The sequence below is a fragment of the Saccopteryx leptura genome, chromosome 6, assembly GCF_036850995.1.
Source record: "Saccopteryx leptura isolate mSacLep1 chromosome 6, mSacLep1_pri_phased_curated, whole genome shotgun sequence".
Lineage (NCBI taxonomy): Eukaryota > Metazoa > Chordata > Mammalia > Chiroptera > Emballonuridae > Saccopteryx > Saccopteryx leptura.
In genome coordinates this window covers 123,294,237-123,363,924 of record NC_089508.1, presented here as the reverse complement: position 1 = coordinate 123,363,924, position 69,688 = coordinate 123,294,237, and the positions used below count along the sequence as shown (strand labels likewise).

Here is a 69,688-nt window from a genome sequence, read left to right as displayed (position 1 = left end):
AAATGTCTATTCAAATCATTTGTTCATTTTTAAACTGGGTTATTTGTTTCTTCTCGTTAAGTTGTAGGAGATATTTATGTATTCTGAACATTAGCCCCTTATCAGATATGTGATTTGCAAATATTTTCTCCTGTCCATAGGGTGATTGCTTCCTTTGATGTACCGTTTTTAAGACTGATGTAATTCCATGTGTCTGTTTTTGCTTTTGTTGCCAGTGCTCTGTGGTGGTGTATCCAATGCCATGAAGCTCTTCCTGTTTTCTTCAAGGAGTCTGGTGGGGAAGCTGCCTCTCCTGGCCCAGCCGGGAAGGTGGGGAAATTGACGGCCACCTCTAGAACCTCTCACTTCAAGCATACTGGCCACCACCAACACGCACAGCTTAGAAAGATGCCCCCCAGGCCCCCCCACAGCTCTCCCTTGACCTTTCTGAAGCTTGTGACTAGACACTGGAACAGGGGTGCAGGAAAAAACACCAACTCTATAAACGTGTCACCAGTCAGAGATCAAGGCGATCTCTGCCTCACCGATGCTTTCTAACCTTGCTTGGGAACATCTCATCATGGAACCACATTTTTGGTCAAGGCCTTGGAGGTGAAGAAGCGTGATAAGCAGTTGTCAACCTCAGCAGTGCAGGCAGGTGCCAGGCTAGGAGGCTGGAATGGATGGTGAGCACCGGGAGCCAAGGTCATGAACTGGATGATGTATCAGAAAGCGCCAGGCCCCTGCCTAGCCCAGAGCAGACCATGACTGTGGACTGTGATCTTCCAGGCATAAAAGAATGGGGGATTAATAAGGCAGTGTGGTATTGGGTAGAGGGGTGCCATGATTATAGGCACATATTGACACTGGACAGGACTGGTACAGAACCCCACATCTACAGTACAGCAACTGTGTGCCTTGAGCAGGTCATTGGGTCTTTCTGGCTCTCTTTTTTCTTCTAGGTAAAGAAGTAGGGGGCTGGGGCAGATAGAGAGGTGGCCCAGAATAATCTGCAGCTCACTCCCTCTGGGTTGCCTGGCCATCCAACGTGCTCTTGGGGTGTGAGTATAGCCCTCACCCTTGCAGAGTTCTTCCTTTTGTCTTAGGCTATTTCTCAAGAGCCAATGGGAGGCTGAATTAGAGCTCAAGGGCTCCCTAGGCACCAGGATGACCCATGACATGCTGCTCTAAGACACGGTCAGGACCCTTCCCCACACATGGAACTTCTGCAGCCCTTTCTTTAAGCAGAAGATCCTGTAGTCACCGCTCAGAATGTTTGGACAGATAGTATATAGTTAGTTGTGGCTCTAAAACTTCTTTCTTAACCCCAGAACCTCTCCCTTTTCCCCTCAAACAAAATATACTGCTCACAAAAATTAGGGGATGTTTTATCACTTCATATTCATTTTGAAATATCCCCTAATTTTTATGAGCAGTATATTTTGTAGAACCTAACCTTTAAACAAATGAAAATTGAAGTTTTTTCAATTGAAGTTGGGGAGGGGGTCCCCACAGTCACTCTCCCCACTTCCCCATCTTCTTCCTGACCCACCAACATCAGCAGACCCTAGCAGGGGTCCCCAAACTTTTTACACAGGGGGCCAGTTCACTGTCCCTCAGACCATTGGAGGGCCGCCACATACAGTGCTCCTCTCACTGACCACCAATGAAAGAGGTGCCCCTTCCGGAAGTGCAGAGGGGGGCCGGATAAATGGCCTCAGGGGGCCGCATGCGGCCTGCGGCCATAGTTTGGGGATGCCTGCAGGGGCCTCCTTAGAGTACAATTTGAAAAGCAGCCTGGTTTATGGAAAGAGTTCATTCCAATGCCAGAAGGTCCGATTCTGGCAGAACTCACCATTATCAACTTTGTGTGGGGGTGGACACTTAACTCGTTCTGGTCCTCAGTTTTCTGGTTTTTAATCTCTTAAATGGGAATAATTTTCCCTGCTCTACATGTTGCATCTTGCCTGAGTCCATAGTTGTAACAGTGCTTTAAGCTGCAAATCCAGAACTAAGGTGGTGTTTGTCTCTCCCTGGTTTTCTTCCGCAGATGTTTTACAGTGGGTTAGTGGTCAAATGATAAGTTAAACCTCCAGACTTTCAAAATAACTTCGTTTTGCAACTTTATTCCAACATCAAAATCTGACAAGGTCTGCTTGCCTTATTTCCTCTTTTTCTTTCTTTTTTTTTTTTTTGTATTTTTCTGAAGCTGGAAACGGGGAGAGACAGTCAGACAGACTCCCGCATGCACCCGCCCAGGATCCACCCGGCACGCCCACCAGGGGCGACCCTCTGCCCACCAGGGGGCGATGCTCTGCCCCTCCTGGGCGTTGCTCTGCTGTGACCAGAGCCACTCTGGCGCCTGGGGCAGAGGCCAAGGAGCCATCCCCAGCGCCCGGGCCATCTTTGCTCCAATGGAGCCTTGGCTGCAGGATGGGAAGAGAGAGACAGAGAGGAAGGGGGGGGGGGGGTTTGAGAAGCAAATGGGCGCTTCTCCTATGTGCCCTGGCCGGGAATCGAACCTGGGTCCCCCGCACGCCAGGCCGACGCTCTACCGCTGAGCCAACTGGCCAGGGCCTTTCCTCTTTTTCTTACAGCTAAAGCTCCCTCCTCTTTTTCTGCCCCTGTCTCTTCATGTTTCCACAATTCCAGGGTTTACCTAAAGCCTGGACTTTTAGAGTCCCCGTTATTTTCTCCTCTCTGCCCTCTCACCCCTGCCCTACCCACCCTTCTCTAATTGCTTCGACTTCCTCCTACAGAACCTCAATTCTGAGAAGAGCACCCTCAAAGAAAGCCAAGTAGATACCACTCCTGTGCACGACCCCCTCCCCTGCAATTGCACACAAGCTTGCCTTCTTTAGCCTTCCACTTTGATGCCTTTCAGAGCTGAGCCAATGGCTGCCTTCCTCACTATTTTCCAGTGTAACACGGATACCCACAGGGCTCAGGTTTGGAGGAGCTACCGGGGGTCTCAGAACCTTGTCCAGAGCCAGCTCTTCACAGAGAGACTTCATCTGAATGACTACATACTTGCTAATTTATAGGGCAACCTTTAAGTTGGCTTAAACTCTACACAAGGTAAGATCCCTGAGCTAGTTGGTTGTAATTACTTTCTAGTAGAGAAAGCACTGAGAATAGAGAAAAGAGAAGAAAAGGGGTCTGAAGACCCTGCTAAAGCCTTTAAAGATAGAGGGTCTGAATTCAGCATTCAACAACTGCTCCTTTCCTGCCTGCACATGTGGTATTTTCCTTCTTAAATCGCAGTTTGCTCACCTGCAAACTAGGGACATAGAGAACTCCTTACTTGTTAAGACTGGATGTGATGGTGTCTGTCAGGGTTCCTTGGCCTCAGTACTATTGGTATTTGGGACCAGATTATTGATTGTGGGGCTGTTCTGTGCACTGTAGGATGTTTGGAGGCATCCCTGCCCTGTACCCACCAGGTGCCTGTAACACCCCTACCCTGAGTTGTAACAACTACATATGTCTCCAGATGTTGTCCAACGTCCCCTTGGGAGCAAAATCACATCCAGTTGAGAACCACCCAAGTATGTGACCTTCGCTATTGTTGTGTGTATGTGACAACAGAGAGTTATCAATTGATTGACTCAAAGGACAGAAAATCGAGAGCAGATTTGGAAGTGAAAACCAAAGCTGTCAGGCAAGCCCCTCTTGTCCATCTGCCCCCCACTCACCCGCCATAAAAGACCAGGTGTGCTTGGGGAGAATGCGGCCGGATGGCAGAGCACTCCCAAACTCAGCATCATTTGTGCAGCTTGGGCCTCACCCTTGTGACGCTGGACACATTAATACCAGCAAAATATTTCTTAATTTCCTAAGCCTCTGCTTTGAATCCTTAAAAGGGAGAGAAAGAAAAGGCCCAAATCTCTGAATTAGGATGTCCAATCACTTCAGTAAATATCTACCTGGTTGGACACGAGGCACGGAAACCCTGTGCCATCAGTCAATAAGGGTTGACACAGTGCACCTCGGAACCATGGGCGCAGTTCAGCTTGGCTCCAGGTGGCATGCTGGGAGAATGTTTCCAGTTGTATGCTTCTGCTAAACACAGGTGAACAAACACATTCCATGCCTCCTCTGCATACTTGCCCGCCACAGAGTCCCAGGTGGGCACTAAGGCCTCGGTGTAAATCACTTCTTAGCTTGCTGAAGAGAGGTGGTGGCCTCCTCTGCCAGTTGAGCCACCAAACAAACCAAACCTTCCCCACAGAGGTCTTTCTCTAGAATGTCCTGGCTGAGCACCTGGGCCCCTTCTAGAACTCTTTCTCTTTTTCTCTACTTGGCCACACCAAGGGCCACCCTCTACGGGTAGCTTCCCTGATTGCCAACCCCCATCCTCCTACTCAATACTACTTCCCCTCATAGACTCTGTTTAGCTCCTATGGCCTAAACACAGGAACTGTCTGGCCTTGTGTATGTCCCAAAGACAAGGGCTCTTAGATTTTAGTACCTCCAAAGCGTTCTTACATAGGGTAGGCTTTCTGTAATTTTTAGCCTGGTGAGCAATCAAGTACCACTATTCCCATTTTACAGATGTGGAAACCAAGAACCTGAGAGTTTCTTGCAGATCCTCAGGCTTTCTGATGCCCACACTGAGGCTGACACAACACTGATGAGTGGATTCTACTTTTCTGATCTTAGGAACCTTCAGAGACAATTTCACTGGAGCCCAAAATGGACATGAAGATAAGGAGGCAAAATGCCTTGTCAGGTGGCTAAATACAGGAAGAATCCAAGGAAGCAGGCTGAGGGGGAGGGAAGAATTTCTGTTAGAGGTGTTTGCTCATCCTGGCCCCACTGCCCACTGGAACTCCTGTCTATCCTTCTGAGCTGAGCTCAAGTTCTACCCTTCCAGGAAATCCTCTGAAAACCCCCCTTCACAACTCCTGCTCTCCCCCAGGGCCAGATTACTTTCTACCCATATACCCATATACTTCATCATTGTGGCTTGCTTCTCAGAAATGCTATGGTCTCCACTGATGTCCCAGTCTGACTTCTCTGCCTCTGCCCCAGCCCTCCACCCCCATGTCCACAGGGCTATTCCTTGAATTGTGCCCTCATTCTTTCCTCATCATCCCCCACAACTTTAGGGGTTCTTGGGCAGCAGGGATGGCCAAGGTCATCTGAGAACCAAGATAAAGAATGGGAATTTCAGAAGGGAGGAGAAAGTCAGGAGCTGGGCAGGAGCTTAGGGGAGGAAGCTGGGTGTTCCCAGCTGGGTTTAGCTATGAATATGTAGAAAAAGGTTGGCACTACTGCCTGGTTTATTCCCCTCTCCCCAGGGCTGGGACATTAGACCTTCCTATCTCTGTAAGCACCCAGAAAATATGCAAGGAGTTGACTCCCCCAATGGTTTCATATCATCATCATAGCCACCATCACTGTTACTGATCACATAATGTGCCAGGTCCTGAACTAAGTACATACATCATACCCATTATCTTCACTGATCCTCAGAATAATCCTCTGAGGTAGACTGGATTGATAGCTCCACTCTACAGATGAGAAAATAGAGGCTTAGCATGATTAAATAGGTCCCCCAAGGTCACAGAGCTTAGGGCCAGCCAAAGAATTGGAAGAGAGGTTGGGGAACCCTGGAAGGTCCTGTGACCTCTCAGAGGTTAGTGGCTTTCCCTGAAATGATGTGGCTTCATGAGGAACTCTGTAAGAGGTCCCTTTTGGATTTCCTGGGGCCCTCCAGTGTCCTGTGGTCTGTCCTGAAACCCCAATCTCTACTCTCAGGAAGGCCAGGCCTGCAGAGACAGTGCGGTGTGGCAGTGAAAGACTCTGGAGCTGAATTGCCTGGGTTCAATTCCATCAGCCACGGAGGTAACCTTGGGCAAGTCATTGTATCACTGCATGTCAATCGCCCCCTCTATAAAATAGGGATGATACTGATAGTGCCCACTTCATTCACTGTGAGAGGATTAATTGTGTTACCATCTTTTGAGTGCTTAGAACAGTGTCTTGCACTGAGTAAGCACGATGTAAGAGTTGGATAAATAAGTATAAATTTCTTTTCCTCTCACTCTATGGCAGGGGTCCCCAAACTTTTTACACAGGGGGCCAATTCACTGTCCGTCAGACCGTTGGAGGGCCGGACTATAAAAAAAACTATGAACAAATTCCTATGCACACTGCACATATCTTATTTTAAAGTAAAAAAACAAAATGGGAACAAATACAATATTTAAAATAAAGAACAAGTAAATTTAAATCAACAAACTGACCAGTATTTCAATGGGAACTATGCTCCTCTCACTGACCACCAATGAAAGAGGTGCCCCTTCCAGAAGTGCGGTGGGGGCCAGATAAATGGCCTCAGGGGGCCTGCATGTGGCCCGAGGGCCGGAGTAGTTTGGGGACCCCTGCTCTATGGTGAGGTGCTTCCTTGTGAAGGAAGACCTGGGATAACTGGTGGGTAGTGGAGGTGATGGTGAGGGGAACAGAACTGCCCTAGCAGTGGAATCAGAAGGTCAACAATAAGAGGAAAATTAAAGAGTTAACCAAAATGGGTGGACAAGGGAGATTTCCCCTCTCTTTGGGCAGTCCCTAGTAGAGACCTCCAAAAAAACCAAAGCCAGAAGAGGTTATAGGGGAAGGCATGCAACCCCACCCAACGCACTGGAATCAGTTCCTCAAATAGGAGGCCACAGCCTGGTGACTGACCTGAGTCAGACACTTTAATTCCTGAGAAAGGAAGAAAACATTTATTAATATTTATCTAAAGTGTTTGATGATGGTTTTTAAAGAACCAGAGAACAGCTCTTGGAGCTGGCAAACAGCTGCCTACTAACCGCCATGTACCCCAGGAAGGGTTGGAAGCCTTCGTTCTGGAAATCCAGGCCGGTCTTTCTATCTCACCCGGATGACTTTTTTTTTTTTTTTTTTTTTTATTGTGTCAGGAATTCCTCTCCCACGTGGGGTGGACTCCGAGGTACTCAATTAAGCAGCCAATGAAAAGTCAGCTCTCCGGTAGCAAATGACCCTGACACTTCTTGTAACATAAACAGTTGAAACATTTCCAATTAGAACTGGAGACAGAGACGTTTGAACTCTCTCTCCACTCCCCTCCTTCTTTAAAATAATTGTCAAGCGCTTTGGACAGGGTGTTGTATACATGCTTTTTCTTTTCTTTTCTCTTTCTCAAGCATAAAAGAAATTTATTTTTCTCCTTGTTTTTTTCCTGATTTGTGGGGTGGCAAGGGAGTGGGGGTAGGGCAGTGTTGAGCTTAAAGGGATGCTGGCCTAGTTAGTTACCTCCCTGCTCCTCCTCCTCCTGCTCCTCCTCCTCCTGCTTGGGGCTCAGCCCTGGAGAGCTGGGATTGACGCTGGGTACTGAGCGACTGGGAGCCAGCTGCGGGCAGCTGGGCCTGTGACCCTACAAAAAGGGGTGGTAGTGAATGGATGAGTGAATAAATAAGAATGCATGAATGAATGCCTTTCCTTCAGCAAACGCTCGCCCTGATCCAGGCTGATCAAGCAAAGCTGGATTCGAATCCTAACACTTCTGCGCAGACTGGGGCAAATTACTGAGCTTTCTCTCCCCTCTCCCCTTGCTCTATAAAATGGTGCTACCGGCCAGGCCGCTTCCCTCAGGAGAGAGATGAGGATAGAGTTCTCACCTGGGTAGCTGTGCCCTGCCTTGTACATAGTAAGCACTACCGCGCAGTTCTCATGCCTAACTGCAGGACCACGTCCATCACAGGCTGGCCGCTCCTCTGAGGTGCCTGAGCCGGCGCTGGCGCCGAGGCTCCCAGGAACTCGACAGGAGTCTGCCCTGCATTAGCGCCCTGGATCGTGGGGTCCCCAGGAGTACAGGCGTCGGAGTAGGAGAGACTCACCAACCCCAGTTGCTGGGCTCTTCTGTCCACAGTCCGCGTAGACCCGCCTGGGGGCCAGAGCTCGTGGGCCCACTGCGGGCCTGCGCCCTCGGAGCCAGTTCAGAGAAAGACGGAGAAAGGGAGGCCCGACCAGGCGCCGATTCCCGGCATCTTGAAGGCATTGTGTTTAATAAATCCAGACGAGACGCACACCCGCTCTCCCCCCCCACCTCTTCCTGGCTCCCAAATCAAGACCTGCTGTGGGATCCCCAGTTTATGGGGTTTTAAAACCCCTTCCACTTTGATTAGAGGCTTCAAAGAGATCGCTTTAAAGTTCGCCCCATCCCCTCCCCCACTCCCCTTTTACAGGTCACCCCTCCCCCATCACTTCTAAACTTTTGGACAACAACAAAACACTTAATGCAAGTTTAAGGCGGGGGAAGAGGGCGGCGATCTTCAGGCTTCCTCCATGTTTTCGGGCGGTAGAAATTACCTTGTTTCTGGCGTGCAGAGGAGTCGGGGAACCGTGGAGTTTGGGTAGTTTTCTTTTCTTTTCTTTTTTTTTTTTTTTTTTTTTTTGGTTTGTGTGGGGTTTTTTTACCTTTTATTATTTAAATTGATACATTTCATTACTAGGGAGAAAAATAAAATATTCCTTTGATACACAAAATCAAATTGATATTTAGCCTCTGCTTACTTTTTTATGCATGGCTCCTTTATACCACATGGTAGTGACAGATTGTTTGAGCTGGAAGGAAAAGCCATTCAAAGCTAATTAAGCAGCCATTCCAAGCACTATTTGCAAGCGGGAGGCTCAGAAGCCTCCGCATTTGTCAGCGCTCCCCAACCCCGCGTGGTTTTGACTGACAGCTCTGGTGCGGACTGACAGCTCCCGGCAGCTTCACCAATCAGTAGTTGAGAGTCCTCTCAGCGTTTTTTGATTGGTCTTTCGGACCTTGCTCGGGGGAGGGGCTGGCGGATCCCACGTGGGTACAGGAGTGAAAAAGAGGCGGGGCGGGTAGGATATGGATGCGCCCACCCGTGATGTAAGGGGGAGGGCAGAGAAGGAGGAGGAGAAAAGGAAGCTCCAAAGAGGAGCCATTTTGTGTTTAATGAATGCTGCGGCCAGATTCTTGTATCTGTAGAGCCAGGCTTCTCTCCACCCTCTTCTTCGTTCCGCGCAGCACACGATTTATGTTTTTATTTAGAAAAATAAATAAATGAGTAGAGGAGTGCGGTTCGGAGCGGGCCGCCGGAACTCCGGGCGCAGGGAAGTTCAGCTCCGAGGCTGTCGCTCACGTGTAAATCCCTGCGCACTGGCCTCCGAGCGCCCGCTCGCTAGCAGCTCCTCATTAAAATGCACAAGCGAACACCGCTCCTAATGAGGGGAAAATATAGATCCGGGGGCGCGCGGCCAGGTCGCGCGCGACCGCCACTGATCCGGATGCGTGCGGGTTGGTGGGGAAACTAGAGAGGGACCTGGGGCTACCTGGGTCCGCCCACGCGAAGGCGCCCTCGGGGTCCAAGGTGCGGCAGCTCGGGTTTGGGAGCTGCTGAGGCCGGAGCTGCTGGAGAGCCCCTTTTCCTTGGCCTGTCCGCCCTAACTTAATTCCGAGCGCAGGAGTGCTAGGCTATCCGTTTACGGACAAACTGGCCCGGGAGTTGAGTGCACGCTCGGGTAGGTGAGCTTCTGCGCCTCCCGGGGCGTGGAGGCTGGTGACCGTGACACTCAGGCCTGCATGCGCGCCACTCCACAGGCCCTCCGCCTACACTGTGACACTGGCACGACAGGCTGGGTAAACCAGGTCGGAGCTCCCGGGCCCGGGCGAGGCAGGGCCGCCACCCCATTCCCTACTCCACTCCCTCCTGGCGTCGGCGCGCAGTGAGGAGCTGCGGCCGGGGCGTCGCTATTCCCACCGGGAAAGAGTCCCGAGTGGGGGCAGCGCGAACTGAGCTGGTTGTCCGTGGGCAGCCGGGCTCTTCCTTCTGCGCTGCCCGCCAAGCCAGAGTTTCCCAGACTTCTCTTCGCAGGCATCCGCCACACATCAAAGACGTGTTTATTTGCCTTTCCCAAAAGGACAAATGAACAAAGAATAGCTGGGGGCCATGGGAGGTGGGGAGTGCGCAGGGGGAGTAAAGAAAGGGACATCCTTAGTTCCGAGCAAAATTTTAAGGTGGGAAGAAACCTTGGGAGCCATCATTTTCTCCTTCCTAAATCTTGTGAAGTGAAAACATTAAAGTGACAAAGTGATTTTGTTTGTTTTATAAAAGTATCTAATTGGGCTGCTCTGCGGACCTAATGAGATTAAAGGGAGGAATCGTTTGCCGCCACTGCAGAATGAACTGATACATTATACCAGACACAGGTTTCGAGAAGTGTACAATTTGTCTTTTTTCCTTTTGTTGTTATTCCTCTTTTTTCCTCCTCCCGCCAAATAATTATTTGCTAGTAGATCGTGGGAAAAGAAGTGGGGAAAAAACTTTAGCAGCCCAGGACTATAATATATATCTATTTATTATGTCTTTCGGTTAATTCTTGATCAGAGGAGCGCTGTTTTTCACTCCCAAGCGAAAGTCACAAGCGGGTAGGGCTTGATTGCTACTTTTCATGCATAGTTTTAGACACAAGAGGGCATTGTGACGTCGCGCCCTGCGGCGCCCAGTCGCAGGCCGAGTCCAGTAGCCCCACGTGGGGGCCCTGCTCTCCCATTGGCCAGCGCGAGGCGAAGCTGCCACATTATTTTGTTACTTTTCAGTCCCTATTTGGAACTGCTCTCGCGGCAGTTCAGACCTCGTGCTCGTTTCCCCTGGTCTGTCTGTGTGTGGTATCCGCAGGTCCAGGGCACTTTTGGGTGTGTGTGTGTGTGTGTGTGTGTGTGTGTGTGCGCACGCGCGCGTGCGTGTTGGGTGTGTGTTTGTGGGGTTTGTCAGGGTGCAAAGCTGAGAGCTGAGCCGAGGGGAAGGAAGAAAGCCGCAGAGCTCACTGGTCTCGGGCTGCGTCTCCCCTCCGGCGTTCTCCTGTCTGCGCGCTGCGTGGCGGCTGTGGCGGAGCGCTCCTTGCTTGAGACACGGCGCTTGAGCTGGGGACAGCGAGGACCCCTTTGCGGAGGCTTCCTGTGCCTGCTGGAGTTAGGTGGGCTGATTTGCACCTACTGAGCCGGAGTTTCCTCTTCGGCCTTGGGAAGGGCTGGCGGCGGCGGCGGCGGCAGCAGCGGTAGCAAACGAAACAGCAGGCTCTCTTCTCCGAGGGGGGGCGTCGGAGCGCCCGCGCCGGGCTCCCGCCCTCAGTCTCCGGCGCTCCTGCGGCCCCTAGCCGCCACCTCGGAGCTGGCCTACCTCTCCTCGCCGACAGCCGTCTCTGGGTCGGACCCACGCGCCACAAATGCTGGGGCTGCCCCGGCGCGCCCCCCTCCCACTCGAGTGATTGGGGAGGACCCGCGCTTGCCCCAGGAGGGGCCCTGGCCTCGGTACCCCGCGCCGTACCCGCCGGGAAGGCGACGATGTCCGCGCAGCCCCCGGCTCTGACGCGCTCCACGACGCCGGGGGAAGGCGGCCGGCCCCATCCCGCCGAGCCCTAGGCTCACAAAGCCCACGCCTGCCGCCCGGCCTTGGCGCCCAACGACGACTTTGCCGCCCGCTCCGCGGCTCTTTGTCTCGGCTTGGGGTGGGCGCCCGACTCTGGGACTTCGCTGCGAGAGCGGGCTGGGGGGGCCAGGGGCGAGCTCTCGGTTTGCCGGCCGCCCCCCGCTCGGGCTTGGCTCCCCCCACCCCCGCACCTCCCCGGCCCGGGCCCTCGGTGCTTCCACCCTCTCGGAATCACGACCCCTCCCTGCCATGTATCCGCAGGGCAGACATCCGGTGAGTAATTGCAACTCGCTTTATTTAAGCATCTATCATAGCTGGGTAAACGAGGCAGTTTATCTGGCACCTCCATTTTGCTTGTTGCTACCTTTCCGGGAGTGTGTGTGTGTGTGTGTGTGTGTGTGTGTGTGTGCGCGCGCGATAGCGCGCGCGCGCTCACACAAAGGGGGGGCGCCGTTGAGAGAGGAGTGGCATGGGGGCTGCTAGTGTTCCCGAGGACCTGTTTGTTTTCACGCTCTCCCCTACTCCCTCGCCTGAGTCTCAACTCAGCCGCGTGTCTCCCCCCGCCCCCACGTACTTGGGAATGGAGGGGCTCCTTCGTGAAAGGGATGGGAACCCTGCAGCCAATAGGGAGGGATTGGGGCGCCCACCCTAACCCCCCCCCACCCCCCCCACCCCCGTCTGGGAGATGAGAAACTTGCTGGAAAGGTTCTGGGCTGTGAGGGTGGCCTCTCTGGTGAGGCGGGGATGGGGCGGGGGTGCTAGCCCGGGGGAGCCGCGGAGAGGCGCGGTCCGCTCCAAATCCTGTCTGACGCCCCCTTCCCCTGCCCCGTCCCTGACTTGTCCTCATGGGCTCCAGGCTCCCCATCAACCCGGGCAGCCCGGATTTAAATTCACGGTGGCTGAGTCTTGTGACAGGATCAAAGACGAATTCCAGTTCCTTCAAGCTCAATATCACAGGTAGGGCCGCTGCAGGCTGCGCCCGAGGTGGTGGGGAGGAGGCGTCCTAGCCTCGGCTCCCACCACCTCCCGCGGGGACGGTGGGGGGGAGGGGCTCCCGACCTCGGGGCAGCTGGGCCTTCGCTTTTTGTTTCCCCTTTCCAAGCGGGCGCCTTAACCTTTCGCTGCCCGCAGCCTCCCGGCTCCCTGCGCAGCCCGCGGGGTCCCCGGGGTAAAGGGTCGGGGTCTTGGGCGGGCTCGGTTCGGTGGTCGCGAGTCTACATTAGGGTCTTGCCTCCCTGAGGACCGTCTCGCTGAAGTTTTAGTTGTTTCATTCGCCCGAAGCTGCGGAGTAATGGGGTACCCCAGGGGGCATCAGGGAAGTGGGAAAGTGGCTCTCAGAGGCCCTCGTTTGGGGCCTCGAAGAGGGTGTACAGACCCCGGGCGTGAGCCGGCTGCTCGTGCTTTTGCAGCCTCAAAGTGGAGTACGACAAGCTGGCAAACGAGAAGACGGAGATGCAACGACATTATGTGATGGTGAGAGGCGGAAGGGCCCCGCGGGCTGGCAGGCGGGCTGGCAGGCAGGCTGGAGCAATGGATTCCCCCCAGGGTCCCGCTGCCTGGCAGCCCTGGGAGATGGTGGAATCTGAGTGTGACTTCCCAGCCTCCTTTAGCTCTCCACTTGGAGGAGGGTGAGAGAGAGGAAGAGCAGAAAGAGAAACCCAAACCCCAGGCCCGGCACTTCTGCGCTACCTTTGTGCCCCTTTAGTTCGTGTTTTGAAGGTTTCCTAGAGGGCTGGATGCCCTACCTTGGTGAGTAGGACAGGACTGGATTAGCCCACATCACGGGATGGATAAAAATCTCCCTTAGGGCTGTCCTAGGAGTGTTTGGGAACTTTGCAGCCTAGGGATATAGCCAGAGTGGGCGGGTGGTAGTGGGCTTCCCCTACCCCCTGCCCTTCCCAGACATTTTTGAGAGTGGAGTAAGAGCTCCACTGCCCTCTCAGGGATTTTCCAACTGAGAGTGTTCTCAGCACTAGGGCAGTAGATGGCCATTCTCCCCCTTTCCCAGTGCCATCCGTTTGAGAGAGGGCACAGAAGGCACTCCAGCAGCTCCCTGCTCTGCTTTCCACACAAGAGGCCTTCGACACATTGCTAAATCACTCTCAAAGGACAAGAGGGTCCCAGTGTACACACGATTCCCTGTTGAACCTGAAACTTGTATAAACAGGATATATGGCCCATGTGGTGCTTGTGGGAGGGGGGGGGCCAGCTCCTCTGACTACTGTGTGTATAATCTGTTGAGAACAGTACTCACTGCTGTTCAGTACTTAACACTCCTGTTCCTGGCTTTGGGTTTTGATTTAAACTTCTTTAGCAAAAGTAACATGAATTTGATTTGACTAAAGCCTCCCCAAAAGCTGACTTATGGAAAATGGAGAGATTTCTGTGTTGTCTGTTAATGGCAATTTTTTTTACTTTTAGTACTATGAGATGTCCTATGGCTTGAACATTGAAATGCACAAGCAGGTAAGTGCTTTCCTCTTTCAAATAAAAAAAAAATTTATAGATAGATCAAAATTTTAAAAACTTATGTAATACATGGTTTCTTATGGCCCCTCCTGTTTGAGAGTAAGCCTGGTTCTTCTCTTATTCCTCCTTCTCCTTCAAGAGTGAGTGAATATAGTCCTTGAAATGCAGGGTCTGGGGCTTTGCTGATTTTTTGTATGTCAAGCTTTCAAGCTTGTGAAGTTTGTCCTGGTCTTGATCTTGGTGCAGGATGAAGGAGCAAAGGGAACGTTGTTATACCTTCAGGATCTGCTTTAGAACTCCTGAAACCCAGTGGTGGCTGGCCGTTTTTATCTGTTTTAGTGTAAGATTCTCAAGAGGAAACGCAAGAGGGAAGGAGGGAGGGTGTGTGTGTGTGTGTGTATGTGTATGTTGCGTGCATGCAAAAGATGTGATGTTCTGCCTTGATAAGATTACATACACTTCAGGAGTCTTTAAAGTTACGCTGAGTTGTCAGAACTTAAAGGGAACAAGTCAGTAACTGCTTAAAAATATAACTAATTAATTAAAACCCTAATACTCTGCATGTGTGAGGGAGCTTTCTTTAATTTGAAGGCAGCCTTGTTCCCACTTCACAGAAGGAAGGTAAGCAGGCAAGGTGAAGTAACTTGCCCAAGGGTGGCCTGGCCAGGACTTTTGAGATGGCTGGTAGTTGAGCTCACCTTTGAAATCCTGAAGTCAAACCAGTTTAGCTAGTGTGGTACAGCTTGATGGATATGTAAACTACCTCATATTGTTACTCTTCTAATAACAGTATACCTCAGACCGAGCAAGTACAAACATCCTTTATCTGGGTGCATATCAGTAAGTAGTCCCTGGTGCTAGGCTGGGCTGTGGGAGAGGCCTGTTTGTGTATTTGTGATCCCAGGAGAGGCTGCCTATAATTTGGCTTGGCCAGCGATTACTGTTGGCAGGTATAAATGGCACAAGGCTGTTGTTCTTTTTAACAATTGGTGTTCTTGAAATCTCAGAATGCTGTTGACTCATGCTAGCCTTTGGTGACCGTGACTTGAATGGATTTTCTGCTATAAATTAACAGTTGTTTACAAGGTTTCAATTTTGCTCTTTCAGGGGGCATGACCCAGGGTAGGTGAGAGGGCAGGTGACCTCCAGATTCCTGTCTGCTCCCAGTGGTTTGTGTAGAGCCTTGTGAATCTGTAGTTTCCTTTCCCCTACACGGGAGGAACCCCGGTGTTGGGTGAAGGTATTGGGTGAACGGCAGCCAGAAAAGGGCCTGAGATTTCTGAGCAATGTGGCAAAGTAGTTTGTGGCTTCCCGAGGGATTAGCTCTTTAGGAAGGCACATGAAGGCTTTTACTTCCTGACCCACAGAAATCTTATAAAAAAGCTTTGTATGTAAAGAGGTTTGTCTTCTGGAGAATGCTTCTGCCTAACTTGAGGACTGGACTGGTTCTGACTCGTGCTATGAGACTGCATGAACTGGAACTGGGGTCCTGGTGTTCATGGATGTTGGGGTGTTTTGCAAGGTGCTAACTCCTCCCGCTCTCCACCTCTTTCTTTTTCTTTTCTTTGTCCTTTTCCCCCCTCAGCACTTAGTATCTTGGGTGTGTTTAAAGAGGGTAATTGCACCCAGGTTTAAAATTTATAGCAGCAGTTATTCTAAGAGCTTCATAATTAAGGTATAATATGTTGTTGCATGTTGAGGTCTGAATGGGTGGTGTTCCTTCCCATGTGTGTGAGTGGATGGCTCTTTGTCACAGAAAACCACCTTGGCCAGCAGAGCAGAGCTGTTCCCAGAGTCCCGAGGACACCTAACTTGGGGAGAGTGAACTGCCTTAATGCATTTGGTAGCAGCATTTGCAGGAAGAGCAGCTGTGTGCTTCTGGGGCTGCTGGCCACTCCTCAGACAGGGTTCTTAAGGTGACAATGCCTGAGGTTTGGCTGCGTGGTCTCAATCCTGTCAGCTGCCAGAGGCAATTAGACGAATTCTCTGTCCCCTTTTTATAGGCGAGGAAGTGAAGGCTTCAGGGGACCCGAGAGGACAGAACCAGGACTGAAATCCAGGTTTCTGGGTCTTTGGATTCCCATCCCGGGCACTGCACCCTCTTTGCGCCACTTGCTTTCCAGCCTCAGTTCCCCTTTGCTTCCCAGCGGTCTGGTCTGTGAGCATTGCTCGGAATGCTGTGCCTCTGCTGGGTTGATGGGGGTGTGTGAGCTGGGGGTGAGATGGCCCTGGGGCTGTGGAGGAACAGAGACAAGGAGATGAAGAAACCTCTGCTGAGAAGTGCAACCTTGCCCTAATAGGGTGGCCACTCCCCTGGCCTAGGAGCTTTTTGTAGAAGAAACCTGGCCACTAATTGTAGTGTGGGTCTTGGGTGCATTTGGTGGATGGTGGTTAGGCCTGAGCAAACAAGTTTATCAGCTGACCTGTTTAGCGGTTGACTGGTGTTTTATCTGCACACACAATCAAGTGACTGGAGTGCTTGAATTATTCATGCAGTGTCCTGCCCTCTAGACTTGACTGTTCGTGTGATTACATCTGCCTAGAACAAACAGGCTGGATTCTCTGTCTCTAAGCTCAGGGCTGTGGGTGGGGACTGGCTGTACTTTTTATATAATAGATGGTCTCCAGAGCTGGCACCTCGATAAGAGTGGTGGTCCTCAGCCTGCTCTCTCACACACATCCTCTCGCCCCTGTGACCTTGGGAACCACAGACTCTGCCAGATGGGTCCTGTATTGACAGAGGGCCGCTGATGGGATGCATCCAGCCCATTTTTATTTCGCTGAGAGTTTAAACTCGCTGTGGCTGGCTCCTCTTCTGGGCTGTTTCTCTGTCTCCCTCTTGTTATTTTTCCAAGCTGTCAAACCCCAGAGGAGTAATAAATGGTTTCTCCTCCCACTCCTCTGCCTCTGTCCCTAATTATAGTAAAGTGGAGATTATAGAATCCCAGGCCTGCCTGGAGACTTGAAGAGGTCACTCACCTCCTCCAAGCCCTTGCTTCCAGACAGAATGTCAAGGGTGATTCAGCCAGGCTGGGGAGAGGAGAGGACAGCCAGCCAGTTCGTCAGTTCCCATCTTGTTCCCATGCAGGCTTTGCAGTGTCAGCCACAGTCACAAAGCCACTTACAAACGGACGTGTCAGAGCAGCTGTCATTTCTGGGGTTTGAGGCCCTGATGCCGTGAGACCCTGGCCCAGGCCACTTTGCACTCTCCACCAGTGAGCGCTGAGGTTTTTAAAGAGGACTGGAGGCATTTTGATTTTGTGGCAGCCTCAGGTCACCTTTTTCTAGAAGCTGAGCTACCCTTCCACCCAAGTTTCCTTTGCCGTGCTGGGACTGGGAAAGCCCTGTGGCTTCTCAGACAAACCTTTCAAATTGGAAATGAGACTGAGGCCCAGCAGGGGAGCTGACAAAGTCGTCCAGTCCCTTGTCAGAGGTAGGGTTGTCACCACAACCTTTCCTCCCAGCCCCTGGTTTCTTCAGCGAGACTCAAGAAATGAAGGGTGCTCATCTACTGACTAGCAGCATGCTGTGTCTCTAATTACTGTAGCTTCCTTCTGTGCTGTTATCTTGAGGCTAAGGCTGCAAACCTGGCTACACCAGAGTCCAAAGTACCCCTCTTTGGGTTATATAACCATTTCATTTAAACTCTGCCCACGGCCCTCTTCTGAATTGCCAGCTATTTGCACAATTAATGATTTGAGGTGTGAATAACACACGGAATGTATAAGTTAGTGAGGATCCCAGAGGTGAGGTTCATGGGTGAGGGAAGGTGATAAAACCTGTGAACTTTTTGCTGGAGGACACCGGAAGCCACAGGGGTGGCCCTCAGCACAGGGCTGAGGGAGAGATGGGAAGTCTCCATTTGTCACCTCCCTGCTCTGGGTCCTTTCACATAAGTAGTAAGGGGCTCATGCTGGAAAATCTCTAGGTATGACAGCTTGAACTTCTATGCCAGCAGGTGGTGAGGTTAGGAAGACCCTGCCTAGGAGCAGAGTCCGAGTAGGTAGGGAAGAGGCGGCACCGCTCTTCCAGTTGACGGGAGCGTGGCTCCTTATACTAGGAAGGTGTAGGTCTGTGTTGCATCTGTGTTGAGCTAAGAAGAAATTCTGGTATCATTTTGGGCCAGAGTGCTAGTGCTGGTCCTTGGGGTTGGTGCTGTCTGCAAGGGATGACAGCACCAACCCCAGAGGACCGTCCTCCTTTCCATGAAGGCAGGACACACCCCCTTCCTGAAGTTTCTCCTTAGCCCCAACTTAAGGGGGGAACCATTTACTGATTTCCATTCGACTTTTCCTGTCTTGCCACTCTTCCCTGGTCACACAGCTCCTTGCACTCGCCGGGGTCCCAGCCTCATTCAGCTTTGGGCTCTGCTGAGCTCAGCTGCTCTCTTTACTCTGTCCTGTCCACCTAGGAGGAGACTTGCCCCCTTCAAGACAGCCAGTCCTTTCTCATGCTCTGTGGTCTCATTTTTGTGGTAACTTGGGGGAAAGGCTCTGCTGAAGTCTCTTCACATGGACTTAGTGCCTAGGACACGTGACTTGTCTGTATTCCGAGGGCAGAATTCTGATTCCCTGAGCCCGGGGAGTAGGAAGTGGGGTGTTTTTTGTTTTGTTTTGTTTTTTTCTTTTTTAACAGAGACAGAGAGAGTCAGAGAGGGATAGATAGGGACAGACAGACAGGAACAGACAGAGATAAGAAGCATCAATCATCAGTTTTTCGTTGTGGCACCTTAGTTGTTCATTGATTGCTTTCTCATATGTGCCTTGACCGTGGGGCTACAGCAGACCGAGTAACCCCTTGCTCAAGCCAGCAACTTTGGGTCCAAGCTGGTGAGCTTTGCTCAAACCGGATGAGCCCACGCTCAAGCTGGCGACCTCAGGGTCTTGAATCTGGATCCCAGGTCTGACGCTCTATCCACTGTGCCACCGCCACGTCAGACGGAAGTGGGGTTTTTAACTGTGGGCCAGCTGCTGGCTCTGCCGGCTCACTTCCCACAGCCTAGCATCCAGTTTCTTCATCAGGCAAATGAGGGGGTTGGCTTCATTCCCGAAACGGTGATTAGGGGCCCAGGATGTGCTGGGTGTGGGCTGGGGCTAGTGAATGAGATACCCTTCCCTCCACTCAGGAGTCAGGCATCTAAATAAGTCATTGCAGTGCAGTGAGGTAAGTGCTAATGTGGCCAGTGACACAGGAGGAGCACTCTGGACAGAACAGAACAGCTTATTCTTCCTGGGAAAGGGGAATCGGGTAGAAGACTACACCGAGGGCTGTCACTTGAGCCATGTCTTAGAGGGAGGGTGAAGATGTTTTAGGCAGAAGTCAGTATGGCGACCCCTCCAGGGGTGGCAACAGCTTGTGGAAAGGCAGTGAGTGCCTTCAGGAAGCCATAGCCCACAAGTCTTCGGAGGGGTATGGAGGGAGGAGGTTCCACTTAGGGAGTGAGGCAAGGTGTTAACATTTTGCAGTTGTGATCTCCAAGGCCTCTCTGCTCTCACACTCCCGGCTCCATGGCTTCTGTGTCCCCATACGGATCTCCAGGGCTGGCCCGCATCCATCTGCCTGGAGTGGGGATGAGGAACGCTCTGTGTGTCCACAGCCTCCCAGTCTGCATCCCCTCTGGGATATGCTGGTTTGAACTTTATTTCCTAATGTGGCATTGTCTCTTTTCTCATACTGGTAATTCTGTAATAACCGGTTGTGACCCGCCCCCTCCCCCATATTTAATTCTCATCAGCCTGGCTCTCCACTTTGCTATTAATGATAGCAGCCAGCAAATAGCTTTCAACATGCCATTGACAGTCTGGTTTAAGAGCGCACTTGAAGTAGTGCTAGACAGCTGAAAGCACCCATAATTGTGTACCAGAGTGAGAACTGCGTGCTCAAGGGCCTTGTTTTTATATGCTTACAGGGACAATATCTTGTTTTCAACAAATGCTCTCTGAGGCTCACAATCAAGATGCTTTCTTCCCTTTTCTCTTTGCCTTTCTCCGTTGGCTGTTTTCTTTCTCTTTGTTGACTTTCAAAATCAGTGTTCCCCCTTAAGTTGGCGCTGAGGAGAAATTTCAGGAAGGGGGTGTGTCTTGCCTTCATGGAAGGGAGGATGGTCCTCAGGTTGGTGCTCCACATCATTCCTTGCAGACAGACAGCCAACCCTCTCCAGGGCCAGCGCCTCCCACCTGAGGGTCCTTAGGACCTGGCATTTCTCTCCAACATTGCTTTTTGAGAAAGGTCTCTTGTTTGCTGAGAAGGTTGCACAGTCTGCACAGCATCATCCATTGTTGGCAGGCGCGAGTCCTAGCTGTCACTGGATTGTCTAGGCCAGGGGTCCCCAAACTACGGCCCGTGGGCCGCATGCGGCCCCCTGAGGCCATTTATCTGGTCCCCACCGCACTTCCGCACTTCCGGAAGGGGCACCTCTTTCATTGGTGGTCAGTGAGAGGAGCATAGTTCCCATTGAAATACTGGTCAGTTTGTTGATTTAAATTTACTTGTTCTTTATTTTAAATATTGTATTTGTTCCCGTTTTATTTTTTTACTTTAAAATAAGATATGTGCAGTGTGCATAAGGATTTGTTCATAGTTTTTTTTATAGTCCGGCCCTCCAACGGTCTGAGGGACAGTGAACTGGCCCCCTGTATAAAAAGTTTGGGGACCCCTGGTCTAGGCAGAAGCCATCTTGGGGGGGTCCTCCTTTTGGAGAGTCAGATCAGGAACCTCGAAGCCCCTTTCAGATCAGACTCTAGGCAGCTGTTCTTGTGCAAAGGCCCCTCTGGAAATGGGAGGGTATGTGGAGCAGAGATTTATATTCTCAAGTGGAGGCTCACCCAGGCTTAGAGGGTGACCCAGGTGTCCCATTTACTCAGCCCTAAAGATTTTGCCTGAGAACAAATACCTCCTTCCCCTTCACCCCCGCCAACTTCATTACTTTGGAGATGCAATAATTTTGGGAAAAGAGGCTCCCTTCATCCATTATCACCAAAGCTTTTCTTTACCCGTTGCGTCCTTCGAAGGGCATAGAAGAGAGCCATGTTGGGAAAGGCCAGGAGTGGGCTGAGAGGCCAGGGGAGTCCTGTGGGGTCTGGTCTAGCTGTGGCCGTTGCTCTGCTCCCTCAGAGGCCGCTGTCTTGGCAAAGGCCAGGAACATGGGTGGGCTCAGCTTGTGTATCATGGTCGGCCCTTTATTTACCCACCATGTGAGTGACATAGAATGGGGTCCCAGGAGGAAGGCCTTTGTTGAAGAGAAAAGAGTTTGGAAGTTCTGGTCTTTCAAATAGTATAGGTTATAATAATATAACCTTAAGTAGCACTTGATTGTTGATAATGCAGATGATACATTTTTACCTTAGGTACCTAACAGAATAGGCATTTGAGTCCTAGACAGCCAGATCCCAGGGTGAAAGCATCAGAGCATGGTGGGAAAGGCCTGGGTGTGAAGATGGCCACAGACTGCCAGGGCCCTAGAGGGCTGTGTTCTTACATTGCGGCTGCTGGGGGCAGGGTAAGGGGAGGGGTGTGGACTGACGAGAGGACATGGGTTCCCTGAGGGTCGGGACCTTTGGTGTTCACAGAAGCTCGTGAGCCCTGCAGGCTGCTTGGCCCCTTACTTGTATGCATTGGGGCAGGGGGTTTGAGTAGGGTTTGTTTCCGTTGAGGTTCTCTCTAAGCCTGTATCACATTCTGCACTTTCTGGGAAGGAAAGAAGGCTTGTGTTCTCGGGTTTCTGAGAGAAGCCTGTCAGCTGTAAAAGTTGTGATTGTAGAAAGAAATATGTTGTAAACCTTTATTTTAAGGTGTCTTGAATGCAGCTGAAGCATTTTTTTTTCTCCATCTCACATTATGGATAGTTAAAACGTGAGGGGGGGGGACGGGGTGAGGAAAGAGGTAGCGAGGAGGAGGGCTAATAGCGCAGAGACGGGGGGAATGAAGAAACGGTTTGGAGGTGAACTAGTAAACTATTCTAGTCATGCCTTGACTGTCTATTTAGGCATGAAGTTCAAAGTGTTACAGCCTTATCCCATTGCCCTACTAAGCCCTGGATAACCATTGTTCACAGCTCAACTGTTTCTGTTTTGTTTTTTAAATTCTCAATGAAAACTGTTAGCTCAATGGGATGATGGTTTGGGAACACGTGGGCTGGAGAGGGAGCCAGTCAAGTAAACAAGTTTTTAAATAACTGATTTTGATTTTGATGACCTGTGAATAAAATGACAGCACTCCTACCATCCATGTTTGGAAGGAGAGGGCCGTCTGACACTTTAAGGAACAGACACGCTCTTTCTTTGTTAGCTCAGTGACTGTGGATAAAATGGGGCTCTGTTTCTGCCTGCAGTCTCCCTTCCCCCTGCACCTCATTTTGCCTTTCCTGCCACCCAGGTTTTCCTAGAGAGCTCCTGTCCTTTAAAACTCATGGTCAGTGTTCCATTTGCAGTACTGCCCCTGGGAAGGAGCTGCTTCTGTAAGGGACTGTGACTTTTACAGCCTGTGGAAAGAGTAAGGGGAGATTTGCATAATGTTTCATGGGGGGATTAAGTGGGGGTTTGCCATGGCAACCCCAAGGGATGACTTGAGAATGTTTCCTCCCTGTGAAAGAGCCTGTGGAGTCTGGGGAGGTAGGGGAGAGGGCAGGGGGTTATCTGAGGGGAGGGTTGGGGAGGCTGCTCCTGGGTTGAACAGCAGTGTTGGGGGAGGAGAGGTGTCATCTGAAGAGGCTCTCCCTGCTCTTGCTCTGTCTACACAGCAGGCTCGTGGAGGGCCGCCCTCTGGAGTGGAGGGTTGGAGGCAGACAGAGTTCAATGTGTTTGGGAACTAAGAAATTAAAGTGAACAAATATTGAAGGATTACTGGATCTTGTTAACAGGAAGCCTGGTGGATGGAAATTGAGAGACTGAGAAGTGAAAAGTCTTAGAGCCAGGGAGGGACTTGGTGTCCCAGGTCTTGCCCATGGAGTGGTGTCCAACCCTGTGCTCCTGCGGATGGGGCACTCACTTGCTCAGAGCACTGAAATCATTTTTGAGCTTACTCGATTGGAGACCAGTCTGCTGCCCTGTTAGGGACACTGAGGCCCAAGGGCAGGACGTACTTCGGACTGGAATGCAGGTCTCTGAATTTTGCATGGCCGACTCCTTCCGCGGTCAGTGGCCTCGACTCTTCATCCCCACCATTCCTCACTTCCTCCCTCTGCCTTAGTCTTCCCAAGTCCCCTGTCCCCTTGGCGGGAAATAGCTGAGCTCTCTGGAAAAGGGAGAAAGGGGAAGGCAGGTTCCTTTCAGGGAAGCGCGGAGAAGGATCATGTCACAAACTCCGCACTCCAGACTCCCTTGCCTTTCCAGTGTTCTGGCTGGGTGGGGGCGAGAGCGTGTGTCCTCACTGCCATCCTCACTATGTGTGAAGGACCTGGATCTGCTGCATAGCGTGTCGATCGCAGGCTGGCTCAGCTGGGTCCCATTCTGTCCCATGGGAGACAGATCCTCAGGATCATACCAGGGCTGGGCCTTTTCTTGTACCAAGCCCTCCCTGCATAAAGAATTTAGCAGGCTTCTTCGGAAGCATGAATATTTAATGGTGTTGTAGTTATATATAATTTGATCAATATGTCAGTGCTAAAAGGGCCTTTAACGAGGCTCACCTATCACTGAGTGATCTGTGATGTGAACCTCCCCAGCCCCTCCAGGAACAGGGGTTATTGTCTCCCTTGGTCTCCCTTGGTCTCCCTTGGCTGCTAAGTAGGTCATTTATTTGCCCCTTTCTTTAAAAAGACACCATGGCACTGCTTTCCCCTAGAGCCTGGTGTGGGGGCTGCGGGGTCCTGGGAGTGCCATGCCAGCTTCTGCTAGAGGTCTTGCCCCTCCCCATCAATAAAACTTTCCTCCCGCCGTCAATAAAATGCCCACCTGCTTCATTGCAGCTTGGTCTGAGGGAAAACTGCCTGGCAAGGAATGTCATCTTGTATACAAGAATTGAGGGCCTAAGCCATTTAGAATTGCTTTAGAAATGCAATGGGATATTTTGGGTTAAAGTTGCCCGCACACATTGTTCTGGAATCTTCCAGTATTTGATTTCTGGGTGATGGTGGCACATGGCTGCTAGAGCCTCCTTCTTTTGCACAGAACCTTCCCTCAGCCCACCCTGTGCCCCTCTGAACACCCCAGGATTGGAGTCTGAGAACTAGCTTGAACCTGATTCAAATTAAAGAACCACATGCTTTTCAAGAAGAATGACCTGAAAAAGTTGAAAACCACCATTTCCACATAGCTTGGGAGTATAACTCATGTTCACGTAGGCAGGCCTCTTTTCTTCGTCTCCTTGTTCTCACACATGCCCACAAATGAGTCTTTGAACTCACCACACACTCGCCTGGTTGTCCTAGGAAGAAGTCCTTGCCATAGAAGTAAAACTAGGAGCCTAGCGGCGGCCCCTGGGCTGCCTCACAGACATGGACATTGCTTTACTGCCCACTGAGAGAAGAGGCCTTGCCTGGCTGTCTTCAGCCCGCAGCCCGTCTTTCCTTGTGAGCCGGAGAACATGGATGGTAGCTCGGCCCCTGTAGATCTAGAACGTTGGTACTCTGTGACAGTTGTATGCAGCTTTGCTGATGACTGCATTTGAATGGTTTCCACCGTGAACACTGCTCCTGGAATCCGAGCCGCAGCCTAGGCCACCACCTAGCATCCATCCACGTCAAATGCTTCTTTGCTCATCCTTCAAACTCCTGGTCGTGCACCCCCTTACTGAGCTCCTGGGAGGAGGTGATGCATTGCAGAGCAATTCAGGAATTTTGAGCATTCTGCATCCTAAATGGAAGCTCCTGGATCTTACAAATTGTCCAGTTCCTCCCTCCGTGTTTCAGATGACAAAATGGGAGCCGAGCAGAGGGGAGTGATTTGCCCAAAGTTGCACAGCTAGATGGAGGCAGAGCTGGGAGTAGGAAAGCCAGGTCATTTCTCTGCGGCTTTGGGTTATAACATGCTCTTTATATGGCGAATTTCTCCTCCTTGTTTTTATTTGGTTGAGGTTAAAAAGACGTGTGCATTCTCAAGAGCTGACTGGTATGGCCTTCTGGGCAGTTTAAGACTAAATGGTGGAGAGACAGATGGGAGTGGCTGTCAGCTGTGCTGTGAGCAGTCACTGAAATTTTATTTAAGAAAAGGGGGTAAGAGGTTGCTGGAAATGAGGACCATCTCCCTAATTTAGTGTCCTGGGTCAGAGGCCCAGCCAGGGTCATGAGCAGCAGCAGGTGGGTGCTATGTGTTCTGAGAGAGATGCTCTCAGAATGCTCAAGTACCTCAGTGTGTGATGAGGTTTAGAGGTCCTGCTGTGATTAGCTGACGGGGTAAGTGGGAGCTCCTGAGGCACGCTGAGCAGGTCGCTCCCTGGGAAATGACACTTGCCCGCCACTCTTGCTTCCCTCATTTATTTGCCTAACAACCTTGACGGAGAAATGGGGCAGATGTTCCTCCCAGCACCTGGTTGGGAGCGTGGATTCCGAATTTCACAGGATCCCGACAGTTGCTCCAGAGCACCCTCCTGCGTCTCGTAGATTAGTTTCTTCTGAGCAGAGCAGCCTTGTTTTTCTGCCAGCAAAGCCGCCTTCTTTGAACCGCACTTGAAAAGAAACTTTCAAAGGCAATGTCAGCTCCCCAAACACCCTTTCTCCAAAGGAAGCAGCCTTCCTGCGAGGGCGCCCCGGCACCCGCTCCCGGCTTCCTGGCTGAGGCGGACTGAGATGAGGGCAGCCTTTAGTGACAACGGTGGGAGTTAAGGAAGGAGGCTTCCAGCCAACAAGCCCCTTCCAGTGTGTGGTCGGTACTGTTCAGACAGCTGAAGTCACATGTCTCAATTGTTTCCTTCCATTCTTGGAACTGTAGTTCGAGTTGGAGAAAACAGCCGTTTTTGCCACTTCTCTCTTTCGTCAGAAACGCTGGCGATCATTAACTCCAATGGTAGTTTTTCTTTCAAAAATAGTTCTCCAGGCTCTCTCAAAATGTGGAAATTGGGCTTCTGAGAGATAGGAAGTCATTTAATGGAGTTGCTCAATCACTAAGCATCAGTTTCCCCGTCTGGAAAATGGAGCTTTGCCTTAGCTCCTTTCCTGGAGGGTGAGAGCAAGCTCATGTGCTTAAAATGCTTCAAACAGCAGGACTGGCTGGGGTGCTGCTAGCTGCTGTCCTTGTCGTCGTTAAAAGTGATCCTATCTGGCCAACTTTAGGTCTAGAGCTCCTTCTGGCTATCACGACCCTCGAAGAAAAATCATCATGAAACACTTATTTAATGAACAGATTTTCTGTTCATTTTTTGACTCACCAGAGTGTTCTGTGCTGTTCTCAGGTTTTGGTGGCCTTGTAGAGATGATCCTCTGCTTCCAGTGTTCAGGGAGACTGGAGTGGGGGTGGGGGGATGCTGCTTCACAGCAGGGGAGGGCACAGGGGCAGCCAGGAGGGCGGTAGTTTGCATAGTTTCCACCCCCAGGTCCCTCCAACTCTCCCAAGACCCCAGACCTAAGGACAGGGAATCTGGTTTATTATAAACGCTCTCCCAAGTGTAAGACCAACCCCTGTACTCTGCCTGCCCCTCAACCCTATGCAGTCTTGTCTCGTGGTCTCCCGCCACACAGCAAGGCCTCCGTCACTGAGTTCAAGCCCCAGGAGAGAGCCTGAATGCAGGCCTCCAGGACATTCTGTGTCCATGTGGGGCTGTTCTGATGGCCTTTGCTTGATGTCTTTGGTGTTGGGAGGTAGGGGAAGGGGACAGAAACTGCTTTCAGAGGGGTGGGAACGAACATGAGTCTGAGAGGGAGCTTGCTTTGATGACATTGTGTGGTGGTCGCCTGGCAGGCTGGTTGCCAAGCCTGGAGCCGAGCATGGCTACATGAAATCTTGGCGAGTCTGCTTTCCTTATAATGAGAGGATGCTGGGCCCTGACCAGACCCCGAGAGAAGATCCCACTCAGGGGAAGCCTATGGCTCTGTGTTTGCTAACATGTGTTGGAAGGGGAAGCTTTGCTACTTTTTCCTGTAACTACTGAGACCCAACACTTGGCCTGTCCACTAGAGGAAGGAGGCAATAGTGGGACGCCCTTTCATAAGCTCCTACCTGTAAGGTATTTTTTCCCACCGAGGAAGAAGGAAGGGGCCGGAGCCACGAAGTGTGGAATAGTAAAAGGCTTTATTGAGTACAGTGCATCCCGCCCGATGAGGTTCCCTGGTCCCGGGGACAGAGGCCAGGGAAGTCGCATGGGGTGACCCACATGGGGGATATTTAAAGGGTCTCTAGGGTGGTCGAGCTAATATGACGTGGTGAAATCTCACTGGCTGACAGTTGCTTTTTTCCAAGGAATTCCTGGGAAGTTTCTTTTGGTGCGTGTGAGTGTGGGCGGTTCTAGCCAAAGTTCCTGGGTCTGGGTTCCTCATGTGACTGTCCCCCATTGCTGACCACCCCACATTCTGATCTTTTGTGTTAATTAGGGGCGCTGTTTATTTGTCTGGCTACTTCCTGCTGATTAGGGGCATCGTGGGGAGGGGGAGATCGGAAGGTGGTGGTTTTGAGGGGTGTCGGGAGGAACATGTTTGACCGTGACTGGAGAAACTTCGCGAATGCGGTCCTGTAAGGATTTTTAAAAAGGAGGAGTAATAGAGGGATCTGCAGGGTCCAGCCTTTTGGTATGCTGGAGATGGTTAGGGGCCAGCAAACTCAAGACAAAACTGTATGCCAGTAGTAGTGTGCAAAGAGGAAAAGAAGGGGTCCCATCCACTTCCATAACTGAGACCTGTGAGGGAACTAGAGGTCCAGAGTGTGATGGCAAAACAGAGAAGGCAGCTCCTGTGTCCACAAGAGATGAGATGGACTTACCCATTCCTGTGATATTACCCTGGTATTTGGTGAGGATAATGGGGGTCTCCGGGTCCAGGCCGTGTCAGCCGTCCATGATGTCTAGGAGTTCGAGCGGTGGGCCCACCTGGCTGGACTGGCCTCCCATCTGGGTGGCCTGTCCTCCACACAAAGATGTTGCGGATTAGCCTGTTGCCCAAAGGGAGAAATTGCTCCACCGGTGACCAGGCTGCTTGCAATTAGGGCAGGGGCCCTGCCGGGACCAGTGACCCTGCTTGCCACACTTAAAGCAAGCTGCTGGTGGGATTCTTCTTTGTGGCTTGGACTTGGGTTGGGCACCTCCAGTGTCTTGCCTCTGTTGCTCTGCCGGCCTCAAGGCTGCCACAAGAGCCTGGGTTTGGAGCATTACCTTCTGCTGCATGCGGGTCTGGTGAACAGCCTCGGCCTGTTTCTACTAGTTGGGACCATTAAAAACTTTAAATGCCATGTCCCGGATAAGGGTTTGAGGGTTGAGAATAAGAGGAGGTAGGCTCCTGGGGAGCCCGGCACCCAGATCCGGCAGGAAATCCTGGAGCCAGAGGCAGGACAGGGCCAATGGCTGACAGAGGGTGACTTGATGGAGGAGGAGCTTAAGAACACAGTGGAGAAGGGAGGAGTCCCTGGCCAGCAGGGGAGGAGAAAGAGAGACTGGTATTTGCAGGTGAATGAGAAACAGGATCCTGCGAAGGGAGGGGAGGGGACTCTTGGAGGGAAGAGACCCGAGCAAAAGAGGTCCACAGAGGGACTCCCTCTGTGGGTCAGGCAGGAGGGGGAGAGAGTTGGGGGTCAGGCAAAGGAGGAAAGATTAGGAGCGGAGGGTTTAGGTGAGGTTTCTCTGGCCAAAAAGGGCCTGCGTAGTAAAACAGGCGGCACAGAGATTAGGACGGGAGTGCAAGTAACTAGAAGCCCAGAATGTAAGGGATCCTCCAACCAGTTCCCAGTTTTTTTGGCGATAGTTAAATTGGTGAGGGTGTTAAAACCAAAAGTCCCACCTGACCAAGCAGTGGCACAGTGGATAGAGCGTTGGACTGGGATGCCAAGGACCCAGGTTCGAGACCCCGAGGTCACCAGCTTGAGCCGGGCTTATCTGGTTTGAGCAAAAGCTCACCAGCTTGGACCCAAGGTCGCTGGCTTGAGCAAGGGGTTACTTGGTCTGCTGAAGGCCCGCAGTCAAGGCACATATGAGAAAGCAATCAATGAACAACTAAGGTGTCGCAATGCTCAACGAAATACTAATGGTTAATGCTTCTCATCTCTCTGTTCCTATCTCTGTCTCTGTAAAAAAAAAAAAACAAAAAAAATAAAAGTCCCTTCAGGAAGCTACCTAGTTCAATTATCCGGTGGGTTCTGTGGCCTGGCCACAGCCAAGAAGAAGAACAGTTTCTTCTTTAGGGAGGGAGAGATTTTGGATAAGACAACTCCAGCAGTGTTTTTGGATTAGGTTTAGATTCCTGTGCCCTCACGGCTGCCCTCAGTCCTCGGAGTGATCAGAGTTGAGAATTGGCGTCCCGCAACTCAATCCACCGGACGGTTAAATAAAGTGGGAGTGACCGGGATGTCTCCATGGGCACACATGCACTCGGAATGGAAAGAGGTCCCTGACACAGCTGCGATTATGGACAGGGAGTCTTGGCGGAAAGAACTGAGGGGAGGCTGGAGGCAGGGGACTTACCGCACCGTGCACCGAAGTGGGTGGAAGGTTAGAGATCCTGGTTCTTTCTGGGGGGGGAGGGGAGAAGGGAAGAGGAGTGGTCCTTGCGGACTTCAACTCCTCCCAGGTGTCGGCACTAGATGTCCCCGCCGAGGAAGAAGGAAGGGGCCGGAGCCACGAAGTGTGGAATAGTAAAAGGCTTTATTGAGTACAGTGCATCCCGCCCGACGAGGTTCCCTGGTCCTGGGGACAGAGGCCAGGGAAGTCGCATGGGGTGACCCACGTGGGGAATATTTAAAGGGTCTCTAGGGTGGTCGAGCTAATATGATGTGGTGAAATCTCACTGGCTGACGGACGGTCGCTTTTTTCCAAGGAATTCCTGGGAAGTTTCTTTTGGTGCGTGTGAGTGTGGGCGGCTCTAGCCAAAGTTCCCGGGTCTGGGTTCCTCACATGACTGTCCCCCATTGCTGACCACCCCACACTACCCTAGAGAGTGTGAGCCTTGTAGTGCTGAGCAGGCCTGAGTGACCAGGAGGGCTCCAAGCCTGTGGCCTGCCTCACTGGCTACGGGGAAGGGGCAGTGGTCAGGCCCACCAAGGCGGCTTGTGATTGGTCTGGCTTGACTGCACGGCCTCACTGTTGGTAGAGGACTTGGCTACTGCCCACCCCACCTCCCAGTAGTAGTATGTCAACCCTCCATCCACCATGGCTCCTCCCACTGGTGCTTTCCACACTGGGGCCGGCCCAGGGGGGCTGTCAGCGGTCAGAGGGGACATTTTACCCTCTGAAAAGTAAATGCAGGGAGGCTTGTGAGATCCTTCTGGTTTCTGGCTAAACATTTATTGGGCACCTGCTATGTGCTAGGCACTGCTGTGCCAGTTATTTGAGGTAAAAGACCTTGGACCAATGAGCTTCCTAAGCAGCAAACATTTCTGTCTGTTTTCCATGTATCTTTCTATTCTTACTGGGCATTTAACATGTGTGTCAGTTGAGTGATCATGCTGCTCTACGCAGCTTTGGACTGAGTTGTAATCAGGCTGGGTTTTTTCTAGACTCCTGTGGTGTACAACCCTGACTTGTATCTTTCTTTCTCCTTCCCCAAATTAAGTCAATTTGAGGGAGGAGAAAATGAACAGCAATGAGAAAAGAACCCTATTTTGGGGTGGACACTTCCCACTTACCTAGATGAACACTTTATATACAATAGTTACTTTGTCATCTTCTCGAGTTCCTTAGACCATGAATGACAGGCCTCCAGTGGGTGGAGGCCAGAGATGCTGCTAAAAGCCTGACATTGCACAGAACAGCCCCCATGCAACAAAGCGCTGTTCTGCCCTAAATGTCAGCGGCACAGAGGCTGAGGAACTCGGCTGTAAATGTCCTTGCTAGAGTGTGCACTCCCGTGCAGATGTGAGAAACCCTGACCCCATCCCTGGGAATCGGAGTGTGCAAGGAGAGAGTAGCCGTCTCTGGTCCCTGCCCAGGAGGCCCCAATGCAGTGAGCAGTCCCCATGTTGACGCCTGCCACTGGCCAGCAGCCCCAGGACATAGGGCTGCAGAAGCCTGACAGCTGCCTAGTGGCTGGCCTGTCTCTTCACAAACCACAGGCGTCTATCCTCCTGAGTGGCTGGGTCAGAGGTATTGGCCCAGGAATTTTACCACGGTCCAGAGTCCCGGATCTGTTGGGATCTGTTGGGAAGCTGCCGGAAGGCATTGTTTTTCTTTTAAGGGCACAGGTTTCTCTCCAGAATCATTTGACATGCAGATGATCACAGATTTTTAAAGGCTGTTGTCATGGTTTTGTCTCTGAAGATTGCTATGTGCCACTGAGAGCTTTGAAGCCAGCTCTGGGACCTCAAGCACAGTGGCCTCGGGATTTAAAATGAGATAAGAAAAGCAATTGTGAGCCTTGTCTGTAACTGGGCCTAGGCCTTCCCTTCTGGGCTCAGTTAACCATTTCACACCACTCTTTTAAAGAACTCTTGACCTGGGGTTCCTAGCAAAACCATTGATGTTTTTCTAAATAGGCTCTTATCTCTGCAGTGTTGGGGGTGGGACAGAATTGATCTCCCTTTTTCTGTGGTCAGCTTCAATCTAAAGTGTTACCTCCTGAACAGCTTCTTAGGGAAGGCAATACATTACCCTAGAAAAATGTTACCAGTGGCCGGGCAGCACAGACATGGGAGAGGCAGCAGTGAAAAAGTGGGGGTGTAGGAGACTCACCTTGTGTAAGGCTAGTCCTCAGGGGGCCCTTTGGCACATGCCCCACCGGAGCTTCCCGTCACCTCCTGATTTATGTGAGAGCCTATCTTTGGGGTGCAGTCCCTTCCTTACCAAACTGGGGTGTGCAATATGGGGGCTTTCTCCCAAAGGAGAGAAACTATATCTGGCCCAAATAGCGCATCTTCGATAGGAAATCGGAGCCCCCCAAAATGTAGGCAGCCTGGTTGGGGGGAGTTGGGAGGTTTCTTTTTGCTGCAGTGGTGCAAGGGGGGGGGGGTCTGTGGTTTGGGGAGTTTGCACTTGGCACATGTCTAATGTTTCAGCGACTGGACTCATTTGCCTGAGCTTCACGAGGTCTCTCTTCTTTTGCAGACAGAAATTGCGAAGAGACTGAACACAATTTTAGCACAGATCATGCCTTTCCTGTCACAAGAGGTGAGATCTTCTTTTGCTGTGCTCTCTTGTTCTTTGCAAAGCAGCGGCTGACTAATGAGGCCTCACCAATGAGGCCTCACCGGAGCACCAGCCCCTGGTCGTTCAAACAGACTGGAGTTGAAGTGGACACCCTGAGGGTTTGCAGAACCCTCTGCAGCCAGGGGCAGGGAGCCACATCACAGCAACAATTTGCTCATTCTTCTGGCAGAACTGGCTCTCTGCCACTGCCTGAGACCAGAGAGGAGGGCCTGGCCTGCGACCAGGGTAGCAGTGGGCAGAGGTGCCTCTGTGCCCCACCCCCGATGCCCCATCCAGTTCTTTCCATGCTTCCCTGTGCCCCTGCTGCACACCTGGAATGTCTAGGAGCAAGGACACCTGGCCCAGACAGTGCCAAGAGCCAGACCTTGTGGGGGGAACCAGTACCCAAAGGGGAGCCACCCTTTAGGACAGAGGATACTTCTTGGTTACATCAACTTCTAAACCCCTTTCCCAGGGGCCCTACCTGAGGCAGGGGCTGAGCTAGTGGAAGCATGTCCCAGGAGGCCCCTTAGTGTGGGGCAGACAGAGTGATTCCCTGAGAGGCCCGTTTCCGTCCATCAGCACTCACTCCAGCTGGGGCAGACCCTGCCCTCCATGCCCCTCTGTGGCTGGGACCGTCTCCGCACTGTCCTGGAGTTCTGGGTCTGAGTCAGAGTAGTAACCATTAAATGACTGAACTCATGTAAAAACAAGAGATAGGCCCTGGCCGGTTGGCTCAGCGGTAGAGCGTCGGCCTAGCGTGCGGAGGACCCGGGTTCGATTCCCGGCCAGGGCACATAGGAGAAGCGCCCATTTGCTTCTCCACCCCTCTGCCGCGCTTTCCTCTCTGTCTCTCTCTTCCCCTCCCGCAGCCAAGGCTCCATTGGAGCAAAGATGGCCCGGGCGCTGGGGATGGCTCTGTGGCCTCTGCCTCAGGTGCTAGAGTGGCTCTGGTCGCAACATTGCGACGCCCAGGATGGGCAGAGCATCGCCCCCTGGTGGGCAGAGCATCGCCCCATGGTGGGCGTGCCGGGTGGATCCCGGTCGGGCGCATGCGGGAGTCTGTCTGACTGTCTCTCCCTGTTTCCAACTTCAGAAAAATGAAAAAAAAAACAAAAAAAAAAAAACAAGAGATAATTGTCCCTAGAGCTTGCAGCCCAGTGGAGAAGACAGCTACATACAGCTGGTGCTACCTCAAGCCTGAAGTGAATGAATGAACCAAAAAATGACTTCTTAAAAGATTTTTTTAGAGTAGTTTCAGTTTATAGCTATAAAGTGGAAAGTGCAGAGCTTTTCCATAGTTGCCCCCGCTGGAGTGGTGCCTTTGCTACAGCCGATGAAGGTGACCGGATACAATATTACCCAGAGTTGACCCAGTGTTCACATTTGGGCTCATTTTACCACTTTTCTTTCTACCTAGACATACGCTTTTGTTTTCTCTTCAGATGGATATAGGCTTGACTGTATTTAGGTGCACATACTTGTCTACTGTCCCCTTTGTTTTTGTTGTTGTTGTTGTTTTTAAGTGAGAAGAGGGGAGGTAGAGATACAGACTCCCACATGCGCCCCAACCAGGATCCACACAGCAACCCCATCTGGGGCCAATGCTCGAATCAACAGAGCTATCATAGCTCAGTGCCTGGGGCCGAAGCTCAAACCATGAGCCAGAAACAGAAGGGGGAGGGGAAGAGAAGTAGATGATTGCTTCTCATGTGTGCCCTGACCGGGGATCGAACCTGGGACATCCACATCCCGGGCCAATGCTCTATCCACTGATCCAACCAGCCAGGGCTTTTCTGAACCATTTGAATGTAAGCTGCAGATACCCTGTTTGCCCACCTCTTGCTGCTCTAGCTGCATCTTCTAACAACATGGACAGGCTCCTGCCTGACTCTGATACTGTCATTGAGTTTTAGAACGTTAATAATCGTTAACAACAGCCCACAGTCAAATGCATGGAAGTCTTTTTGTATGTGTCCTGGAGGGGAGGAAGTTGACTAATACCCATCTTTTGGCTCATTTATATTTTAATTTAAAACAATTTATAGGAAATTTAGATTACTAAAGTAATACATGCACATTGAAAAAGAGCTTAAAGAAGAAGGTAAAACTGGCCTGTCCCCACCCCCCTGTGTCCTGTGCCAGTGCAGTGGGTCTCCTCTGCCTTTGTTGGGGCTCAGTGACAGCCTGTCCCCAGCAGTCTCAGCTAACCCCCACCCTGTTCCTTCCAGCACCAGCAGCAGGTGGCGCAGGCTGTGGAACGTGCCAAGCAGGTCACCATGACAGAGCTGAATGCCATCATCGGGGTACGTGGACTCCCCAATCTGCCTCTCACCGTGTGTATAGCCCTTTTATTCCTCTCATTTCGCATAACCAGAGAGCAATTTTGATCTCAGCTGGCCTCAGAGAATGGCGGCCCTAGGACGCAAGCTCCCCTTAGCATGCCATGGGCTTGGATACATTTGGGGCTCTTTCCCCGTTGGGTTTCTGATATGCCTCCCAGTTCCCAAATTAAAGGGCTGCCCAGACATGTCTCAGATCTACCTCTAAACCCACCATCCCTGTCCTCCCTCAACTTAGGGTGTCTCCACCCTTGAGGAGGATGGGCTCTGAGATTACCTGCAAGGCCAGGCTGAGTGCTGTGTGTCCCCAGCCGCCTCCTCATGTCTCCCAGGGCCTGTCTGCCCTGTGCCCCATCCTTGGCAAAGGCCTGCCCTTCTTTGACCACCTGGGATCAGAACTGTCTCTGCAGTACTGTCGATGATGTGGAACGTGCTATGGTATTTGGGGTTGGGCCCCGCCGTCCCATGCATGCAGCTGCCTGGCTGAGCGGTCCTTGCGTGCCCTTGTGAATGCCAGCGGGGGAAGCTGGGGAGGCCGTCCTGACTTCCAGGTCGGGAGAACTGGAAAAAATACCCCAGGACTCTCTGTGAGGCCCACTTCTGGTTTGACCCGTCAGTGAAAGGAAGCAACCAGTTCTCTCCCGACCCCCACCTGGTTCGCCTCACAGTTGCATTTCTTGGATGCATCTTTCTCTTGCTTGCTGCTTTGGTTGAGACTAAGGGTGTTTCAGGTAAACATCAGAGGAAAACAGCTTTTCAGTGTGATTTTTGGACAAGGTTCTGACCCTTGCTTATTCACCTTTCGTCCTTAAAATGATAAAATGCAGGGAGTGGGTGAAATCACGGCTTCCCACCCACCAAGAGCTGGGTCAGGGTCCCCACGGTGGGGGGAGGGGCTCCAAAACCATATAGATGCCCAGGAATTCGCCACAGAGGTCATTTCCATAGATCTGGGGGTTGGACTGGGAGTCTGTTTTTCTGAAGTTTTCCAGATCATTCTGAAGGACAATCAGGCTTGGGAAGCCGTGGACTGGTTGGCTTCAGCCCTAACACTCTGGGATCCTGGTTGGTCCTTATTCCCTTTCTTTCTGATGGGAGGTCATTATTTCAAGGTGGAACTGCAGGCCCCAGTGTTTTCTGCTCATGCAGGTAGAAGGTGACTCTTGGCTTTTTGTTTCGAGGCAGAAAACCGGAGACTTGTGTTCTAGTTGTGGCTCTTCCCATGGAACTTTGTGGGCAGGCCCATCTCGACCAGAGATGCTGGGAGGCCGAGGCCAGAGGAACAAAGTGATGCTGTTGGGTCCTGACCCTCTGTTGCACCTTGAGACCCATGGTGGTTATCTGGTCCCGCACCTCTAGCGTAAGCCCCTCAGCAGCTGCTGAGTGCCCCTCAGGATCCTCTAGTGCAGGGCAGGGGCCAGATGCTTTGGGGTGCAGGGGGGTTCCTGTGCATTGCAGAGTATTTGCCAGCGGTCCTGGGCTCTACCTCCTGGGGCCGGTAGCAGCTCCACACACGTTGTGACGCCCAGCAGTGTCTCCAGACACTGCCTAGTGACTGTGGGGCAGAATGGCTCCTGGTAGAGAGCCACTGCTCTGTCCCGCCAGTGCCCTTGTTTTTCAGAGAGGAAAACGTAAGAGTGCACGGTCTCATTGTTGGTCAGGAGCAAAGCGCCGGGCTCGGCCCCCGTCCAGTGTCCTGTGTCTCAGTGACCAGCTCTTGTCTCAGTGGCTCTGTTGACAGTGGTGGAAGGAGGGGTGGGGGCCGGTGTAGGGGTGGAAAGCACATTGTGAGTTCTGTCCTGAAATTTTTCCTCTTCTGGCTCCTCATCCCCGTCCCCTCCCCTTTCTAGGACAAGCCCTCCCCTCCCTGCAATGACCACAGTGGGGTCCCTTCCCCCCCCTGCCTCCCTCTTTGGAATTAAAATCTTCCAATGATAATAATTTTTCTTTTAAGTTGTAAGAAAGAGTGGAATTGGGCAAGAAGCGCTGCTTGGATTAGCTACACTTCCTCTAAGTCGTATTTAGGAAGCTACAAGGTAGGTCAAGGCAGCTCCAGGCAGATATTGGAATTCAATTAAAGCCAATGAGTGGGGCCTGTGACCCCCATTTTCAAGGTAATTGCTTCTGCGGCTCCGAGTGAATGCAGCCGTCGCCCTGTCATTAGGCAGGCAGCCGCCTAATCGCCCTGCCTGACAGAGCCTCACAGGCAGGAATTACGGACAGCTGAGGCCCGCTGCACTGGGGCCGGCTGCCACACACCAGCGAGGAGGCGGCTCGTCCTGTCAGGCAGGAGTGGGAGAGCAAGCTGAGCTGACTACGGCAAGTGAGGTGGAGAAGGATGGCAGGAGGCTGGTGGCAGAGGCATGGGTGTCTTGTCCCAGCCATAGGGCAGGGAAGACCAGGGCCAGGGAGGCTCTCAGTAGCAGAGGTGGCTAAGCCCAGGGCACCATTGGGTCAGCCCTCCGGATGGGGAGGAGCCCAGCCCCTGGTCTGGGAGGTTTAGCAGGGCTTTGGGCAAGCTGCTTTGTCCCTGCAGGCTTCCATTTCCCCATTTGGGGAAAGACGGAGAAGGGCTAGGCAAGTTTTGTGTGATGTGCCCGCTTTGGTCAGCTGTTTAGAGCTCCTTTGGGCATGGAGTGAAAGGATTCTGAGGCCATATTTTGGCTCAGCCCAGAGGAAGATGAGAAATAGGTGTGTCTGGTTTGCGTATGCCTGTTTTTCACAGCAGAGTTACTGCGTGGATTGAGGTATTTCTGGGCGTCCCCTGTTCCTGGTGAGAAAAGCCAGGACCAGAAGCCAGGACCCAGCATCTGGTTGTTGTGAGAGGAGAGGAGCAGGATGGGGAGCTGGGCAGAGCCAGGGAGCCCAGCCTGCTCACTCCCCTGTGGGTCCCCAGTGAACTCAAGAACTCAAGTGTCCACGTTAGGAAGACAGGCCCGAGGATGTCTCTGCTAGCCGGGGCCTGGCAAAACCCAGGTACTGCAGATCCCTTACTGTTACGTACCCATTATTCTCAGATCCAGAGGGTCTGATTGCTGAGCATGGGCAGGAAAACATTTTCCCTTGGTAGCAACTTGCAGAAGCTGCTGTTCTATCAACCAGTTACAAACCCTCTCTTACTTTGGTCTGTGCTGGCCAGCAAGATCACTGAGTCTGGAGAGAAGAGTGGCTCTCATCCCACTTGCCCTTGGAAGTTATTAGTGGAAGAAATGTTATCAAGTGTTGACCTTTTTCTTTAAAGCAGGGGTGAGGAAAGTAGGAGGGGGAGGTTGTATCTATCTGATCACAAACCAGTGTTCTGAAGCCGTACCTAAGGGTCTCGCATTCCCTTCGAGATGTTGATGAGCTCAATTCCATTGACTTAATTTTACATGAGGGAGAAGGAAGGATGACAAGAGAGTGTGCCTTCGAATGTATCCATTTCTTTCAGCCAGGCTGCCCTGGTGGAAAGGAGTAATGCTGGGGTTGAGTCCTGGTTGCTTCTGGAAGAGTCCCTTAGCCCCTTTGAACCTGACTCACCTCTGAACTGGGGACCGGAGGGTTGTGGTGAACTCTAAAAGCTATAGGCCCACCAACCATGAGAGGCAAAGGAACCGCAGAGGCCTGTGGCTGCCGTCCCTCTCCTTGGAGGGCAGTAAGTGGTCATTTAGGCAGGGACATCTTTGGTGGGTCATCTTTGGTGCTCTCTTTTGTGGACATCCTCGATGGGTCATGGCTCTGAAAGTCCTGAGAGAACTTCACGAAGTGTAACCCAAATCATGAATCTGAGACGTGAAGCATTATATCAGCTTCCAAAAGCAGAGAGCAGGATGCATGTAATACAATCACGCATACTCTACAAACAGGGTCTTTGCGGCAGCCCCACCTGCAAGTGACCATACCTCCTGAACCCAGGGCACAGGCATTTGGCACACGTCTGGCGGATGGGGACCCATGATTGCCCCACAGGACACATTCTTGCACATTCTTGTGTTCTGGCATGAGACGTTAAAGGCGGGGCTTGGCCCCAGTTTTCTAGCCCCTCTTTTGAGGGTGGAGATATGGGGGGGGGGCCGGGGGGTTGACCTCATTTTACATCAAGGATTTGGAAGTTCCAGTTAGAAGGAATAGTGGAAGCCGGAGGCAGGGCTGTGGCAAGCAGTCAGCTCTGGCCCAGCCTCGGACCGTGCACTTGTTTTTATTTTTTCCCCAGCCAAAAACATGATCAGCTTCTCCCTCAGATGTCAGTGTTTCAGCACATGGTCCTCTGAAGTCAGGCATGTGTCACAGGGTGTACAAGTGCCACCTGTGGATGGCCGTGCCCTACTGCCTGCCCTCCGTCCAAGGGGCTGGGACTGTGGCACAGGGACGGTGAGATGAGCAGATCATTGCCAGCTGCCCACTGGCCTGCCCTGCCTACGGGGGAGGCAACTTTGTTTCAGTGTCTGTTGTGATGAAGACGTAGTTAGCAGACCCGAGCCCAGCCCTCCCTGGCACGTGCCCCCACCCTGAGCAAGAAGCCTCAGAGACCGCTCTCATGTCTCTGATTCCTGAAGCCTGCGGGGCCACTCCTGACGGTGCCTTCGGACCGCTCCGAGGAGGCCTCTGGCTGTGCATGGGGTGCTCTTGTACTTGAAGATGTGAAGACCAGGAGACTACGGAAGTGCCCTTGCCTCTGTTGCAGAGAGGACACCCATGCTTGATGTGCTGACGGCAGAAACCACCCTTAGTCTTGGAAGTACAACCGCTCGGAAAGCCACTATTTTCCAAGGTTCTGATGCCGGTTCTCTGGTTCACTTTTCAGGGAAGCAGGAAGCCCTTCTGACGCCCCTTGTCCCTTACAACTTGTAGCTGCACCTCAGTGGGCCTTGCAGAGGAGGCATAGACTGGGGGTAGGGCAGTCACTTTTTGACGGAACCACTCTGCTATCTGATTTCTCAGCCTATGTATGTTTGTTGACCTTTTTCAAGCAAGCACGCCAGGCACCATGTTTGAGGTGCTGGGATGGATAAAACAAGGTCCCTATTTTTTTCTGGAAGCCACAGGTGGCCAAATATTATGCAAAGATGAAAGAAATAGTTGTATTTGCTGTCCAACCATTGTTTTTGCTGATGGTAGTTCAACGCCTACCTTGCTTTGACACGTAGTGAAACATGTGATCTTGGCACAGCCTGAAGAAATGGGGCTGCATTCTGACTCCCATTTTGCAGGTGAAGAAACAGGCCCAGAGAGGTCTGCTGACCATCGTAAGGTCTCAGCTGGTAAAGGAGAGCTGGACATCCCCGTTTGACTCCAGAGCCTGAGCGGTTAGAACCCTCAGAAGGGAGAAACTGACCAAGGTGATGGGAGGCTTCCAGAGGAAGTGGCATATGAATGATGTATAGCCTGACCTGTGGTGGTACAGTGGATAGAGTGTCGACCTGGAATGCTGAGGTCGCTGGTTCAAACCCCAGGCTCGCCCAGTCAAGGCACATATGGGAAGCAATTACTGCAAGTTGATGCTTCCTGCTTCTCCCCCCTCTTTTTCTCCCTCCCCCCCCCCATCTACAAATCAATAAGTAAAATTTAAAATAAAAAGAAGAAGAAAACTAAGTTAGAGGGCAGACCTTACCTGGTAAAGTAAAAAATCAGGGTGTTTGGAATTCTTCAACTGAGTCTTTCCATGGGTACAAATCTTTAATAAGCTCTTCTTTTCTTTTAAATTTTTACTTATTGATTTTAGCAAAGAGAAGGGAGAGAGAGAGAGAAAGCTAGGGACATCGATTTGTTCCTGTTTTTGCCCTGACTGGGGATCCAACCAGAACCTCTGTGCCTTGGGGCAATGCTTTAAACAACCGAGCTATGTGGGCACGGCAACGACTCTTCCTGTAGAAATAGAATTGTTAAAGGAAGAGTTAGCCTTGTTCCCAGGCAGTAAAGCTGCTTTCATGAAGCTGTGCTCCCTCCTCTTCCTCTTCTCACTCCTGTCGCCTTACTGCCCATAGGGTACAAAGAGTGGATTTTACTAAATACTTAACCCTGAATCGAAGGGCCTATCAGCAACTGGTCTAAAACCACAGGACCACCCAGCAAGGACTCTTTAAAGCTGGTGTCTACGTAAAGTCGAATAGTCCAGCCACACCAGGGAATACTATGCAGCCATTAGAAAGGAAAAGCTGATTTCTTCATAGCACTGGAAACTAAAATTGTGTTGTGTAGCGGTGAGGTTAACAAGAGCCCATTTGTATAGAAATATATTTGAAATCTGTGCACTTCCATGAAGGAAATTCTGGACAGATTGAAGGGTAGGGTTTTGAGAAAGTATTTTAATCTCTACTTATTCATAAAGTTTTCTGACAGTGAGCATGTATGATTTTTGTAATAAGACATAAAAATTACATTTTCTTTAAAAAAAAAAGGTGGGAAGAGCTCAGCTGTCAGCTCTGGTCCTGGAAAAGCCTAAGGCCCAGCTGGGTGGGCTGGATTTGTGCACTGGGAGTCCCTTGGCTTGGTTCCTCTGCTCGGACGTCTCGGGATAGACCTGGGGTCAGGCTGCGCTGGGACCAGCACCCACCACCAGCTTCTGTAAACTGCCTGGCAACAAGCCCATTCCAGGTCTTGGCTGCGGGTCCCAGCATTTCACCCAGAGCTGACACGCAAGCCCTCGGGGCAGGGAGCGCGGTGGTAGCTGTGATGGTGGTAGCCATGATTGCCATTACCTTGGGGTGGGCTGGGTGGGCAGTTGACATGTGAGCTGTGGGAGAATGGAGGCTGTAGCTGCTGACCTCATATACTGCCTCACACAGACAGGCAAGCTTCTCAGACTTTGGCTCTTTGTCACTACCTGTCCCACCCCCAAGAATTCTTTTTGCTTTAGAGGGGTCTCCTTAGGAATATTCTCTAGGTCAGGTTGGTGGTGGATAGATTTGAATCCAGATCCCACTTACTAGAGATGGTACTTTGCTGGTTTCTGGCTGTCCCCTCCATCCCCTCAAGTTTGTCATCGGTAAGAGGGGCATACTCTCTCCTTGGCCAGATGGTTGGAAGGGTCAGAGGTAATACCTGGAAATGCCCAGGCATTCATGTTGACTCCCTTCTCTCGTACTAGTTGAGAAGAAAGGTGTACGCACAGGGACAGGTTTATATCAGGGTATCCAAGGACCCAGCCACTTCTCAGAAGTATTTTGATCTCTATGAAGTATTTGGCACAATCTTAGGAATGTTGAGATAAAAGGGCATTTAGTTCTAGCTGCTGGGAAGAGACCTTAGGCTGCCCAAGCCAGTCTCTTGGGTGTGGGAAGGGGAGGGGGAGAGACAGACTCTGAGGCCTGTGTAGGGAGGGGGAGTGCAGAATCTTTGATTCAGGACTGTTGATGGTTGCTATTGATGATAGTACTGAGTTAATCAGGTCAAGGTTTTAGAGCAGAGGACCAGCATTATGAGCTCCCTGATAAACATTAGCTACTGCCTGCCTGAGGTCACATGGCTAGTGAGTGGGCCAGAGCTGGGGTGTGCATCCTGCCCTGTCTAGTTCCAAAGATTTCATTTTTCTTATTACCCTGTTCTCCACTCTGTCCAGTGACTGTTAGCTCTCATTTCACTGGCTCCAACATGCTTTTGGTCTTGGGACTGGGCTGCTGTAGCCGGCACTAGCTGTCTAAGGCTGGCCCGGAGTTCCTGGGCATTAGAGAGCCTTCCCCTGGGATGTGTGCGCAGGGTGGGGGTCGGCAGCTGCACTCGTTGAAGGCGTGTAAGCGTGAGCGAGCGTAGGCTGCTGGGAGCTCAGACATGGACCCCCTCCACCGAGAGGGAACCCTGCTGACTGGTTTTTAAATGCATGCTTCATTTATCTTGGACTTTTAAATACATGGAGAAACTCTCTCCTGAATCGGGGTGGGGGGGGGGGGCGACGGGTGGCATGTGTGAAGATACAAACCTGTCTCTGGATTGCAGTCCAGTGTCAGACTTCCTCCAGCCACACAGCACATGGCCTGAGCTGGGGACAAAGGTTCAGGGGGCTTTCCCCCTGCCACCATATGAAGGCACAGGAGGGACGGCCTGTGGCTCGCCTGCCCTCTTCTCCTCAGCTGTGCTCACCACCAACTTCATTGCAGCAACAGCAGCTCCAGGCACAGCACCTGTCCCACGCCACGCACGGCCCCCCAGTCCAGCTGCCGCCCCACCCATCAGGCCTCCAGCCACCAGGGCTTCCCCCGGTGACAGGGAACAGCTCGGGGCTACTGGCACTTGGAGCCCTGGGCAGCCAGGCCCACCTGACGGTGAAGGACGAGAAGAACCACCACGAGCTGGACCACAGAGGTGCGCCCTGGGGCTGGTGTCAGGGGCAGAGGGAAGGGCTGGGCTGGGCTGGGGGCAGGGGTCCTGTAGGTCCCACTGTCAGGGGACACAGCAAATGCTGTCTCCCTAAGACCAGGAGTTAGCAAAAGATTTGGAGCCATGTCTTGAATCCCTGGTCTGTGGAAACTAGAGCCCCATCCCCCATGCCAGTGCCCCCAATCCCTGATATGGACCCAGGATTCTCTGTTCCGGAAGACGCTCTGTCGTCCGTGCATCCTGGAGTGCCCTCCCATCTTCCTAGCTACACTCTTCCTATCCGGAAGGGCCAGCCCTAGTCCCACAGCTTCAGATGCCTTCGGCCAGGCCGGGGTCTTCCTCAAATTCCCGGAAGAGTTTGAGGTAGAGTCCCATGACGGAGCCCTTTGTTACTGTACTCTTTTGTCCTACCCCTGGCAGATGTTCTGTCCTCACTGGGATCATGAGTCCTCTGAGGACAGGGGACACATTCCTGGGTGTTGAACTCAGCCTCTGTGTCTCCCAGCGCAGCTGCCTTGAAAAGGTACGCAGGCAGCTCTCATGTAAGGACGTGTTAGTTGACTGCCTCTGCCTGGAGGGATTGGCCACACTACTGCTTAGAAAGACTGGAGTGAGCACTGGCCCTCAGGAGGCTGCAGTGTGGGCGGCAGAGGGAAGGGCCCAGCTGCCCGGAAGACCCTTTTAAAAACTGCCACCTTGTGTGGTCTGCCCTTAAGTATCTTTTCCCCAGCTTTATTGAGATATAATGGACATACAACATCCTGTAAATTTCAGGTGTTCAGCATGATGACTTGATTTGCCCTTAGATATTTATTAGGGTGCATGGCTAGTACTTTCTGAGCCCCCTGAGCAACCTTCTTGTACACTGGGGACCTGGAATGTCACCACCCTGCCCCGGCCAGGCCCCAGGGTGGTGCCGAGCCATGGGAACCAGAGACTTCAGTTTCAGTCCTGCAGCATGCTGGTGCTCTCTGCAGAGGAGGGGCCTCCCATGGCAGACAGGAGAGTGGGCGTGCTCTTGCCCAACTGGACAGATAACTAGAGGCTTCTACTTCAGGGGCTTCTGGCAAGGGCACAGAGAATGGTATGAATTAAATCACCACAGATACTGCTCTCATATATTCTTAAAAAAAAAATGTCATGTTTCAATCCCAGTTCCTCTGGATATTATGCATAGCCTGATCCTTCCCATGCCTATGGCTTAAAGACTGTTGACCAGTAGTCTTGGTGTCCTTGGCACGTCCGGGGAGCCATGCCACCGGCAGCTTCATCCAGGACCGGTGGCGGAAGAAGTGTTGGAACTGTGGCGATTCGTTGCCAAGCTGAGAAACATCGCCGAGTTCTCTGCCTTGGCTGACCCACTGTGATGCTGGGCCTGTGGCTCGTTGGAAAAAACGCAAACTAGCGAAGGGTAAAGGCCACCTGGATGAAACTGACCTTTTTTTTCCCCTTTTTTTTTGTCTTTTTGTCTTGGGGGTACTGACCCCCTCCTGTCCTGGCCCTCGGTTCCCAAAGAGAGAGAATCCAGTGCGGTAAGTGTCAGCACTCTGGAGGCAGGTGGGTGTGGGGGTGCTGGGAGGAGGGGGCTGGGAGGAGGGACTGCGAGGTCTTTTGGTGGGAGTGGGAATGTTGTCATGAAATAAGAGTTCTTTTGTCACTTGTTGAGAGTGACCGTCAGTTGAGGACGTCTCCATTTCTCCAGGCTTTTGGTCCAGCATCTGTCAAATGAAGGGCTCAGGCTAAAGGAACACTTACCCCCTCTATGCAAGAGGATTAACTGGAGAGGGCAGCTGCTGGCCAGCCCTGGGCCTGGGCAGAGATGGGCGGCCATGGCGGAGTCTCTGGGCTGAACCCAGGGCTTGGGACCCAGTGTCCAGCGTTCTGGGCAGGGGTACTTTCTGCTCCCCACGCCGGTTGGCTGCCCCTCGTGCGATCCTGCGCCCTCACTTCCTCTGAGCAGCGGAAGTTTCTCCCTGTCCTGGGTTTGAGAGCGTGCTTGCCAGTGCCTTGAGGCCTGGCTGTCAGCGTGTCTGCCAGCTTGAGATTTGCTGTAAATCTTCCTGATCATGCTAAGGCTCAGAGCTTCTGTTTCAAGTGAATAAGCACAGTGGAGTCTGCATAAAAAAAAAAAAATCCTCCAGCGATTAGCAAAGCTATTCCTCACCGCCATCCTCGTATCTGGGGCCATCTAATCTGTTAGGATGGTTTTGGTCATTACCGTGTGTTAAAATAGGACGTGGAAGCTCAGGCAGTTAGCTAGCCAGCCAGCCAGCAGCATCAGCGCCTCCATCCTGACCCTCCGTGCCCAGGCTGGCTCTCTCAGCCTCCCATGGACAGCAGGGCTCGTGTCCCCTCTGGCTGTGGCTACATGCTCAGAAATCCAGATCCACATTTGGGCCCAGGAGTAGCTAGGTATATAAGAAGGGAATAACTGAAGCTGATCATCCGTTTTAATGGCTTTCATGTTGGTCCTTGAAAGGTGGCATTTTTGGAGGAGAGGTGGCTTTCCTCTTGATAGGAGAAGGCTAAGGCATAGACACCTCACTTAGGTCAGGTCTTGGCTTCATTGGACATTGGACGGCTCTTTTGGCCTCTCCCAGCCTCGGTTTCTTTATCTCTGACACATGCATCTTCCTGGCCAGCAGGCCTTCCAGCTTAGTTAGGAAGAGCCCCTACCTTGGGACAGGACCCAGGATCCTGGAGAAGACCTAATTAGTGGACCTTCTGCAGAGGTAAATGGGTCATTGAAGTCCAATACCCTGCCTGCATCACCCTCGCTGCTATTTGGCTTCGTGCCCTAGTTTATGAAAACTTTCTGCTAAAAGAAACCCACAGGGAACCCCCAAGAACTGAGCTCTTCTCTCTAGGATGCTTGCCCATATTCATGCACAGGAGACAGGGTGAGGGGGGCAGGCATGGGCCCCCCCAGAGTCCAGTGGGAATGGGTCAAGATGCCATGCTGGGGCCCAGTGGGTAGCTTGGGAGAGGCAGTCGGGCTGTGCGCATGTGAGGATGGTGTTGGAGGGTGTGTAGACTGAAGTCATCAGCCCTTTGGAAACCAGGTTGTCAACAGATGTGGCCCATGCCGGAAGGACAGGGCTGTGCCGAGTTGAGACGGGAGGGGGGTGGCGGGACAGACGAAGCTGTCCCAGAGGGGTTCGTCTGGAGTCCAATTAGAGGTAGCTTCATTCATATTTCCTTGCCTAGCCGAAGCAATAAAAAATACTTAGTTTTTTGGCCGCTTGCCAGCCAGAGGCGGGCTGGATCGATGCCGCTAAATGCTTGACATGACTCTCCGGTAGCAGCAGGGTTTTCAGCCTGACTGCATGAGAAGAAAGAGCTCGCTGTTCTCGCGCCTTGCTCTGGGTCGCCAGGAGAAATGCGAGCTGCCACACGCCCCCTCCTCCCTGCCTGCTTGCCCGCTGGAGGACAGGGCCTGGAAGCATTTCCCCCCCGCTTAGCGCGGGGCGGCCACTGTCGGCGGGAAGGAAGTGAAATGACGATTTTTCTGCCAGGCTTGCAACAGCTAATTGAATTGCGGCCCTGCACACATCTCCATGGCGCTCGCGTGGCCGTGGGGAAGGTTGAACTGCCGTTCCATTAGAACCTCCAATTTTTTCTTCTTCAAGGTTTGATAACTCTGCCATTTTAATTTGCTTCAGGCAGAAACTTGGCAGGGATGGGCTGCCCAGAAACCAGCTTAGCTGAGGAAATTAAGTTCTGTGGCTGGATCCCGCACTTTTCCCCCCACCCCATGGGGCACTGGCTCCCAGGAAAGTGGGGAGACAGAGATGGAGATGCAGGCTCATTCCACATGCCCTTCGATGCCCTCTTGTGAACGGATGTCCCTCTGCGTCCCCATGTGTCCTCGTCATGCATCTCTGCACTGCATGGGGACGTGCATGACCTGGCCCTTTCCTTCCTTCTGGCTGGATGCCCAGTGCAGGGTGGGTGCTCAGAATGGGGGTGCATAGTGGCTCTAAGACCATAACAGCTCCCTGGGGGTGGGCATTGGCTCTGATTTTATTCTCTGGGCACAGAGGTTTGCTGGCAGGTGCCCCACCCACTTTCAAGGCTGGTGCTGATGGTCACATAGTGCCATCCCTGGCCACCGACAACACCGGGAGCCCGCAGGCACTCGTTCGTGGCAGCTCTCGCACCTCTAGGGCCGCGTTGTTCCCAGGTTGCCTGCAAGGCATCCTGTCTCAGCTGTGGGCCTGTCTCTGCCCTCCTCCAGGCCTCGGGCACCAGAAAGGCCTCATCCTTTTACCAGGTTTATACCTGAGGGGGCTACTCATGAGGCTCCTCCCGGCCCAAAGAACGTGGCTTTTTTTCACCTTGCATCCTGCTGGCAGGCCATGGACACACTTCCTGACCTCTTTCCCGTTGTCACCTCCCTTGTGCCTCTCCTTCCATGTTTCAGAGGGAGGACGCCGCCGCATTTCCTGTCTCTGTATAATCCGGAGTTTCTCTCAAGCGGCATCTCCGCTTAGAAAGCCTGTTGGCATCCACTGTCGGGGCCAGCAGATGAAGGATGGCATGTGGCCCCAGTGTGTCGGCTCTGACCCATCTTACAAGACGCAGTGCAAATGTTGCTTATCCCTCCTTGGGATAAGCCAATATGTGTGACAGGCACGAGATGGGGTGAAGGGGTCAGGTGTGACTCCACCCTGAGCCAGAGGGCACGTGGCTCACTGTGAGGTTACCGACTTAGGGGCAGCAGCTTTGCTACAGAAATGAACTGCAGTCATGGCAGAGCCTCTCTCAGGAAGACCCTAGTCTGGGGAGTTAGGGATGCTCTCCTGGTAGAGGCACCGAGCAGCCACAACCGAGCAGGACAAGGGGGACACCTCGTGAGTCACCGCACTTAGCTGTGACTGCAATGTTCACACTGAATCACTCTCTTTCCTGCTTCCAGAACAACTCGGTGTCGCCCTCGGAGAGCCTGCGGGCCAGTGAGAAGCACCGAGGCTCTGTGGACTACAGCATGGAAGCCAAGAAGCGGAAGGCCGAGGAGAAGGACAGCCTGAGCCGATACGTACGTCTGAGGGTGTGGTGGGCACCGGGGTCTGTGCTGGGCAGGCTGGTGGGGGCAGGGAGAACCCACAGGACCTGAGCTATGGGTGAGTCGGAAAGATGCAGGTGGGGGCAGGAGAGGGGGTCCCACCAATGAGAAGTGAGGGCACCTCCCCCAGACAGGCCAACGACCCCAGCGGCTGCTGCAGCCCTCCCAGGATGCCCAGTCTGCCCGGGAAGCTGTCTGCTCAGGCGCCCCACACTCTGGCCCTGCAGTGAGCTCACTGTGTCTGCTCTGCAGGCTGCACAAGGTGCAGGGGTGAGAGCTGGGGCAGAGGGAAGGGTGATGCCGTGCCGGGAGCCGGTGGTCTCGCACCAAGCCCTGTTCCACCGCTTGATAGCTTTGGGCACATTGCACAGCCGAAGGCTCAGCTGCATTTCTGGGTGATGAGACTCATCTTCCCTCCCACACAGAGTGTGGCGATGGTGAAGTGAGACGGAGTCACTTCCTCGTAAACAATGGGTGATACAAAAGCCACTGGAAAGCGATGTCTGACTCCAGAAAGAGAAGTTATAGGGGCTTAGAAATATAACAAGGCAGGTTTTGGGGAGGGAGCATTGTTACCCCAGGGCTGGGGAGCAGGGCTAGGAAACATGAGGAGGAAGGCTGTCTGGTGGCTCTCGGGGTTGGCCTAGGTTCAGATCCTGGGCGGTGGAAGCAGGGTGGTGATTGGCTCATGCTCCATCTGGCGTGCAAAGCGCCTGGCCTCTTACTGGCTTCTCTCTTGGTTGCAGGACAGTGATGGGGACAAGAGTGATGATCTAGTAGTGGACGTTTCCAATGAGGTAAGGGCAGGTCCAGGTTGCAGGGTGGCTGTCCTGGGTGGGAGCGTGTGTGCCTCAGCTGTTGTGCTGACATTACCGGCAGTCTGAGCAGGGTGATGAGGCCTATGAAGTTGGGGCATCAGGCTGGTAGGGAGGAGCAGGGCAGGGCTTTGCGTGCATGGTGACTGGGCATGCACGGGCACGGAGAGCTTTCTGGGACAGGTTTCCAGGGAGAAACCCCCAGAAGCCCCAGAGTAGGGCCAGCACCTGTTCCGATGTTTTTCCAATTCAGCGATGTTGTGCTCACTGGGGTCTGAGGTGGGGGGGTTGGTTGTGAGTCCCCTGGGTCAGTCTCAGTGGGGAAGGAAGAGCTAAGGCAGATCTGCCCAAGGCCAAGAGGCCCAATTGCCTAGATGTTCGTCTTGAATTGTGTGTGATTTGGGGCTGGTGACCCCAGCCCCAGTCTCCCTGTCTGGGGGTAGGAGTCAGACTAGATCAGTAAGAACGAGTCACCTCTACATTGGGATCCCCAGTCTCTTTCATCTGAGCCCCTTTCCCTGTCACCCATGCCCACTCCTTTCCCACCCCCTTGCAGGGAAGAGTCTAGGCTCATTGTTGCTTTGAGTATAATTTTTTTGCGTCACTTGTGTTTTTAGGACCCAGCAACACCCCGGGTCAGCCCTGCACACTCCCCTCCTGAGAATGGGCTGGACAAAGCTCGTGGCCTGAAAAAGGACGCCCCTACCAGCCCCGCCTCGGTGGCTTCCTCCAGCAGCACACCCTCTTCTAAGACCAAAGACCTTGGTCATGTATGTGGGTCTGCCCTGGTGCTGCAGAGGCTGGGAGAGGGCTGGAGAGGGTGCGTTGAAGGGAAGAGGTTCTGGAGGAGCTGGAGAGGCACTGACCAATGGCAGAGGGCTAGAATGCAATGAACATGGGTTGGGGTTTGGCCCAGGTTCCAGTGCTGGCCTTGCCACTTACCTGCTGGGCCATTCATGTTTCTAAGCCTTGGTTGCTGCATCTGTAAAGTGGGAACAGGCACCACAGTCTGCTAAGCAAGGTTGGGCAAGAACTGAATGGCTTTTAGAAGTTTAAAAACGGGGTTGGATCTAGCCCCATGCTTCACGTGGTGACCTGCCCTGGATCACTGTGGCCAGCTCTGATTGCACAGGTCTTGGGAGAAAGACTTTCATTGCTTCCCTTGGTCTCTGCGTCTTCCCCGTTCAGAATGACAAATCCTCCACCCCTGGGCTCAAGTCCAACACACCCACCCCGAGGAATGACGCCCCGACTCCAGGCACCAGCACGACCCCAGGGCTCCGGTCAATGCCGGGCAAACCTCCAGGCATGGACCCGATAGGTATAATGGGTAGGCACCACGGGGCCGGGGCGCCTGTGGTTGAGGGGTGGGCAGGGCTGGCACTGCACTGAGGGGCTAGGGCCCCAGGGCGTGTTGGAGCTGAGGTTCTCCCGGGGCCCCCCCGTCTTTGGGCGGCGTCGTGGTCCGGTTTCAGGAGAAGACGGACAGGTGTTTCAGCACCGACATAAGGGATTATTGGGGCTACTGCTGGGTGGGGCGTGTGCAGGGAGCTTCAGACAGGTCAGAACACCCAAGGCTTGTTTCGGCTTCTGTTGATAGCTCCATGGGGCTCTGAACAGTCCCCTCTTTGGGCTTCTGTGACCTACTCCATACAAAAAGGCAGACACATTTCTCAGCTTGAACCTTCTTAAGCTGTGGAAGTGAGGATTCCAGTGAGGTGGGTCTACTCCAAAAGGGCTGCCTGGAGCAGGTGGCTTTAGAACGCAGAGGGGGTTGCTGCTAGTGGCCTGGTGGCGTGGGCTCTGTCTTGGAAGGCGAGGTGGGGCCCACTCCCCTCGGCAGCTGCTCCTGACTGAGGCCTGCCTCCCTGCAGCTTCGGCCCTGCGCACGCCCATCTCCATCACCAGCTCCTATGCGGCGCCCTTCGCCATGATGAGCCACCACGAGATGAACGGCTCCCTCACCAGCCCCAGTGCCTACGCTGGCCTGCACAGCATCCCGCCCCAGATGAGCGCGGCCGCCGCCGCTGCCGCCGCCGCCTATAGCCGATCACCAATGGTGAGCTTTGGAGCTGTACGTAGACTTTTTGGCTCCTTTTTTGGGGGGACTGGCATGGAGTGGGGAGCTGGTGAGAGTTGGGGGAGCACGTCTTGCACACCAAAGCAGTGGGGGGTACCCCCTGGTCTCACAGCCAGGCAGCTGCCTTTGGGGAACATGTTCATTTGAAACAAGGAAACGACATACTACTTGGGGAGCAGCAGAGCCGGTCCCACCCCTGCTTGTTCACTGGCTGCCATGGTACCTCACATGCTGCAGCCTCCCTGCTGCCCCTTTCTGTCTAGGGAGTGGGGCTGACCCTTGTCTTTATGGGCTCGATGGGGATGGGATCCCAAGATAAGTGAGTTCTAGGGAGCAGTGGTTTGCCAGGTGGAGCTGCATGTTTGGTACCAAGAATTGCCTGTTAGTGCAGTTTAAACTGAATTGTTGGGGGGGTCCTTTTTCAGGGGCACTTTCTATCTTTATCTCCTATACCTGAGGTGGCCTTCTTTCCACATGACAGGCCCAGCAGGACACTATGGAGGGACTGAGATGGGCAGGGGCCACTCTGCCTGGTGGAGGGGGAGGATACTGGTTCAGAGTTGGGAAGTCTGGACTGTCACCCAAGCCCTGTCATTGTCCAGGGCCAGGCACTTGGCCCTCCTGGGCCTTTGTGTCTATGTCCTCTGCAACCTTGCTTCCGCTCCACTGGCCTGCCCCCAGGTTTTGAAGCAGCAGTGCTGGGCAGGCAGCACCTGGGAGGCGGAGGAAGCAGCCAGGGTGGGGGATACATGGCGGTCCTTCACTAAGGAAAGCCTTGTCTTGCCGTGCAGGTTGGTTTTGACCCTCACCCCCCTATGCGGGCCACAAGCCTGCCCTCGAGCCTCGCCTCCATTCCTGGTGGAAAACCGTGAGTGCTGGATGTGTTTGCCGCTTGCTTGGGGAGGGCAGGGGAGAGCACAGCAACCTCCCCATCCCCTGCCCTGGTGGGCCTCTCGTGAGAAGGCGTCTGTGTCGGTGCTTTGGGGGTTTTTATAGGCCAGGCTGCAACACCAGGAAATGGCTGCCTTTCTGTACTCCTGATCAGCCCAAGGTTCCCTGTAAAAGAGGAACTGGAGGGGCATGGTCTCCCGAGTTCTGGAAGAGAAGGAATAGGGCAGATGGTAGGGCTTTCTAACCAAGTGGTGCAGTTGGCTTGGGGCTCCTTTGGGCTCTGCCTGTTGGAAATGCCCCCAGCTGGCACCCACAATTTCTGAAACAATGGGCCACTCAGCTCTCCTCCTGCCTCTAATGTATACTCTGCCCCCAATACCACTGGCTCCTGAAGGAGAGAGGGCACTTTGCTGGGTGTTTTGCAGGGATAGTCAGTGTGTTAGGGATGTCATAGATGGTAGGAGAGGCCATTCCAAGACACAGGTGGGGCTAGTGACCTGGTTTAGAGCAAGACTGTGTAAGCAGGAGCAGAAGTCAAGGTTGAAATATTAAGCAGTCCCCACCTTGGTGGAGCCTGGCCTAGAAGGTTGAGGTTACTGGATTCCCTACAGTTGAAGGGGGTGTCCGGAGGTGGGGAGGCTAGTTGGGGTGGTGCCGGTGACGCTGGGCAGGACATGAGAGCACCGGGAGAAGCAGGGGCTGCAGCAGGGGTGGTTCTCGCCCTTGCAGAGCATACTCCTTCCACGTGAGTGCTGACGGGCAGATGCAGCCCGTGCCCTTCCCCCACGATGCCCTGGCCGGTCCTGGCATCCCGCGGCACGCCCGGCAGATCAACACACTCAGCCACGGCGAGGTGGTATGTGCCGTCACCATCAGCAACCCTACGAGGCATGTCTACACAGGTGGCAAGGGTTGCGTGAAGATCTGGGACATCAGCCAACCTGGTAGCAAGAGCCCTATCTCTCAGCTGGACTGCCTGGTGAGGATTTCAGGGCTGTGGGCACCTCTAGCTGGCATAGGAGAGCGAGTAACGTGGGCCAGCTTAGGCCAGAAAGCCCTGCTGACCTGGCCTGGCTCAGCCTTTTATTGGCTGGGTGACATTGGGCGAGCCAGCTACCCTCCTGAGCCCTGGTCTTCCTGTCTAAGTGCAGATGATACTGATCTCATGGGGTCTGTGAGAAAAATGCACCGAAGAAAGATTGAAGGGCTGTGAGTGAGCAGTGGAGGTGGCCAGGCCGCTGCCGGGGGCAAGGGCAGGATGTGAGCAGGTGGCGAGCGGGCTTGGAGTCGCTGGACGTGCCTCTCCTGGTCCCGGGAAGGGAGACGGGCTGTACTCAACTCTGCTCAGCACTGTCCTTCCTCCTTCCAGAACAGGGACAACTACATTCGCTCCTGCAAGCTGCTCCCCGATGGGCGCACGCTCATCGTGGGTGGTGAGGCCAGCACGCTCACCATCTGGGACCTGGCCTCACCCACACCCCGCATCAAGGCCGAGCTGACATCCTCCGCCCCCGCCTGCTATGCCCTGGCCATCAGCCCCGATGCCAAAGTTTGCTTCTCCTGCTGCAGTGACGGGAACATCGCCGTATGGGACCTGCACAACCAGACGCTTGTCAGGTGAGGCTATGGGAGGGACTTTGTTCAAGGCACCTAGCCGTGTGTCTTAGTTGCCCCTGTGCAAGATGGGCACAGCACAGCACCTGGCTCAGAGGGAGACACAGTGCAGCAGTGGCAGGGCTGGCCCAGGGTCAGTGCTCGTCATCTTTGCCACATTACTGTTCTGCCTGTGTATGGCCTCAGCCCCTGCTTGTGTAGTGTAGGAGAAGGATTAGAATGCACATTGGGGAGGCACAGAGTGGTCATATAGGGAGATCCCTTTGCGAGGCACCTGGCCCCTGGACAAGACCCTTGAGTGGAGTGGGAGAGGAGCCAGGCTCTGCTGCGGACTCCCTGAGGGACCATGGGCATGTGGTGCCCCTTTCCAGGCCTGTTTCCTCTTCTGCTCAGAGTCTGCCAGCTTGGCATTCATTGGTCCCCAGGGCTCACCCCTCCTCCCTGCTTGGCCTTTGCAGGCAGTTCCAGGGTCACACAGATGGGGCCAGCTGCATAGACATTTCCCACGACGGCACCAAGTTGTGGACCGGGGGCCTGGACAACACCGTGCGCTCCTGGGACCTGCGGGAGGGCCGGCAGCTGCAGCAGCACGACTTCACCTCCCAGGTAAGCAGCCAAGACTCTTCCCTGCCCTCACTCCCCCCAGAGCAGGGCCCAGTGGGCCCAGTCCAGGTACAAAGGGGCCCTTAGGGGTGATCATGGCATATGGATCTGAAACCAACCTAAGCCATCTGGGAAGGCTTCATGGAGGAAGTTACAGTGAAATAAAATCAATAAGGCTTTGGAGTTCGACACACTTGACCTACCTGGTTAGATTTCATCCCCAGCTCCTCCATTGTTGAGTGTTTTGGCCACGTGTTTTTTCATTTCTGGGATGGGAGGAATAGTAACTGTTTCCTGGGTCTGGTGTGAGCACCTGAAATTAGCCTGGCTCATAGGAAGCATTCTGTAAATGCTAGGTATTATGATTTCTTGTTGTTTTTTGTTAATCGTTTTAACATTTTATTCATTGAAAGTGAAAGATCTGTGCCACCTCTGAATGTGGCCCTCCCTTTTACTCTCCAGAGTCAGCAACCTCTGGGCTTCCCCTCCTCCCCCATACCAGGAGGATGAAAGTGACATGTCCCTGGGCTGTTGAAGCTGAGGGAGAGGAGGGCTTGGCTCTGCCAGGGTCCAGAGGGGAGGTGCTGGGGGAGGGGGCGGGATCTGGAGGGCAGAGAGGCTGAGCCGCCCCGGCCCCTCCCCTGCAGATTTTCTCGCTGGGGTACTGCCCCACCGGGGAGTGGCTGGCCGTGGGCATGGAGAGCAGCAATGTGGAGGTGCTGCACCACACCAAGCCGGACAAGTACCAGCTGCACCTGCATGAGAGCTGCGTGCTCTCCCTCAAGTTCGCCTACTGTGGTGAGCCGGGGCGGGGCCCTGCGCCTGACCTGCCCTCTGGGTGCAGCGGAGGACCTGACTGTGACCCCTCCCCCATTCTTGTCCCTCGGATGCAGACACTACTGCAGGGTACTGATGTCTCTTGACGCTAGGCCAGAGCTAGTCACTGCTGGCCGGGGCAGATGGACAGTGTCCCTGGCCCTGCGGGCAGTTCCACTAGGCGGCTCCTCCAGGCGGTTAAGATGGTCGTGTAGGCTCTGATGGTTGAGAGCCCCGGACTAGGAAGTCTGCCCCTCCACTGACTGGCTGTGCAGCCTGGGGCACATCTCATCCCCTCTGACTCCAGCGGGTCTCACCCAGTGTCCTGGGAATGGCCCGGCGCCCACCATGTGGCTTTGGGGAGCACAGTAAGACCTGCTGACTGCTGTCCTCCACTGGGTCTGCAGACTCAGAGCTCTGCCATTTTCCAGAACGTCCTGCTATCTTCCAGTAGAAATTGGAAGGGTCAGTGAACCTGAGTGGCTTTAAAAAGAAAGTCTTTTGGAAAAGTGTTACTGCTGTGACTAAGGGCACATTCTGCCTTTTCCCATCTTAGCCCCCCCCACCCCTCCCCCCTGACTGCAGAGAAAGGCATCCTCTGCGTGTCCATCTTTGTGTTACACGTCTTGCTTATGAAATGCCTCTAAAAAGCAGAGAGTTGGCTAGGCACTGGTTAGTGGTTCACAAGGTGTCTCCATGGCAGCCGACCACATCTGGGATAGGTCTTAACTTTTTTAGAGGATAGCAGGTTACAGCCTGATGCTTCTTTGCCTCCCGCCTGCAGGCAAGTGGTTTGTGAGCACCGGGAAAGATAACCTTCTCAACGCCTGGAGAACGCCGTATGGAGCCAGCATATTCCAGGTACCACTTGCCGTCCGAGTGCCCTTGGTTCTCCCAGAGTCGGGGCCAGGCCATGGTGATAGGGTAAGGTAGGAGGCAAAGCAGAACCTGCCCCGGCCCTTCCAGCTCCTCCCTGATGGTCCAACATGGGTCTCTAGAAGCGAGGACTAGGGCACATCAGCAAGACACACTCTCTGCTGCGATGGCATCTGACCCCTCAGGGCAAGATTTTTTTTAGGCAGGGGGTCTTGTAGTATTTCTAGAGCCAAGACAGTGAAAACCTGCTTGTGGCTCTGGCCTGCACACTGAGTGCTCGGGGGAGGTGGGCCCGGCAGTGAAATGAATGGGGCAGCTTCTTTCAGAGCAGTATTACCTGGTGTTCAAGTAAGTTAGTGTTTCAACTCGACATTTTTTTTTCTTCTTTTCCAAGTTGAGAGGAAGGAAGATAGAGAGACAGACTCCTGCATGCACCCTAACCGGAATTCACTTGGCAACATCTCCGCCCCTCCCTCCCCCCAATGCTCTGCCCATCTGTGGCCATGCTTGCAACTGAGCTATTTTTAACACCTGAGGTGGAAGCTCCACAGAGCCATCCTCAGTGCCTGGGGCCAATGCACTCAAATCAATCAAGCCATGGCTGTGGGAGGAGAATAGAGAGAGAAAGAAAGAGAGAGAGAGAGAGAGAGAGAGGAGAGGAGGAGGGGTGAATAAGCAGATGGGCACTTTCCTGTGTGCCTGGAGTGGGAATTGAACCCAAGACATCCACATGCCATGCTGACGCTGTACCACTGAGCCAACTGGCCAAGGCTCATGTCAACATTTCAATGTAAGGAGAGGTTAGGCCGAAGAAAAAGGGTCCAGAAAGAGGTGGGAAAGGGAGGAGGCTTTTTATGGTTCTTCAAGGCCCAGGGCCTGACACCCACAATCGCAGTAGGCACTGTCAGTGGGCTCCCATTGTAGGAGAGCCTGTGGATGGTGCCTCTGACAGATGGTGCCACCCTGGGCTGCGTGGGAAGGCCATGCTGTGTGCACTCCAGGTTGGCGCTCTGGACTAATGCTCTGGGGGAACATGGTCTAATTCTGGGCACTGATGTGGTGTGGGGAGAAAAGTGACGCCTGTCTTATTTCCCTCCCTGCGCCTTCCTGCCTTTTCTCCAGTCCAAGGAATCCTCGTCTGTCTTGAGTTGTGACATTTCAGCAGATGACAAATATATTGTAACAGGCTCTGGTGACAAGAAGGCCACGGTTTATGAGGTCATCTACTAAACGAAGACTCTAACAGGGCTGTCAAACTCTGGGAGGAACAGACTCAGCTGTGACAGGGAGATCCTGGCATGGGGCCCAAGGAGGATGGCGGGCAGTGAGCAGCCAGGCGGCCTGGCCTGTCCTGTCCCGTCCTGTCCTGTCCCGTGCCGTCCCGTGCCGGGGCTGCGCCATGGTTAGCGGGGAGGCCGCGCCCTCACGGCCTGCTCCGGCCCACATCCACCTGCATAGACATGTCTCACAGGCTCCGATGGTTCCTGTCCTCGTCCCCCGTCACCATCCTGCAGTGCTACGAGCAGATTCACATGGAGGTCCGTGGCTGCAGCTCCCCAGACTTCCTCACGACTGTCCTGCCTTCCCCTTTGACCTGTCCCCCTGCCCTAGGGCAGGGACACTGGAGTGGACTACACCCCTGTGCCAGGGGAAGGAGATCTTATTTTCCCACTTGTGCAGCACCCAAGATTTGTGAAAGACATGTAAATAACGGACTCCTGTCTCGGACTGGTCATCGGGAGAGGAGGCCCCTTCTCACCGGAAGAGCTCGCTGTGTATTTCGCCTGCTGTATTTGTAATCCACTGGTGGTGGTGGCGGGTTTTTAATTTTGTTTTCTTTGTTTGTTTTTGTTTTGTGTTTTTGTTTGTTTGTTTTAAACAAAAGTTCCCGCCTTGGGAGGAGGAGGAAGAGGGAGAGAAGTCCTGGGGTGGAGGGAGGAGCGGTAGCTGTGCCCTCTGGAGGAAGTGTGCCTCCACGCGGGTTTGGGATCCCACGCGGGTCAAGATCCCCACGCAGACTGACAGTGTACTGGAGGCTGAAGGTGACAGGCGGGAAGTTTCCTGCGGCCTCCTCCTGTCGCCTGCCCTCCGTCGCCGTCCCCAGGGCTCCAACTCCTGCCTACTCGCCTCCCCCGCTTGCCTCAGTCTCTCTTTGGTGCACACACTTGATTTATGTTGAAAAATGGGAGGGAGTTCAGAGGAAGTCCCTCTCTGTCCCTTAATCTGTGGAAGAAACCTAAAGAGAACAGGAAGCTAGAGGGAAGCATAGCAACTCAGCTCAGGGAGCTTACCAGAAAAAAATAGCAACTGATGTGGGTGCTTTTTTTTTTTTAATTTGAATAAAGAATTAGAAGTGATGTCCTTTGATAAAATGCCTTCTCCCCTTTTCTGCCTATGATTTTTTTCCTCTCCCCGCCCCAGGGGAAAGTATTAAACCTGCTGGGTTGAGTCTGAAAAACTTATCTCCACCCCACTCCCCCCCCACAAGGCAGCAGGGGCTGAGGACACTAAGGGAGGGCACTGATACCCTGGCACACTGGTGACTTCTTGCAGCTTTCTGTCTCTTGAGCCCAAACAAGTTTCAAGTAGAATTTTGTCTTCTTCAGGTACTACTTATTGGTACCAAAATGTTCTGAGAAGTTAGAATTTTTTTTCTCTCCTTTTGGTCTTTTTTTTTTCTTCTTTTAAGGAAAAGCTAAAGACCATTTGAATCCTGGTGGCGGGCTCTCCATGGGTATAGCATATGGAAGCTAGTTTTCATACCGCGTTTTTATGGCTTATTTTATACATGTGATTGTGTCTGGTGAGAAGGGCGGGAGGAGGAGCCCCAGTGAAAACTGCGTGTATTCAGTGATCTTGCTCCTTGGGCCAGCACTCCCTGCCCCACACCACGTGATGAGGAGGCCTTGGAGGCTGGCCAGGTGTCCTGTGCTTCTCTGAGGTTGGGGGAGAGGCTGGCTGGAGTCCTTGTCTCTGTCTCTCTGTGTCTCAGATGTTCATCTGCCACTGTAAAGGCTGTAGCCACAAGGGAGGGTGAGGGTAGAAGTTGATTTCCTGAGGAAAAAAAGAAAAATGAGAAGTCATTGTAATGAGCTGTTTTTATATTTTTAAAAGTTACTATTTAAAGGTTGGCTTGATTGTTGCGTTTTAATTGCCCCCCCATCCCCACCCCTACCCCCACATACCAATCAATTTGTCGGAAGGGAGCCTGGGCCAGGGTCACCCTCAAGTCCTGGATCCTGGGTGATTTGTCACCATAAACACGAGCTCCTTTCATGGCAAAGTACTTCCCATGTAGCCCCCCTTCCCCAGTCTGATTGTGCAAGATGGTGAGGGGGATGTTTTCACTATAAACCTCCCTGTGCCTAGCGTTCTAAGGCCCAGGGAGTGGGATTTCCTCCAGGCAAATGGGCAGGACCGAGTTCCCTGAGGTTAGCATCAAAAGTCTTAGACAGCTGTCCATGGAAACGGAACTGCAAGTGAAATGGCCAAGTGTCCATGAACATCTCTGGACCCTGAAAACCTGGAGTTTTTTATTTAAGCTTAAATTCAGATGTTATGGTTAGAGGGAACAGGGGGGGCACCTTCAGTCCCTAGGACACCAAGGTGTGTTTTGAAGGCTTAGAAAGGATTTGCAGAAGGGGCAGGACAAGATTGCAGGTCAATATGCCAGGGAGCAGGGCAGGGCAGGGGCGATTCCCAGGCTCTCGGGTTGTGGACTGAAGGTTTCCAACAGCTTCTTCTGTTGGTCATAAATCAGCACAGACAACTGCCTGCTGTGCTGTTGTCTAAAAGAAAGAAAACTAAAAAGTGGAGCAACAGTCAAAATAAAGCACAATCTTCATTCTCAGCCCGGAAGGACAGTTGAATTGCGTACACACACACTGTCCCCTAGCTGGAGCGCGGGTCCCTCAGGCTTCCCTGAGAAGCTTTGGCCGTGTTCAGCTTACTGCTCTGTTGCTTGACATTTTAGTAGAACGGCACCTTTTTGGGCCGCACTTGTCCAGGTCCACACATTACAGCAGAGGCCCAGATGGCAGGCTCTAACCAGAAAACTGCGCAGGACTTGCCTGGGAGTTGCCCACTGTGCCAAAATAGGGTCGGGGTCGGAGCCTGCAGACCCCAGTGGGTGGGAAAGGATAACTTATCAGTGGATGTCCTACAGAGAGGGAAGGCCAATGTACCTCCCATTCCTGAGGATGGCGGGTATCTTCTGAAAGGCCTCTCTACCAAGATTTCCTGGATGAGGACATGACCAAGATTCGGGACCCCCAAAATGGAAGCTCAGAGTTGAGAGTGGAAGAGACAACACACTCCCTTTATTGGACGTGTGCAAGTGGTGTTGGGGGCACGTCCCTCAGCCTCAGCTGCTGGCACCCTGACTCGTCCTCACTGCCTCTGTCCTCAGTAGGAGCTCACCAGGTCTCCAGCCTGATTCTCTGCCTGCTGGCACCTGGCTGCCTGTCCCTCCAGTGTTTTTCACTCAACTTGTCCTTGTCAAAGGTCCTGGAATCTCTCAGTCCTGAAGGAGTTAATCTGCACTTGAATGAGGATGGCTGGGGTTATTTCTCCATACTAAAATTCAATGGGGAGGACCCATCCCTCCACCACCACCACCCCCAGGTCCCCTGTCCCAGATGGCAGAGGCCTCAATACCATTTGTCTGGCCTTTTAAAGTCACCCCCTACATGCAACAACCCGGGCAAACCCCAGTCAGCACTTGCACCGCACTTGCTGCTTTCTGTCTGCCAGCTAGACGAGTTTCCCTGGAGGAGCACCCGGGACTTCCTGGGCTGTGGGCAGTCCTGGTGAATGATGAGCATCCACTAGTTGGAGATTATCCTCCTAGTTCTCAGGTGAGCAGGCATCCAGGCGCTCATAGCGGAAGCCCGGAGAAGGGAAATGACTACAGTTCCCTGTCTTGTGCTGCCTTGGCCCCAGACCAGGGATTGAAGTCATCAAGTGAGAAGGGCATGGAGGTAGGACAGCAGCTCTCATCGTTCCAGTTCACATCAGATCTATGTGTAAGGCCATTCCTAGCAACAGCTGACCAGGCCATCTCTGCTGGCCTGTCTATCCCTGCACATCCATCCCTGCTGCCCTCCCTTATCTCCAACCCCAGCACAGGCAGTGAGGGTCCTAACTTGTAAGGGAAGTTGTGGAGATGCAGAGCTGTGAGTGCTGGAGAAGTAGGATCTCGCGAGAATGCTCAATGTTGTGGACTGGCCATCCAATATCCCGTGATGACAGAGTTTAAATGTTTTTTCAAGACCATATTTGCAAATGAACATTATTTTTCATATAATGCATAGCAAGCAAATGTGATCAGCCTTTTTTTTAATTTGCATGGTTAGGCACCATGCAATTTTGTGTGTGGGGGGGGGGATATAAAATGTACTCTATTACATACTCAAATATATATGTACAGTGAAGTATTTTTAAACATTTCACCAAAATTGGGCCTTTTAAATTTGAAAAGACATCTATATGGAGCCCCTGACTTTATAAATGGGACAATTAAGGCCCAGGAAGGACAGGTGACTTACCATGAGTCACATAGCCTGAGCTAAGATTACAAATCATACCTCTCTCCCAAGCCCTTAGCATAGGTGGGAGTGGGGGAGAGTAGGAGGGAACTGCCCACTGGGCATACTGCATGGTGTTTGAACAATGAGAGTCCAGGAGATAACGTTTTCTGCCCCTTCCCCAACAGGACTGGTGAAGTTCCTCACGGAAGGGAGACAGCCATGAAAAGTCCTGGAAACCAACCTCCTTCCTCGAGAATATCCTAGAACTCTCTCCATCCTGCCTATGCTTTCACCATCCATCCGTCCGTCCATCCATCCATCACCTGCTCATCTATCTCTCCACCTCCCCATCTATCTAGCCATCCTATCCACCCATCCAGCCAGCCAACATTTATGGAGTGAGAATCTAACATGTGGCAGGCATGGGTCTAGGTGTTGGGATGCAAAGGTCAGCGAGATACCATGCTTGCCCTCACAGAGCCCTCAGCCAGCTGAGACAGTCACCTCAACTGGCATTGCCCTCTGTGAGATGTGACGGCACACACCAGAAGATGTCTCAGAACGTAGCTGAGATGATAGCCTAGGTGGGGAGATGAGCAAGGGTTCCTGGAAGGTATGACTAACCCGAGACCTGGGAAATGGAGAGCTGGTGAGCCAGAGGGAGGTGGGGGAAGTGTTCTGAGCAGAAAGAACAACACGTGCTAAGGCCTGAAGGGGAGGGGAGGACCCTACCCTGTTCCCCTCTCCTATCTCCACCCCATGTGATTCCCGCTCCTCCCCTGCCCTAGTCTTGTCAAGCTTGCATAAGTCCTGGTTGCTGGTGCTTCTCCCTGGCCAGTCTCAGGGCAGGAGCAGTCTCAGGGCTGCACTGAGCAGGACAGTGGAACTCAGAAGGAGGGACCTAGACAGAGGCCCGGTCTCTAGCCAGGCCAGGAGAGGCAAGAGGATGGGGAGAACATAGAGCGGGTAGGATGCAATTCAGGGCTGTGAGAATGCCTGTGATAAGTCCCAGGGCTCCAAGTCCCCAGTACAAGTGGCATTCAAAAACCTGGGGACCTGTGCCCTGGGGTGTCATGCATGGTCAGTCCCTTCTCTGGGTGATATACTCATCTGAGCTCCCAATCCACTGGTGTAGCACCCTCATAAACTCTATATTTGCCCTCATCACTCTGCTCAGGGCTCCTCACTGGCCCACTGCTCAGTTTATCTCCAGGCCTGGGCTCTGCACCTCTAGAGGTGACCTTCACCTGTTCTTGCTTCTCTGTGCATACTAGTTCGTACACCTCCAATGCCCTAAAACACAACGCTCTCTGATTTTAGGTTCCAGGCAGGAATGTCCTGCATTCTTCTTTGAACCCTGGCTTGTACTTCAGGACTCAGCTTTAGTGTCACCTCTTCCAGGAAGCCATTTTGCTCCCTACCCCACATTCTAGTCTGAGTTGGACGTGTCTCCTTTGTTTTCTAGGCACATCCTCTGCCTGCTCTCTACAAGGACGGTGTACTGTGACTATTAGTGTAATTGTATCATCCTTTCCTCTGATGTCCTCTTGACCTTCCTGCCAGACAGTGAACTCTGAGAGCAGGGACTGTATCTGGAATCTCCAGGACTTAGCGCATAGTAGGTGCTCAGGAACTGTTAGTTGAATGAATCAGTGAGTGTGTGATAAATATAATAGCTTATATTAATATGGTGCTTAGTGTGTGTCGGTGTTTCATAAACATTGTCTAATTCCATACTCTTAATTGTCCTATGAGCTCAGTGCTATTATTATGTTCATTTTATAGACAAGGGAACTAAAATTCAACTAGCCCAAGGTCATACAGCCTGTAGTGTTTGTATGGCATTGCTTCTGGCTGGCTGGCTGGCTGGCTGTGGATGGATGGATGGATGGATGGATGGATGGATGGATGGATGGATGTGGATGGATGGAAAGATGGATGGATGTGGATGGATGGATGAGTAGATGGATGGTGGCCTGGCTTCCCAGAAGTTTGGAAAGAACTGGTCCCATGGGTGGAGGAGGAGATCGGTGGCCCTTAGATGAAGTGCACAGGAAGGAAAGTCAAGGGTCAGAAGTGCCCTCTGACCAGCTTGGGCTTTCCTCATGTCCACTGGGGAGCCTGTCTTTACCCATACAGCTCCACTGTACACTCACCCTGACCCTGAGCTGACTGACCTCCTAGGCACATCACAGGGCACGGCTGATGGCTCAGGAGTGGACTCTTGGGACCTCCTGGACTGCAGAGGCCAGGTGAGAGAGTGGGGTGGGCCATGGCCTTATCCCTCTGGATGTCACCAATGAAAGCTGCCCTATGCAAGGGTTTGTGACTGTAGGTTACACAGCTTGAATACAGCAGGTCTGCAGTCTCCAATTCTGGCAAGTAAAACAGCAAGCTAATAAGATTCCCTTTAACCATGCGGACAGGTGGACATGTTGGACAAAATTAAACAATTTTATTAGCCTGACTTGAGAGAAAGGGAATCCTTTAATGTCACAAAGACTCAAAGGAGTTGAGGAGCTCCCAAACTCAGAACACTATGTGAAAATTATGTAAAACAAAATTGACAGACTTACAAGGAGGAATGGGAAGTCTTAACAGACAATTAACAGAAATTGGTAGATTGAGTTAGAAAAATTTTATAAGGAGATATATATATATATGAATTGAACAATGTAATTCACAAGCTTGAGACACAGAATCCCACAGTCAACTGTTGATGAGCACAACCTTTTTTTTTTTTTCCAGCAAACCTGGAAGACTTAATTTTTTCCAAACAAAAGAAGCAGGTAAGGCACTTTATGCAATCTAACTCCTATTCATGATTTTTCTTCAAGTACCAAAGTAGGAACAAAAGAAAACAGTCTGGCCCTGGATGGTTGGCTCGGTGGTAGAGTGTTGGCCCAGCGTGTGGAAGTCCTGGGTTCAATTCCTGGTTAGGGCACACAGGAGAAATGACCATCTGCTTCTCTACCTCTCCCCCTCTCACTTCTCTCTCTCTCTTCCCCTCCTGCAGCCATGGCTCGAATAGTTCAAGCAGCTTGGCTCTAGGCAATGAGCATGGCTCCAAGCCCTCACCCCAGGTGCTAAAAATAATTCGGTTGTTTAGCAACAGAGCAGTGGCTCCAGATGGGAAGAACATCACCCCATAGGGGGCTCGCTGGGTGGATCCCAGGTCAGGACACATGCAGGAGTTTGTCCCTCTGCTTCCTTGCCTCTCACTTAAAAGAAAAAGAGAAAGATAAAAAAACAACAGTCTGAAAATGGGTAGTTAAACCAGACCATTGACCTAATAATAGATCAAAGTTCAATTTTAGAAGGATTGCTTTAAAGTCGGCAACAAGAATACTTATTATCACTGCTTCTATTCAACACAATGCTAGAGGCTCTAGCTAATGCAATAGAACAAAATAAAAGAATAAACAAGGTACCGTGATTAAAATGAAAGAAAATTGTAATTATTTGCAGATGGTACAAATTTTTTGCAGATGTATACATAGGAAATACACAAACAAGACAAAAATTTAGTTGCTGGATTTAAGATCAACATTTATTCATCAAAAGCATTCCTATTCATAATGATGTAACCAATTAGAAAATGTAATATAAAGCAATAAAATGCATTTACAATAGCAACAAAAACTACCTATGAATAAATCTAAGTAAACTCACACAAGAACTTTAGGAAGAAAAAGATAAGATTGTATTGAAAAAAATAATTTTTAGAAGACCTATATAGATCATAAGCTGTACTATATTCATTGATGAGAAAACTCAATTTCATTAAAAAAAAAAACTGTCTTTCCCACCAATCTATATTGCCATGTTAAACAAAATCCAAAAAAATGCTTCCTATGTAATTTGATAGGCTAATGCTTAAATTTATCTGAAAAGTAAAGGACCAAGAATAGCAAATATAATTTTGAAGAAGAATAAGAAAGGAGAACTTGTCCTCCAGATAGCAGCAGGGAAGTGTGTGTGCTCTTGGTAAGTGCATAGACAAAAAGGCCAGTGAAACAGCATGGAACCCATAGATAGACCTCCATATAGATGAGAATCTGACTGTGACCTAGGTGACATTAGGCATCAGGGAGGATAAGCATTATGCAGCAAATAGTTCTGGGGCAATAGGCCATTTTTTATGGGGGGACGTGGAGATTGAATGCTCCTGGGCCTCACACACTACACAAAAATAAATTTCAGCAGGATTAAAGCTTTTAACGTTCAGGGTAAAATATTAGAGAACAACCCTAGTAGTCTGAGGAGGGAAACGATTTACTGAAAACAACAGAGAAAACAAAAGCTGTAATGAAAAAATTAAAAACGACCAACTTGTCTACATTAAAATTTAAAACACCTGTACAATTAGAGAAGCCACAAAGTGACACAACAGGACCCTATCAATGCAGTGCCTATCACTGACAAAGACGTGCCACCTCCTAAGTCAGTAATGTGAAAGCAAACCACCTAGAAAATATAGGCAGAGGGCAGAAAGAGGCGATTAACAGAAGAATGACCAGGAAACATGTAAAAAGGTCACACCTCACTAGTTACCAGGGAAATGCAAATTAAAAACAAAGTGAAATAGGCCCTGGCCAGTTGACTCAGTGGTAGAGCATCGGCCTGGTGTGCGGGGGACCCGGGTTCGATTCCCAGCCAGGGCACATAGGAGAAACGCCCATTTGCTTCTCCACCCCCCCCCCCTCCTTCCTCTCTGTCTCTCTCTTCCCCTCCCGCAGCCAAGGCTCTATTGGAGCAAAGATGGCCCGGGCGCTGGGGATGGCTCCTTGGCCTCTGCCCCAGGCACTAGAGTGGCTCTGGTCACGGCAGAGCAACGCCCCGGAGGGGCAGAGCATCGCTCCCTGGTGGGCAGAGCGTCGCCCCTGGTGGGCGTGCCGGGTGGATCCCAGTCGGGCGCATGCGGGAGTCTGTCTGACTGTCTCTCCCCGTTTCCAGCTTCAGAAAAGTACAAAAAAAAACCAAAGTGAAATAGAAAAACTCATTCCCATTGGACTGGTAAATGTTTGAGTTTAATAATATAAAGCTTCCGTGAGAGTGGGGCATAACTAGTACATAGCGGGAGCTGTCAGTGGGAGCTGATTACGTTAACCACTTTGTGGGGCTTAGGCAACAGTCAAGTTGAAGCAGTGCAACCCTATGACCAGGTGCATACCTGAGAGAAACTCTTCCACAGCGCACAGCTCTATATGGAAGTTTTCATGGCCTCATTGTGTGAAGCAACAAAAATAACTGGAAATATGGGGGAACAGGTAAAGGGAAAAAATTATGCATTTTCATGTAATGAAATTGTATATAGGCATTAAAATGCATGAGCTAGGTCTTTATTTTATTTATTTATTTTTTTATAAATAAATTTTTATTTTAATGGGGTGACATCAATAAATCAGGGTACATATATTCAAAGAAAACATGTCCAGGTTATCTTGTCATTCAATTATGTTGCATCCCCATCACCCAAAGTCAGATTGTCCTCCGTCACCCTCTATCTAGTTTTCTTTGTGCCCCTCCCTCACCCCCTACCCCTCTCCCTCCTTCCCTCTCCCCGCCCCCTGTAACCACCACACTCTTGTCCATGTCTCTTAGTCTCATTTTTATGACCCACCAATGTATGGAATCCTGCAGTTCTTGTTTTTTCTGATTTACTTATTTCACTCCGTATAATGTTATCAAGATCCAACCATTTTGTTGTAAGTGATCCGATGTCATCATTTCTTATGGCTGAATAGTATTCCATGGTGTATATGTGCCACATCTTCTTTTTTTTTCTTTTTCTTTTTTACAGTGATTAAAGCCTTTAAGCAAACTCTTGGCCAATACAGCAAGAATCCATAAAAGAGTAGTGTCCTTAACATGTTCACCAAGTCCAAGTTGGCCCCAACACCATGCCAAATCCCTGAAAAATGCAACCCAACCCCAGTTCAGTCTGTTATGAGCTGTCACAAGGAGCAGGAGTCCAGGAAAAGTCCACATCCAGGAAAAGTCCGCATGGCACTGGAATTGTCACGATTCTATACTTTGCAGCTCATGTCCAAGTCCCAATGACCGCTGCTTCTAGCTGGTAATGATTCAGGTAGACTGGAAAAGCCATCTGCAGCATGTGTGGATATGGAGCTTCTGTTCCCCTCTGCCTGGAGAGATGAGACCAGGTTGATTTTCCCTGAAGCTCTGCGACTGTGGCTTGGTAAAGAGAAGCTTGGGATACACTAAGCTGGGTGGCAAAGGTAGATTCATAATAGAAGTTGGCAAAAGGGGGAAAGAGAGCTCTAAATTAGGAATAGATCCCCGCCTCAAATATGAGTGGGGCATTGAGGTAGGAGGAATAAAGGAAACACTATATATTAAACAAAGCAGCAGAAAGTAGGACTATCAACACCCACAACAGAGATCTTCGAGGGAAGAATAAAATACCTGACTATTCAGGCAAGACATAGTTAGACATAGTTAAGTGGCCCTTGTGCAAATGAGATCAGTTTACCTGCTTCTTGGAAGAAATACCCTAGGCTTGTCCACAGTGTCGTAGATGAGGCCGACAGCCCTGGGCACCTTCAGCCTTCAGTGGCAAACCCTAGCATTCTGGGCAAGGTTAGGTCATAGGTGGCTGGAGCAGGGCTGGAAGAGACTGAACCCTCCCTTAGAGGAGCGAGGGGGAAGCCTGCCTTCCAGTGTCCCTGTTTAGTCACAGCAGAGGCATGTAAGTCTGGCAGGTTTTAGCTCAATGACCTTCCTTTCCACCATTGAAGCAGGACCCAGATGGCATCCTATGAGACCCCTTTGGGGCATTGGAGCCTTTAAGGGCATATCCTAAAAGTTGGTAGTTCCCCCTGATCTCTATTGGGCTTTTCTGCCTCTTGGTATCTTAAAAGCCATGCTCAGAAGATCTCGCTGAGGGGTTTGAGGATCCCCATCCGCCTATATAAATCTTTTCCATATATCTGGAGCTATTTGGAAAAAGACAAAACAGTGTTATTAGCTGGATCAAATAAAGAAGGTAGTAGTTTGCAGGAGAAAAAGATTTGGCGTCTCCTGTTCATCAGCATTCAAAAGAAATTTAAAAAATTTTTAAGTAAAAAGCATGATATGGTAGACCCGTAGGAGTTCCAGGATATGACTCCCCCCTTTTAAATTTTTTTAAATTGACCTTAAAATATTTGCTGGGTACACTTTAATAATACCTTGACTTTAAAGATTGTAAGAATGACAAAAATATAGTAAATGCTTTTGCTCCATATGCAGGAGCATTGTCAGTTTAATCAGTTTAGGAAATCCAATAATAGAACAATGCATACAGACAATGAGCTATAACATGCTTAGCAGCCTCTTCTGTTCTGACAGAGGTTACTATAAGTCCAGAATATGTATTCACTGTAACATGGACATAGGACTGTTTGCCAAATGAAGGTATATGAGTAACATCCATTTGCCAAAGTTGTCCTGGTAGGGGTCCTTGAGGGTTAACTCTAAATGAAGGGGCAGATTGTAGTATAGACCCCTTGGACAGGATTTCCCAATCTGCCATGCTGCTTCCCGAGAAAGTTGAAACTGTTTACACCGGGCTGCAGCATTCTGGTGATGAATAGTATGAGACTGAATTGCTCGATCTGTCATGGTTGCTCCAAATAATTTTCTTTTGGGTAGCTTGATCAACAAGGGCATTCCTAGGCCCTGGCCGGTTGGCTCAGTGGTAGAGCGTCGGCCTGGCGTGCAGGAGTCCTGGGTTCGATTCCCGGCCAGGGCACACAGGAGAAGTGCCCATCTGCTTCTCCTATTTTTTTTTAATGTTTCCTTTAATGATTGTAGAGAGAGAAGAAGAGAGAGAGAAAGAAAGAGACAGGAACATTGATCTGTTCCTGTATGTTCCCTGACCTGGGATCAACCTGGCAACCGCTGTGTTTCAGGATGATGCTCTAACCAACCGAGCTAGATCTCTATGTATCAACTTGGAAAAAATATTAAAAACACAATGTTGTGTGAAAAGAGCAAGTTGCAAAAGGAAATACATGATATACTATTTATATAAAATATCCATATTACAAATTGCAATATATATATGAACAGGAATGTAAAGAACATAGCACTTCGCCAGGATAATGGTTATCTGTGGGGAGGGAAGGAATTCACATTGTATTATCTTTAAAAAACTTTGAAGAAAATATTAAAACGTTCACATTTTTAAAACCTATGCAGTGGCTTTAGTTGTGTCATATTGTTTTCTGGGTTTTTTCTACATGTTTGATACATTTCATCACCGAAAATTAAATAAAGAAAGCAAACCATAAAAATCAGGACTTGATAAGAAGTTACTCATCCCATAGTTTCTGTTGACTAAAAGGGGAGCATTGGGCATGGAGTAGGACAGGCCTGGGGAGAGGTCCATGTGCCCAGTGGCACAGGAGCAAAGCCCCGAGCTCAGGGTGTCCTCTTAACTATGTCACTGGCCTCTCCTGTCCTCTTTCTTCTCATCTATGAAGTGACATCCGAAGGCTAGATGAACAATTTTTGCATCTCCTCCAGCTTCGATATTTTGTGGTTCAAATTATGCTGTAGGTATGCAGGGGCAGCTATTATGTAGAGACAGCGTGGATTGCATTTGTTTAGCTTGACACTGGAAAACATGCTAGAAAGATTCTAAATAGAACATGATAATGAATCTCCATGTGCCTATCATCCAGCTTCAGCCGT

The 69,688-nt window shown here is 51.8% G+C and overlaps 1 protein-coding gene across 9 annotated transcripts; it reads left to right on the top strand.

Moving 5' to 3' along the window:
- The first annotated feature begins 10,595 nt into the window (after nucleotides 1-10,595).
- TLE3 (TLE family member 3, transcriptional corepressor) lies at nucleotides 10,596-58,591 on the top strand. 9 transcript variants are annotated; one of them, XM_066344357.1, is made up of 20 exons: nucleotides 10,596-11,681; nucleotides 12,265-12,365; nucleotides 12,818-12,881; nucleotides 13,830-13,874; nucleotides 31,986-32,048; nucleotides 34,298-34,402; nucleotides 42,481-42,685; nucleotides 44,216-44,232; nucleotides 47,619-47,738; nucleotides 48,512-48,562; nucleotides 49,198-49,350; nucleotides 49,769-49,910; nucleotides 50,455-50,654; nucleotides 51,452-51,528; nucleotides 52,281-52,530; nucleotides 52,921-53,168; nucleotides 53,624-53,771; nucleotides 54,416-54,566; nucleotides 55,369-55,445; nucleotides 56,583-58,591. In XM_066344357.1, the coding sequence occupies exons 1-20, from the start codon at nucleotides 11,658-11,660 to the stop codon at nucleotides 56,688-56,690; spliced, it is 2,349 nt and encodes a 782-aa protein (XP_066200454.1). In that variant the 5' UTR covers nucleotides 10,596-11,657; the 3' UTR covers nucleotides 56,691-58,591. The 9 variants fall into 9 exon arrangements, with proteins under 9 accessions (XP_066200454.1, XP_066200462.1, XP_066200459.1 ...); XM_066344365.1 differs by having other exon boundaries at nucleotides 11,513-11,681; nucleotides 34,298-34,372; nucleotides 49,769-49,901; nucleotides 50,455-50,639; XM_066344362.1 differs by having other exon boundaries at nucleotides 11,513-11,681; nucleotides 34,298-34,372; nucleotides 49,769-49,901.
- The last annotated feature ends 11,097 nt before the right edge of the window (nucleotides 58,592-69,688 follow it).

Coding starts and splice junctions, on each gene's coding strand:
- TLE3 (XM_066344357.1), top strand. CDS start 11,658: ATGTATCCGCAGGGCAGACATCCG. Junction 32,049..34,297: donor TGCCTTTCCTGTCACAAGAG/GTGAGATCTTCT, acceptor TGTTCCTTCCAG/CACCAGCAGCAGGTGGCGCA. Junction 47,739..48,511: donor AGGACAGCCTGAGCCGATAC/GTACGTCTGAGG, acceptor TCTTGGTTGCAG/GACAGTGATGGGGACAAGAG.